Here is a 70185-nt window from a genome sequence, read left to right as displayed (position 1 = left end):
ATATCTATATTTCCTAGCATCGGTATATCTTCCCATCAACAGTTTCAGAGTTGGTGAGGAATCACTTTGGAATATGAATTGATATCCACACCATTCAGTTCCAGGGCATGATATGGACTCGTGGCCAAATCTCAATATATAAGATTCACCCTCGATAAAAGAAACTTGGAGTGTTTTTAAACGTCATGATTTTTTATTTTTTTATTCTTAACAACTCCCAACAACTCATTTGACTCAAATAGTTTACTAACAACGGTACGAACTAGCCACCTACCATCTTGAAATGCTCAAGAAACTATTGGAATCCAAGAAATAAAAAAGAGATTTAACTTTCCAGCATTTAGGAGGGCTGTTTTAATTAGCAAAGCCATTATAGCTAGTTAATTAGCACAGAGTTGAGATCAGAGAATGAGTTTTCCCAATGTTCATCGTGTCTCAACAATGAATGTCCGACCAGCCAGTTACATAGATAAAGATGAATCTGATGATAGTCATAAACGTATTGATTTGGATCCATGGGATCTCACACATCGAAGACAACTATACATGCAAAGGGGTCTTCTTTTCAAAAAATCGTCAATGAATCATCTCCAACTGCTGTCATGGAGTCAGAAAAAATACTAGATATCTGATCCATTGTAGATTTAATAGAGGGATCTTCACCAAGAATACTGTCATCATCATTGTCGGACTGGGAACTTGAAGAAGCAGAGGAAGGTGCTTTCCGCTTCTTAGAAGGATTCTTGGAAGAAGATTTGGAAGCAGTCTTTTTACTGCGAATTACACCTTTTCCTTTCACGCTTACAGTTCCACCAGAGCCACGAACCTCTTTAACAATCTCCTCCTATGCAAATAACGGAAGATAAGAAACAGAGACAACAATATTGTTAAAATTAAACAAAAGGTGTTTCTCACTTCATTATTGTGTGAAGGTGTCACTCGAGACAATATTCTGGCCTTTTTTGCTTGAGCAGCCATCTGAAATGAAGAAAATAGGTAAGAGTGGTAGAAGATAAAAAGAAAAAGAGGGAAGTAAAGATAATTAAAGATACCATACCACTTTCTCTTCTTCGGGCCATCTAAATACCCAAGGATTATAAGCAGGAAGTCCCTCAGGAAGGGGAAGAGTTAAGCCATGTTCATCCTTACCAGTAATGTATGGGCCCACCAAGATGATTGGATAATCTAACCATCGCGTGTCGTTCGACCAACGAGCGGTATTATTTGAAGGATCATGCCAATCGACATCTCGCATGATTCTTTTCTCTTCAGCAATACCATCTTTTCTTGACAAGCGAACACCCCATTTAGAGGCGCTACTTTTCATGATGGTAACTTCGTAATTCTTGAAAAAAAAATCAAGGGTATAATCAGCAGGATTAATTTCCTCATCTCGATGATCAGGATTTCGCTTCTCCACTGGGTACTGAGATTCTAAACCTGCTGCGCGACGAGCATATTCAAGAGCTATTCTAATACAATCACCGCTACGTTGAAATATGCCACGCGAAAAACTCGCATGTGAAAGGATCTCATAAAACAAGGGAATTCTGGGATCATAAAGGGGAATTGGAAGACCAGCAAGAAGTTGTCCCACCGATATAATGATCTTTTGGTCACTCCATTCCTCAAGAGAAAACCATTCAGGTCCAAGTTTGGATGCAGGTTTTGATCCAGCAGAGGCAGATAACGACAAACCCCGTGCACCAAACTCGTTCTTCAATCTATCAAATGCATGTTTATTCTTCCAACCATCTTCAGGCATTTTTAAGTATGGGAATGAGGAATAATGAAAAGATGATCAAAGATGATCAAGAAGATCAAGATCAAAATGGGAGAGAATAATTCAGAGGAGTAGCAGCAGAAGAAAATAGTTGCAGAGAATAAAGAAAGACCTAGAGTAAAAAGAAGTGTGAAGATCGAAGAAGAGTAAATAAGATTTACTCTCGATTCCCGAGATATTCACCCATTAATGCGATGATTAAGAATAAACGGATAAGAAAAAACGGTTATAAAAGACGTGTCAGTTCAAGAGTAGCTGAAAAGACACGCGTAAGTTCTCACGCTTAAATTAGGGGAATATGTCAGCTGGAAAGAATACGAAAAGATGAATGCGTGCGGTATTTTAAATTGGAGTTTCTCATATCGCTCCCTTTCCAAAGAAACGACATGAGAAGAGGCAAAATGTAGATACTAAATACCGCACGTCTATTATGTATGTGAAGTAATAGTTCGATAAACGAGCGAAGGGTATCGCGTACAGTATATTTAAGATGACGCATCAGATGACGTCAGATGAATCATGAGTAAAGTGTGATGGTCGTGCGAAGTTATAGAGTACGTGCGAGAAGAGTCAAGTTAAGCGTGCGAGAATGACACACGCCAGATCGGAAAATAAGGGCTTTATTAGCTGTCATCCACTAAGTAAAATCCATATATAAGGGACCGAGCGACCATGTAAAGGGAGAGATATTTTTTTGAGAGCTTAGACTTGGAATTTAGGAGAGAGAAAGATTGTTTGTTCGCCAAGTTAGAGTTCATCTCAAATCTTGTAACCATATTGAAGATTCTATGAATGAATGTATAAATTTTAAGATGATTACTTGCATTGTTATTAAGATTTCATTAAGAGTGTGGTTGTAGGATTTCCTTCAACTACAAAAAGACTTTTGTTTTTTCCAGTATTGAATACGGTGAACGATTTACAACTCGACTTCTAGTAAAATGTGGCTGAGAGTCGTGGGTGAAGTGGGATGATAAGCCTTGACCTTCCGTCATGTCTATTACAAGTCCACCTGTGTCAAAATCAAATGCATGAAGCAGGCGAGCCAATGCCATGTGAAGCAACTGGGTAGCAGAGTTGAATGCTGGACACATCCTTCGTCCTGATCCAAAAGGTAATTACTCAAAATGCTGGCCTCTAAAATCCATGTGGGCTGCTTCACTACCAACACCACCATCCAGTTGTGGAAGAAACCTCTCTGGCTTGAACAATAACGGGTCAGACCAAACTCGAGGGTCACGATGCATTTTCCACAGGTTTATGAAAAAATCGTGTTCCTGCTTTCACTTCATATCCATTCACAATGCAGTCTTCTATAGCTTCATGGGGTATGGAAAGTGGTCCAGGAGGGTGCAACCTAAGTGTTTCTTTGACAATTGCGTGGAGGTACACAAGGTCTTTGATGTCGCGGTCCTCTATGTTTCCATCTTTTCCAACCTTGGTGTCGATCTCCTCTTTTGCTTTTCTTAAGACATTTGGATTGTTGAGTAGCTCTGAGAGAGCCCATGTCATGGCTACTGATGTGGTCTGCGTGGAGCCTAAGATAAGGGACTGCAAAATCCATGAATATTAATATAAACATGGGAACATTCATAGTAATCCGAAATGTACTTATTTTCTAATTTATTGGATTCAGAAGGGGAATGTGCTTAATTACATACCAAACAGGTGGATTTGATGACAGTATCCCGACTGTGAACAGCAAAGAGATCCTCATTTTCCTCATCAAGAACCGATATCAACACGTCCATGAAGTCATTCGCTTTATCACCACCATTATTGCTTGCTGCCATTTGTAGTCCTTTTTTCTGTTTATGCTCTTCAAGCCATTTTTTAGCAAAAGAGTTCATCTCCTTGGCTACCCTCTTCATGCGTTTCTTTTGTCCGTCCACATCCAGCCACCCAAGGAATGGAAAAACGTCAGATGCAACAGGGACCCCTAACAGCGTGAAAAACTCTTTGATTGTCATGTAGAGCCTTACTTTCTTCTTCTTCTTCTTTGTTATGACCATTCTTGGTGTCAGATTCATTATCCTCGCCGTGCTGGTTAAATAGAGACTTGCGTACAACCAGCTTCAGCGCCACGTTCAATGTTAGCTCTTTAAACGCTTCACTCATGTTGACTTCAACGGATCCAGCAGCAACACCGCTGTCTCTTATCTGGCAACGCTGGTGTAGTCCTTTTATATGGTTGCTGATCTCTGAGTAAGGGATATGCTGGAGCGATTCGAGCCGCTTAAGAGAGAAAAATTGCATATTAGCGATCTTACGGATCTCACGCCAGTAAAGACCATATGAGGAAAATGCAAAATCGCCAACATTGAGATACATGGAAGCAGCAGTATGTGGACGATTAGCAAGGAACCTGTCATTAGCAGAGAAGCATTCTTTAGTCATCTCCCAACTGCTCACCACAAGAGTCGGGTGTATACGGAACCGAACCGAACCATGAAAGCAGGTCCATTCTTGTCAGACATGTTCGCAAGGATTTTGAACAAAGGTGTAGTAGATCTTACTAGCCGAGGAAGATGACCAATTATGGGCCATGCGCCGGGAACTTCAGGGAGGGACAGAAACGATGGTTTCCTATTCCTTGGCTTCATAATAGTGACCCATATGTAACAAAAGAAAGTTAGCAAAACCAACAAGCCTGCAATGCCCGAAATACTGGCAGGCGAGTATCAAGTCCACCATTTTTTTGCAGATGATTGATGTTAAAACTGATTTGATCGGTACCTGGCCGAGGGATCTCGCGTGTAGGTACATACTGGTTACCTTCAAATGCATCTGGTTTTATTGAGGTACACGGAATATTACGAAATCAATATGGTATGTAAACATTATCTTCGCACTAAATTACATGAGATCTCCAAAATTATTGATTGCTGAAAATGCAAATCTGGCCGGCTATCAGCCATCAATCGATCCTGATAGATAATCAAATGGTTAACGGGTCTGATAAAACAGATTCTAAATCAACCAATTCCTGTTTGATTCTGGACAATCACGTACGCGTTAATACCCCTAATCTAAACTAGTTCGGACCATTGGATGATACAACATTTGGTGAAAATCATTTTCCTTGATTTTTCTAACAACAAATGCATAAACACAAGCAAGAAGAGATGTCCATATGAATGAAAATGTAGAACAGATGATTCTTACATTTTTACAATAATGGACTGAAAACACCGTCAATCCCATGTTTGTAACCTTAATGTGTTGCGCCTCATAACTCGGTGTATCTTCTCCTCGCTCTCCTTCTCTAAACCTTCATTACATTTGCTAACACTCCAATAGGGAGGGAATTAAAATACCAATTTGATTCTTAACCCCATACTCATTTAGGGCTAATGAAACTACTACGACTAATTGACAGACAGAAAATATTTGTCTGTTTTTTCTGTTTACTCCTAATTTCTTCTGTAAGCAATAACACAATCTCCATAAGACATCCAATCATTTTTAACCTTTTAATGTGAATGTTGCTAAGAAGAGAAAGCCAGAGTGCGCAAGAGAATGAGAGAACATTGGGTAACAAAAATTCTCAAGTTGCTATCTCTTCCACTTCTGAGTTGAACACAAAACTTGGAAATGTCGTGGTAATATCCCTGTAAAGTTCCAAACATAAGAGAAAATTATCACGTAAATGCATTTATATGAGCTGCAAAACATTGTTTAATCGACAATAATTCAGAAACTCATTAAGGGTTTCCGCGGACTTACCTTAAATAAGTGAGGGTCATAATCTTCATCAGTGATGGATTTCGTGAGACAAAGTTAAGCCATTCGGCTTTATCAATCTTCCCGTCCTGATTTACATCGGCGTCTAAAAATGTCTGTTCATATAATCAACAAAAGTTTAATTTTTAGTTTATCTGAAAATTGGAAGTTCTGAATGATGTAAGCTGCTGGCTGAACTTGGGTATAAATGAATGTTCTTTTTTGTTTTTATTTTTACTAATCGGGGCTTATTGATACAGCATTCAGCAAAACTATTTCAGGCAATAACAGCTTACCTTATCAAGTATGATCTCTATGGTTTCATCAGCTAGCCTCATTTCTGATTCACATAGAAGTGCAATTAACATCTGTTTGACCTGAAGAAACATCAAATGCACTTTTTAGAAAGAAGTACATTGGGAAATTTGTAGCGTTAGAATCAGCTAAGACTCCAGTAATAAGAAAAACATAATATTGTAGAGTTAATCACAGAGATTTGCAGTGCCATGAACAAAAGAATAAACTGATGAACAACGGGTTTTTGGATTTGCATGATTTATTACCTCTTGACGTTCAATGAATCCCGTACTATCCATATCATACAGCCTGAATGAAACTGCAATCAAGAGTACAGTTCAGAAAATATATCTACCGACTTGCAAATCCTAGAAACAAATCAACTTGCTTCCACTTACACTCAATTTTGTCTTCAAATGGTGCGTTTGGATGAAATACATTAAGTGATCGAACAAAGTCACCAAAATCAATCACCCCCTTCCGCTTCACATCAAACAGGTCAAAAATCTGCATGCATATTGGTACCATTTGAATACATGAACACAACATTCAGGGTGGGAACAAAGAAAAACAATATCCAAAGAACTAGATTCAGGACGACAATTAGAGATTCGATAACACAAGAATAGACACAGAACGGTGGTGCTATACGAACGACAAACATCAATCTGCAATTGTTGGGATGTATTACACAAGTAAGATAGAGGACCATACCCGATTGGCGAAGAGGTTTTCCTTCTTTCTGTTCTTAAATAAAGCTAATTGAAACTCTTCCTGCATACAACAAACAAACAACCATTGCTGTTATTATTCCTTGCGATCTAAGAAAAACAAAATGTTCCATTAAAGAGGTATTTTGCCCGCTAAAGAAGGATGGCTGGATAACTGACTAATGGTTCCACTCTTAAGCTTGGCTTTACCACACTAGACTATTAGTTGGAGAGCAAATAAGCTTTTGCTGAGTCCTATATAAACAGGGACCTTGGTAAATCACCTTACACTTAGTAATTGGAAGCTCTAGTACATCTGTATATATGTAGGTAAAGGTAAGCAATAGATAGGTCAAATTGGATTTAGTCAGTTGATACGGTAATTCTGCATCTTCCAAAGTAGGCCTTACTTTAAGAAGCTAAACCATTAGGCAATGGTTACATAACTAATAATCCAGCTGTGAATCTAGTAGCTCTATGAACTCCCAACCAACAAGTACCCTCTTTTAAAATGTACAGCACACTAAAGACTTATGGCTTCAAATGGTTACAACTTGGACACAACATACATAACCTAGATGGGAAGGAAAACAAAGGAGTTTAGCTGTATAGGGATGTGGCATGACCGAGAAAAAACTCCTATTTTAGAAATAGCAAGGGCAACAAAAATGACATACGCAGTCCAAAATGACAAGGAGAACCATGATGAGTTAGAGATTGAAATATACCTTACTTATCAACCCATCATCAATCACCGAACTGCTAATACTCTTGAACAACTCAAATAACGCTTCAACTTCACTTACACTGACTGAAATTTCAAAAACAAATAACACGTTATTACGAAACATAAGTTATCAACATACAACCTCAAAAAGAATTTTAACCATTCTGAACCAAAAATACAATGCTAACAAAATCCAATAGAAATTGCTTACACGCAGTTTGCGAAGCGAGAATAACAGGGTTCTCGTGTCCAGGGAACTGTTTTCTAACCTTTGAATTAAAACAGCCCATTGACTAACCAAAGCCCCTAAGCTTCAGTACAATATCTCCTCAATACTTGCATATTCAAAACCCTAAAGCAAATCAACCCCTGCACCAAAAACACCACAAAATCAGTTCCAATCCTTAATCCCAACAAAGGGTTCTCAAATAACACATTAAATCACAAAACCCATATTTTAATTTCTCATAAGAAGCTAACATAAATCTCTAATTTAATCATAATCACAAAAAGGAGAAAAAAATTAGGGAAAAATTAAAAATCATATCTTTAATAACTAATTACTTAACAAAAACACAATAGATCTCTCTATAAATCAAAACCCAATTACAATAAATCATAAGGAATGAATTGAACTTACTGATTAAGAATTTTACCAAGAGATTTCTAACTTTTCTGAGCTGAAATTAGTTTTTTTTGGTTTAAAAAACACGTTTTTGTTCTTGAGAAAGCAGCAAAATTTGGGGGTTTTGTTCTTGTTTCTGGAACGAATCTATTGAAGTGGGTATAAATAATGGGAAACCCTAAGTTTGAAGATTTTTGCAGTCAATCAAGAAACTAAGAATGCGGTTTTTTCTTTACAGAGAGAAAGTGTTGGAGTTTGTTGCTGTCAAGGCAATAATGAACTGTATCTTGTTTCTCTCGACTAACGGTTGAGATTCTCTTTGATTTTCTATTTTATATTTGTTTGTTATTTGTGCTGATTTGGCGAATAAATATTTATTTATACCAATATTTTGCTGATTTGGCTTCCGAATTTAAAACACCAAGGGCGGATCCAACTTCCTACCCGAACCCAACTACTCGGGCTAGCCCCACTGTAAAGTTTATCCCCCTAAACCAACTATACAATTGCACTAGGTAAAAATATTTATTATGGAGATGGGACTCGTGACTTTCTCCTATGGATACAACTATACTAGATTACTGCTGCAGCAGTGAAGGCCGACGATGAAAGGGAACTGCTTTTTAATAAAATGATACTGAAATTGATCGATTTCAATCAATTTGATGGCTATCTTAAAGAATTTTAAGCTGTGAATCTGTTTGTTTAATGGTGTTTGACTGAAATTTGTAATCAATTTGATTGATGATCCCAAGTTTGAGCTTAATTTCATGAAATTGTGATTTCCAGAAAACCAATTTCAGTTTCTCTGCACAAACATTGTGTCGGACAAACTCACCATTTTTTCATCACTAAGGGACTCCTCCCTTTGGTCGTCGTCCAATTACGATACAGACATAAAGGTCCATTTCCTATATCTATTTTTTTTTCTCATAGTTATAAACCTGTGTTTTCTGACATTTGTAAATAATAAAAGCCTGGTAAAATTGTTTTTTACAAAAAAAGAAAAAAGAAATGTCTAATAGAATGTTATCTTGCTTGTCAAAAAAACGTTTTGGGCCTTTAAATAATTGAGTTATCTTTTTGACTCGATTCATTCTTTGTCCCATCAATCTAATCCGCCGAGTTGGATTGACTGACCACATTTTCTTGGTAGTGAGGGTGAATGATTCGAAGATTCTGAAAGCGGTATAATGATCTTGAACAGGAATCGATGAACCTATAAAGTTTTGTACATAGTCGATTCTTCCTTTTTGGAGAATCTTGTGATGAACCTGAAAATAGTGTAATCCGGAATCGAACTCGAAGAACCTGAAAAGTATTGCAGATAGACGAGTTGAGAACTAGTAAAAAAATGATGAATAAGAGGAAACTGCCACACTATTTATCTTGTGTCTGACGGAAACATGGACTAAACTCGTTAGATATTAATCGACTTGCCTACCGGATGGAAACACCATTATATATTTGCTAATTTCCAAAAAAAAAAAAAACTCGCTTATATTTGTAAATCAGGTTGAAAAATAGACCTATTCCCATACAAGTCGAATTCATATTATGTTGAACCAATGTCTAAACTAGATTTTGACTACGTGTTAATTTTTTTATGTTTCATTGTTTTTGTCGTAGGGTTTCGTAATTAAAATAAATAGTCTTTTATCCAGAAAACATAAACGAAACAAATAAAAATGGGTTTACACAGAACGAAAATTCAAATTGTACTCTGAAAACACTGACCTAAAAGCTTATTAATAACGCATATGGATAGAAGTAAGAAGTCAAAAAGCAAAAAGTCATTTGGTTGTAAAATTTTAGAATAATTTCTAGAAGTAAAAAAAATCTACTCTTTGTGAAGCAAAATATCTTTGCTTCTGACTTCTATTTCTGAAGAAGCATAAACACTTCTGTTTCTGGTTTCCACACAACCTATAAAACTTTTGGTTGGATTATACACAAATTTGTGTTAGTTTTTATGGTGTGTTTATTCTGAGTTGGTCAAATAATTATTAAGAAAAATAAATTTTCCATAACATAAAATTGAAAGAATAATATTATAGGAATATTCTAAAGAGAAAGATACAACTATGAAAGTCAAAAAGAGACATATTGGGAGAAAGATGTTTGGTTGGCAATTATGGCTATGAGGAACAAACCTAAATTGATATCTTCCCTAAGCCATATCTTATCTATCTACCACCTTTTCTTGATTGTTGGTCTCACTTTGGATTTAGAAAAAGGTAGAATGAAGTCCAATTCTAGACAAACTTATAACATTTAACGGTTCATATTTGATGAATTATGATAAGATTATAGTTGCATCCACATTCTAGGTACGAAATTCCTTGTCCAGGTGATAACCTTCAACTATACCAAACTAACCGACGTTCAAAAAGAATGATCTTGTACATTCTAGGTTTCTCCCTCTAAATTAGCTTCAACATTCGTTTTCGTGTGAATGATATATACTATAGGTAGTAACGAGAAAATGTGAAGTAAAAAAGCTGACACTGTGGGATAGATGTTGGTTGCCATTATGGCACTGATGAACAAAACCTGATTAAGTTGATATCTTGTCTAGACCTTACCTATCTAAAAACTTCATTTAATTGTTCATATCACTTTTGCTCTTAATAAAGAAAACTTAATAACATATACTATCTCTGTTTCAAAAAAATAGGATGATTTTATATACAAATTACATATGAAATCAGTCTATTATTTTGAAACGGAGAGAGTAGTTGTAAATTTAAAAAGTAAAACTCAACAAAATATACAAAATAGGCAACGAAAGTTTACGAAACTACTACAAAAGTTACCAAATTCTATGAGGAATACAGATATCGAACAAAAACTATATCGAAAGATATTTCACTCCCTTTTTTTCGTGTTACACTCTCATAGTGTTGTTTCCTAGTGATTAATTAGTGCATCTTTGCGTGAGCAAACATTATTATGTATTACTTTTGAAGGAAGTTAACATTGTTCGACAGGCTTCAATTTTGGTGAGAGCATATTGTTTTCACGGTGTAAATGTTAATGCCGACACCAAAAAATTAAATTAAATTAAACAAAATTCTTATGCTAATATTCTTTATTAATATTATGTTAATTAGATTGAGTGGTTGTTAGACTGGCCCATCCTTGATTCTTCACACCACTAGACAAATCTTGACCATTTTTTGCAAATCGGATCACCTTTCGTTTTTCGTCCATTGAAATATCTTTTTTTTCAGTAAATGTATCTTTTCGTCTAAGAATTATTCAATGCGAGTCACATTATAGTTTGCCAAAATGGAACAATTCCGAAACCACGTTTTATACGTGAAAACAATTATCTAGCTAGGCTAGCTTGAAATTTGAAACCACGTCCTTGATTGACAATTCTTGGCAGTTAGATCATGCATGACGTTTTCGGTTTTCTTCTCGCATAGAGTACTGAATTACCCACACCAGTAACCACACATAATTGACTCATGTATCAAAAAAACTTTATCGATGCTCGGTTAAACGTCACCTCTGAGCATTCAAGATACTCCGGAACGCAGTATCGGGCATAATGGTATCACCTAATTCTGCTCACATTCTGTGTGATCCTGTTCACATATATCATTCTAAGGCACACTTGGGAACTTGAAGCATGCAGTCGTTAAATCTCAGGCCACCCTGTAAATTTTGGATAAGAATCTAACACGTCAAAGTTTGGACCCGGATACGTAATTTGGTCCCCAACCACTATTTTGGAGCATGCATCAAGTTTTCAATTAGATATCCTAGACCACAAGGCCATTTTGGCCCACAAGGACCAATTTGGATAACCCTTTAGATTTTGAATTGCAATGTAGATATTTTGTTCATTTTCTTTAGGGTATTATCAAGAGTGGTCACACTTTTATAATCCAGTTCACAAAATAGTCACAATGTTAACATGTTTTTGCAAACCAGCCATTCGTCCGTTAACCTCAGAATTATGTCATTAAATTCATATTTCACTGCAATTACTTAATTCTTTCCTAAAAATTGGATCCAAAGTTGTTACATAGCTTCACCCTCTTGGGTTCACTGTTTCCCTACTAATGTTTAGTAGAACTACATCCCAATTAAGGTTTGTAACATGACGTTCACGTAAAGGATTCACCGCTTCTCTTTCGGGGTTCAACGAAACTTCTTATGTTTACACCACCAACGATCATCACTTCATCACCACCACCACCACCTCAACCACTTTAGTCAACTGACGAGGGGTCTTTAGCGAACCAATTTTTTCAAAATAGTTAAGTCGAATGGAAAAAGACTATTTTATAAACATTAATTAAAAATACGATGGTTTTGTAAATCCAACTAAGACAATACGAACGTTTTGTAAAGCTTTATCGAAAATGATATGTTTTTCAAAAGAAAATCTCTCGTAAGAGAGAGAATGGGGACCACTTTTTACACTATTTTCTTTTGAAACAAGAGAACATAAAACTATGAAAATCAAGAGTTTACATGGTTTATAACCTACAGTAATTGAAAATTGATATTACTAGGAGGAGATTGAATCCAGACACACCACTCATTCTCACAACTCTATCTAACTACGACAAAATGTCAATTACCTTATTCTTCTCCTTCGGCACATGCATACATTGGCAGGAGTTAAAATTCCTAAAGAAAGATTTGATTTCAATAATTAAATTCCGAAGTCTCCACTCGTTATTGAATACATCTTTATTAACCGCATCAATCACAATTTTTTGAGTCTAGATGGAAGTAGACCTTTTTCTAGTTGTAATTCTTTGGCCCATTTGACTGCTTCCAGTAGTCCTCTGCATTCTGATTATTGTGCACTCCATGATTCAGCTAGGTATATGCATGTTCTCCCTTGAATGCCCCTTCAAAATTGCGAAGAATTAGACCAACGCCACCAATTTTAGTTAAGTTATTAGGCTTAGTCTTATGGTCTTCCAATCTTGCATCTAGATTGGAAGTCCACGTTAGCATGTATATCCATCTAAGTCTTATGGTCGCGAAAGGTAGAATTTGGTCGCGCTAAATGGAACAGCGCAACCATCTCAGCCATCGGATCAAAAAATAAAACAATCTCGTTGAACCATTCCGCAAAAAGTGAAATTTTGGTTGCGCTGAATGAAACATCGAAACTATCTCGCTACTAATTGATATTCGTGATACATCTGAAAAGAGAAATAGTGTTGAAGAATAAAACAACGCCATGAGAAAAATGTGCTACGCTTATTGTCTAATTTAAAAGCCAAATCCAGCCCATAGCCTTACAAGTATCATCAAAGTTAATAATAAGGATGCCTCCAGGGGGGAGTGCACATTATGCCTATTCACCTTACACATTCTGAATTTCGATGTTAGGCTCGCTGTGTAATTGTTCTTGATTTTCTACTCGGGGTATTTCACCTAATTTAACATGGTATGTGTGGAATCACCCTTCTTTTAGTGTAGACTTTGGTCAAGAGACTAATCTTGGATTATGTGACATATTTTATTCGGATCATGGGATATATTTTGAGTCACCGTGCAAATTTGAAATTACACGATAATGATGCACATTTTGAACCACAAGAGGTATACTATAGTCAAGGGATTTTATTTTATTTTATTTTCGATTGTAATGTGGATTTTGGATCACAAGGTAAAACATTGCACAATGGGGAAGATTTTGCTCTACAAGACTTAGTTCGGTCATGGCAAATATTCAATCACGGTGGCAAACTTTGGGTTATATGTGGATTTTGGATCCAAGGGTGGAGGCACAATTGTCGGTAGTCAATTCCCGCCCTTGCCCCTTGGTGGTAGAGACTCAAGCTTCACAAGCCCAATTTAGGAAGTGAAAACTACAGGGAGACCCATTCTACAGATTTTCTACACCATGAAACCCACGTGCGGAACAGTTCACGCACGCACCCATTTTTCGTGAGAAAATTTCTCCCAAACCCACAATTTATAAAATTTGGTTTCTTCGTATCTTATCTTCTTCTTCTTCATGGGAATTTCTTCTTCAATTATTTTTCTTTTCTTCCTCCCAACTGTGACTTATGATTAATAATATTGATAGACAATATAATCACATGAAGATTGGAAACAATAGATGAATGAAATCGAAAATTAGGGTTTGAGCTGATGTTATGAGATGAATCGACATCTTGTTGTTTCCGAAAGATGTATGAATGGATTTTTTTTTATGATTAAGAAGATGGATCTGAGATGTGTTCTGAGATGGAGATATGGTTTTGTAATTGTTTCAATCAAGTAGAACATGAAGAAAAGTTAATTAGAGATTTAGAAAATACAGGGAATAATAATAAAGCTTATTTGAGCTTGGATGATGAACAACGATGAAGAAGAAGAAGAAGATGATGATGCCGTTATGAGTGCATAACATGTCATGCAGTCCAAAAATGGATGCATAACACATTATCCGGCATCTTTGTTATTTTGTGTGAAATTGAAAATTGACGCATAATGCATCATGAAGTCGAGAAAATGGATGCATAATGCATTATGCATCGAGAAAATTGTTGCATAATCTTTTATGCATCGAGAAAATGGATGCATAACCGTATATGTATCCTTAAATATGGCTGCATAACCAATTATGCATCAATTATTTTATGTACGAACTAAAATCAACCAAAACAATAGCTACATAACTCGTTATAGATGCATAACTTTGTTATGCAGTCGAGAAAATGATTGCATAATTCGTTATGCGTCTGTTTTGTGTTATGCATCTGTTTTGGAGGCTGCATAATGAATGTGTAGTCAGTTTTCGAAACTTTTCCCTAAAACAATGATCACTTCCGACTTTTTCGTGAAAAACAAAATTCTGATATTGTTGTTTGTACTCGTTGTGTAGCTCTCTTAAAAAGATTTCCAACGATATAAAATTTGTAAAATTCCAAGGCGCGTATTTTTAGATATGTTATATCCAAGTTGTGTTGCCAATTATACCCCTGAAAAATTAGGCTGCATAACGAGTTATACCTGAAAAACGAGTTATGTATTGATTCTTAATAATTTCGGATAATTTTGGGTGTCACGGTATCTAAAATTAATTGTGGGCCTGACAATAAGAATATTTTTTTTGGCCTGCGCTTAATTTTCCCATTTAGAAATAACGATTTTTTGGGGACCATGATTTTTTTTGGGGGACCATGGTTTTATTTTGGGTAAAGACATTAGAAGTAAATCTAGGTCACCCCTTATCTAGATATTTATACTAATACATAAATTACCCTCCTGATTAATTTTAGGTAATGATTAGTCAGTGTTAATAATAGTTAGTGTAATGATTAGTGAGATGATTAAGTTAAAGATAATTAGTGAGATTAAAAAATCAGATGTTTTTTTTAAAGAAGTAGAATTATTGAGAGAGTAAAGTTAGAGAAGATGAAGAAGGAAAACATGAAAAACGATGGATTTTACCAAGCACAACCGGACGAAGGGTATTTGGGTACCCAGGTAGGCTTCAAACTTAGATAATGTTGGTTGAATTGCTCCAAACTTTCAAAAAAAATTAAAATTTTTATGTAGATTTGGGCCAGTTCGGTTACCATATGTCAAGAACATGTAACCGAACACACCTGAAAGTGTAGTGCGGTTACGTTTTCCAAACACGCAGGTTACCGAACTCGCTCGTTAACGGAGGTTTTGGTCGTACAGTGTAGTGTTCGGTTACCTAGGATGAAATGGTAGGTAACTGAACTTTGAACTTAACAATTTATTTGGGTACATCTTGTGTGTTCGGTTAGTTCGCAAACTTCAACGCAACCAAGTTTCCAATCGAACTGCAGGTTAAAAGTAACCTAGTGTTAGAAGTTCGGTTGGTTCGCAAACTTCAACATATTTTTCAAATCAACCGAACTTGGCTTATATATGCATATATGCAATGAGGCAAACGTTCGGTTACTACGAAATTTATTTCTTGGCGAATTAGGTAGAGTTCGGTTACGAAGTTTCAAAGGTAGAGTTCAGTTACAAAGAAAACTTAACATTTTTGCGAACGAACCGAACTTGTGGACTTCTCATTATTTTCGTAAATTAAAGTTCGGTGATATCCTTATTTTGCGAAGGAACCGAACTTATGAACTTGTGTTGTTCTAATACAAGGAGTTCGGTTAAAAGTACTTTTTTGTGAATCAACCGAACACTGAGTTCGGTTAAGAAAAAATTAATTCTTGATGACCGAACTTTTCTCTGAAAAAAAACCCTCCATTAAACCTCTCTGCAACTTCCATTTTCAACTCATTTTAATGATTACTTCTCATTTATTCAACCAAAAACGAATCACAAGTAATAGGTTTGTGAGAATATCTTTGTTAATGTTTTAAATTAAGCTATATATATATATTGGTGGTGGTTGGTGGTAATCGGAGGTGGTGGTGGTAATCGGTGGTTGGTGGTGGTGATAATCGGAGGTGGTGGTGGTGGTAATCGGCGGTGGTGGTGGTGGTAATCGGTGGTTGTTGTTGTTGGTGGTGGTAATCGGCGATGGTGGGAGGTGGTGGCTATATATATATATATGTGTGTGTGGTTATTTGGTTGGTTTTAAATTAATTTAGGTTTAAGGATAAATTAGTCATTTCAATGCTTTAGGACACCCCTTATAACTATAGGGTAGATGGCCTAATAGGACCATGGTCCCCAAAAAAACAATGGTCCCAAAAAATCGTTCTTTAAAAACTAATTGGTGCTTTCTCCCATCTCTCTTAGAAAGCCTAAGCCATTTGTTTTTGCTGCCCCTGCTCTTGAAATTGTGGCTTAGCCCATCCTTGGATTAGGATGCAAATTTTGAATCATATGAAAATTTTGGATCTCGAATAAAAATACATGTTTCCTATCACAGATTAAATATTGAATTACGAGATAGATTTAGGTGATATTTTGACCCCTCCCACTGCGAAAGTAGGGGTTCGAAACTCGTAATTGTTAGAATCGGCTCCAATTTAATTTTTGGATCGTGTTATACCAAATATTTCACATGAATGGAAAGATTTCAAGTGATATGCACACATGACAAACATTTTACGGTCCAACTGAAGCATCCCTTCAAAATTGCTTGAATGCAGAAGCAACAAGGTTACTTTTGTCTTTGTACTGAAAAGGTCAAGATCTAAAAGTAGGTAAGTCAACCCCAGTCAAAAGACTAGAACGTTGAGATGTAAGAAAACTAGCCGTTACTCTCTCTCTCTGTTTCTTTTAAATCTCAATCTAAAACACTTTCCATATCTCGGTTTCTACAAGCCTCAGATTAATGTCAGTTTGTTTCGATACTCCATCTTCTTTTACTTCCCAATTCAATATCTCAATGGAATCTAAATCTTCACCATTATTATACTCAAGCAGTTCTCCTTCATCAGAGAAAGAAGACTATTGGAGCATACTTCGGAATCGAGTGGATACCCTTCTTGAGAATCGCCAATCAATTAATCAAAATTCAGAAATCCCTCTTAAAGTAGTTTCATCGACAAGAGATGAAGATACTTTGCTTCTTCTGCGGGGATTTGATTCGATTTCTTCCTCTTTGTTTCAACTTAAAGGCAATTTACATAAAGCCATTGAGGTAATTAATCAGTCTTCAATTTCTCTACCATGTTTTACAATCTTCAAACGATTCAATTCTGGGTTTGTTTATTAACTGATTGAAAATTCTGGGTTATATATAGACTATAGTCTTAACTTCTTCTGATTTGTATGATGATAGGGAGCAAGAGATCTATCAAAACCTTCACTAACTGAAGTGTCGCAAAATAATGATGCTGAAAGTGTAGAAGAAGAAGAGGGCAAGAAAGGGTTAAAAAAGAGAAGGCATGATGATTCTGATGAAGAATCATTCGAAAATCAGAGAGCAGATGTCGAATTGAAAGATAATTTGAAGTTCAAGAAAGCTAAAAATGTTGGTTTTCTTTTCTTTGATTTGAAGAATGTTCATCATATCGTGTTCTGTCAAATGTGTTTCGTTCTAATTTGTGTTTTTCCTGCTTGTGTATTGTAGCTTGCGATCTCAATGGCAGCAAGTGCAGCTACACTTGCTAGAGAATTGAAATCGATACGATCCGATTTATCATTTATGCAAGAGAGATGCGATATGCTCGAGGAAGAAAACATGAGACTTCGCAATGGATCTAACAAGGGTGGTGAAGAAGATGATCTGGTGAGACTTCAATTGGAAGCTTTGCTTGCAGAGAAGTCACGATTAGCGACTGAGAATGCGAATCTAGTTAGAGAAAATCAGTGTCTTCACCAGCTTGTTGAATACCATCAACTCACCTGCTCCTCTGAAGATATTGATCAGACATATGAACAAGTTGTTCGCGGAATGTGCTTGGATTTTGATTCTCCTTCTCCTTCAGATGATGATGGCTCGAACTGTAGTGAATTTGAAGCTCAGTTGACACCTCCAAGTCACATTGTTGGGCCTTGATCAGTGCTACGAAGAAGACGAAGAACACGAGTAGTACTAGCTAGTCCCGGATGAATCAATCAAGTGTTGGAATTCAATTCAACTCATTTCAAGGTTTCTGGTTAACTTGCGTAAATGTAATTGGTTGTGATATGTTTTGTCTCTAATGCATAAGATTGATATAATCAAACAAATTTGTTGTTTTGGCTCTAAAGTTAAAAACTAAAGTGGAATGCCTTAACAAAAATTCTCAACGAACCACAAAAAAAACGCTAAACATAAAGCCAAACCCAAAGCGGGACCCATGCTGTCCTCCGCAGGCCCACCGGGACCCACCAATAAAAATCTGTGAGACAAAAAGCGGATTCGGTTTTGCCGTGGTGTCACTTCTGGGTCTGTCCAGAAGCATTAAACCCTAATTTCATCAGAACTCACTGCTAATACTTGGGCTTGGTCTACGCTCAATGGAAAACATGAACAAAAAGAGACGGTAAAGGGTGACAAAATCCTCCTCCGAGTCTGCCTCTAAATGAGCTTCAACTTCACTTTCATGGGAATGATATTGGTTTGACAAAATGTAAAGTGCCAAGGAGAATGTCAAAAAGAGACAGTAAAGGGAACAAACCTACTAATCAAGTTGATGTCTTGTTTTCTTTAGGCACTACTTTTTGTTCATTTCCCTTTGGCTTTTAAGAAAGAAAAATCACCGCAACATACTTGAGTACACTTTGGCTAATGGACGATTAAAAATTACTGCTGCAGCACTGAGGAACAATGTGCACCATGGTGCTTGATCTAACAGATAACACTCCTAAAATATTCGATCTTACTTTAAAACTAGAAGGGATGAATCGTTGGTTGGCCTACAGAGCGGCACAGCAGTCATTTAGCAAAGATGATTTATGCACTATGTTTCTCCTTTTATACTATAAATTCCTATTAAGACTTGTAATTGTTTTTGAAATAAAAGAAAATTGTGTAGTTGGCATGTAGATTTCTTGAGAACATACTTTACCAACTCGAAAAGTGATGCATGCATGTGCGTTTTTTGGTCGGTCCTCACTGCTGCAGCAGTAATCTACTGTTTACATGGTTCTAATATTTTTAAAACATGATTCTAATGGACGACTAAAAATTAGTACGGTGAAATGGACACCAAAAAAATAGCAAGAATGGAACTGGATTCATCTTGTCTTAAACTTAAAAAAGAACGAGGAAGAAACTAGATGTATCCTGATGTAAATTAAAAGTATGAAAAAGTATTTGAAAATGGGTAGGATGAAACTGTTTACATCCGGGCTATTTTACATTCTCGTCCATTTGAACAGTATCAAATTTTACAAATCTTTTTTACTTAGGTATTGTTGATTTGGGTCTTTTTAACCAATTTTGTGAAAGAAAATATGATTTATTTTATATATTCTGAATCCCAATAGTAGATTCATGGTGTGACTGCTCTTGATATCCTTCTTGAGATAAATCACGAGATTTGACGTGTTATGGATAGAATAGTTTTTATTACGATGTAGATTTTCCCGAAGATAGAATAGTTTTTATTACCATGTAAATTTTCTTTTGAACGATTTTTTGGGGACCATGGTTTTTTTTGGGGACCATGGTTTTATTTTGGGTAAAGACATTAGAAGTAAATCTAGGTCATCCCTTATCTAGATATTTATATTAATACCTAAATTATCCTCCTGGTTAATTTTGGGGGATGATTAGTTAGTGTTAATAATAGTTAGTGTAATGATTAGTGAGATGATTAAGTTAAAGATAATTAGTGAGAGATTAAAAAATCAGATGGTTTTTTTTTTAAAGAAGTAGAATTATTGAGAGAGTAAAGTTAGAGAAGATGAAGAAGGAAAACATGAAAAACGATGGATTTTACCAACCACAACCGGAGGAAGGGTATTTGGGTACCCAGGTATGCTTCAAACTTAGATAATGTTGGTTGAATTGCTCCAAACTTTCAAAAAAAATGAAATTTTTTATGTAGATTTGGGCCAGTTCGGTTACCATATGTCAAGAACATGTAACCGAACACACCTGAAAGTGTAGTTCGGTTACGCTTTCCAAACACGCAGGTTACCGAACTCGCTCGTTAATGGAGGTTTTGGTCGTACAGTGTAATGTTCGGTTACCGAGGATAAAATGGTAGGTAACCGAACTTTGAACTTAACAATTTATTTGGGTACATCTTGTGTGTTCGGTTAGTTCGCAAACTTCAATGCAACCAAGTACCCAACCGAACTGCAGGTTAAAAGTAACCTAGTGTTAGAAGTTCCACTGGTTCGCAAACTTCAACATATTTTGCGAATCAACCGAACTGGGCTTATATATGCATATATGCAATTAGGCAAACGTTCGGTTACTACGAAATTTATTTCTTGGCGAATTAGGTAGAGTTCGGTTACGAAGTTTCAAAGGTAGAGTTCGGTTACAAAGAAAACTTAACATTTTTGCGAACGAACCGAACTTGTGGACTTCTCATTATTTTCGTAAACTAAAGTTCGGTGATATCCTTATTTTGCGAAGGAACCGAACTTATGGACTTGTGTTGTTCTAATACAAGGAGTTCAGTTAAAAGTATTTTTTTGCGAATCAACCGAACACTGAGTTCGTTAAGAAAAAATTAATTCTTGATAACCGAACTTTTCTCTGAAAAAAAATCCTCCATTAAACCTCTCTGCAACTTCCATTTTCAACTCATTTTAATGATTACTTCTCATTTATTCAACCAAAAACGAATGACAAGTAATGGGTTTGTGAGAATATCTTTGTTAATGTTTTAAATTAAGCTATATATATATATATATATATAGTGGTGGTGGTGGTAATCGGAGATGGTGGTGGTAATCGGTGGTTGGTGGTGGTGATAATCGGAGGTGGTGGTGGTGGTAATCGGCGGTGGTGGTGGTGGTAATCGGTGGTTGGTGGTGGTGATAATCGGAGGTGGTGGTGGTGGTAATCGGCGATGGTGGGAGGTGGTGGTGGGAGGAGGTGGTGGTTATATATATATATAGGTGGTTATTGGGTTGGTTTTAAATTAAATTAGGTTAATGATAAGTTAGTCATTTCAATGTTTTAGGACACCCCTTATAACTATACGGAAGGTGGCCTAATAAAATCATGGTCCCTCAAAAAAACCATGGTCCCTAAAAAAGCGTTCTTTCTAATACTCTCTTCTCTCGAAATCCTGGCTAAGCCCTGTTTTGATTAAGATTGCAAATTTTAAGTCATGGGGAAAAAAATTGCATAAAACTATACGTCTTCAGTCACAGAGTAAATATTAAATTACGAGGTAAGTTTTATGTTACAAGCACGCTATTAAAAGAGTGTGCACCAAATGGGACTTCCACAACATATGTATAAATCGCAATGATAAGTTGTGGATCATGACATAGATTAAAACGATGCGACGTATTAATAATGGGGAAGGATCCGATGACATGGTTAGAATGACATTATCATTACATGGTGGCACTATTCTTTATAAAATATCCAAATGACAACGAATTTGAAGCTAAGATTTTTGTCACATATTCCTCATATAAAACTCTACATTTCTACAAAAAATATGAGAGCATTCCGAGATATGAAACTTCACCATCCATTAATTTTAATTTCAACCATTAATCTTCAACGGTTGATATTCAAAATGGTAGATGGTGGTCTTATACATCTTGGAATGCTTTCATTTTTGGTTGGAGTGTAGAGACTTATTAGAAGAATATGTCACCAAAAAAAATAACTTCAAATTCACTACCGGTTGGGTTTAGTAAAAAATGATGCTAAAATTTCAAGATTGTGTCATTCTAATCATGTCAACGGATCCTACCCCATCAATAATAACAGGTCTACATGTACTGAAAAATAAACACCAAAATAAAAGAACAAAGAGAATATTGATTTGGAATTTTCTTGACTCGGTTTATTTTGGATATTTTATTAATAACCCAATACAAGAGACGGAGCCGTCCCTGAGGCCGTGTAAGTTGTGCGAACGTACATGCCCAGCTCTGTCGAGGGCCTTTTCCCCTATAGTGTATGCTTACTTTCCCTTTCAATCCCAGTCTAGTCCAACATTTTAAAACGAAATAAATTTATTTTTTTCTTTTTGCTTTTACAAGAACTCGAACGCGTGACCTTGGATGAGATACTTAGGTACAACGATCCACTAGACCATCAATTTGTGATTTTTTTTGGTTAGATTTATCATCCCCTGAATTATAGTTAGATCTTGCATCTTTATCATATTATTACCATCTCCATTTTTTATTTATTTACCAGCCCCTGAACTATACTTAAATTTGCATTTTTATCATATATTACCACCTTCGTATATATAAATCTTGGTGTAACCCATGGCTATATGTTTTGAGTTTCTTTCGGGTATTCTTGTTCTTGTAGACGGACATTAACAAACAGAAAAGAGCTACTACTCCCGTTTCACTTCAGATTTTATCTATTGCACCATCGTCTATAATTTTACAAATTAAATACATATTATTGACACTTTCTACATATTGTTGTTGTAAAAGTATAAAAAAAATAAATTGACCTTATAAAAGCTTGGCATTTTTAGGGGCGACCCCAGAAAAATTAGGGGCGACACAAAAAGACAAAAAATGTCACCTAACGTAAATCTAAGCTACCCCTTATCTCCGATTTTTTGAAATGGCAACTATGTCCTTCCATAATCGGTAGCCAACACCTTAATCGGTAGGTAAACAAAGAATCGGTAGGGTAAATTGAATCACTAGCTACCGATTAATGTGTGGATATTTAGGCTAACATTCCCTTTTATAATCGGTAGCCAAAACAACAATCGGTAGGTTTACAAAAATCGGAAGGTAAATACACAATCGGTAGTGTAGAATGTGTCTATATATTAGTGTTTGGAAGTTTTTGAGTCATTGCGAGATATGTCCCTAACTTCCGATTGAGTGAGAGAAGAAGAAGAAAAAAAAGAAGAAGAAGTGGGTATATGTTGCCAACTTCTGATTGTTGCCAACTTCCATAAACATGGATGGGTATGAAGAAGAACGTGAACAAGTGAACGTTGAAGATTCACTACCGTTTAGAGAAGAAGATTTGGGGTTTATGTTGAATGATCCAAATTTTTGTGGAGATGAAACCGTAGACGACGCTTTGATGGAGGAAAACAGAGAATCACCCGAGATTGAAGCTAACGATGCATCAAACATACATGTATTGTGTTAAAAAACTCTAATACCCATGTTATGTGCATTCGTGTATGTTTTTCAACGAGAAAACTCAATTTCTGCATGCATTGAATGCCATGAACGACACATAATCGGTAGCTAATGGCGTACCTTAGCTACCGATTACATGTTATACTGGTTCCAAAATATCTATAATCGGAAATTTGTGGATGCATAAAACTACCGATTATGAAAAATCCGCAAATCGAAAGTTTAAATTTTGCATAATCGGTAGTTTTACAAATTTACCTATCTACCGATTTTCGAAATCGCCCCAAATACGAATTTCTCCAAAAATGAAAAAAATTCTAATTCTTCATATTTCATAATCGGTGGTTTATGAATGCATTTATCTTCCGATTATGGTAGTCTCCCCAAAAACAAATTTCTCCTCAAATGAAACTTTCGTAATTCTTCATATTTCATATTCGGTAGTTTATAAATTTAGTTATCCTCCGATTATATTTGTCACCCCTGAAAGAAAATAACTTTTGAATTTCGAATTTTACAACATATAATCGGTTCTACTGTATTCACATTTATCTCTGGTTGATTTGTAATCGGACGTTTGGGAACTAAAAATACCTCCGATTATTGAAGTTTTTTACACAGAACAATTGTACATTTTTCCATTTCGTTAATCGGTAGTTTAGGGTCGTATATTACTACCGATTGACTGATAATTGGTATCCTTGTGTCGTCTTTGATATCCGATTGTGTTATAATCGGTTATCAAGCTTCTAACTACTTCTTTCGATTGTTAATGCATAACTTGTTGTTGCCGTACGTAGGCTATTGTAGCGGTTGATGACGATTATTATTTGAGGCCTGATACTTTCCTACACTACGCAAATACTTACAAATTGTTGGATCGACAAGCTTAAGAGGTTAAGGTTAAAGATCCTCTTTTGTATCGTTATGTAATCGTTCACTCCTTTTTGGAAACCGATCATGAACTTGTTGAGGGGATCTTTACTTTGGACTTCCATACTCTCGCACAAGTTGGCTATACACCCTCCTCCAAAAGACTTCGGGTTTGATCCTTCCGGCCATGACATCTTCACGTCTTGTTTCGTGGTACCATGTTTTCACAATCGCTAAATCTTCAGCTGCGCCAAACGTTGCCATTATTGTAAGTTGAGATATATAATGAATTCACAAGAGTAGACGATGGAAAATCTATTTTTAGAATATACAATGCTATATATGTGTTGTTTGTTGCATAAATAAGAAGAGGTTACCCTCCTTATATAGATCAGAGTCACAACGTCTCCCTTTTTTAAAAATATGGCCGTTGATGCGTATTTTTACAAGACTGTACTGAAATTACGTGCAATGATTATATAGAATCGGTAGACAGGTATTGACCATTTACTCCCGATTATTCATAATCGGAAACTCTGAATCGTTATGTATTATCGATTATATGATGTTTTGTCAATAGAGTTCTCAGTTTCATTAGAGTACTATAATCGGAGGATTATCAATATATATTATTAACCGATTGTGTGTGTTTTTCGAGGCACAGCTAGTTTATTTTGAACAAATTAGTCGTTGGGGTATAATTGGTAGTTAGATAAAGAACTAAAACCTCCGATTGTCATAAATAATTTGAAATTCATAACGATATCACCTACAAATCATAATAATTTCACAATCATAACTATTCATTGAACTTCCACAATTCTATTACAAGGTATTGTGATTAGCGCCGTGGACGTGTTGGACGAGTCCTAAACGGATTAAATATTTTCATCTCCCTAAGGATTCTGAAATAAGCTTCATAACGGAACCTTGATCTTTTCCATCTCCGCCACCCGAGAGATCGTTCTATAAACTCATCATTGGTTTCACCCCTCAATCGATAATGATTCACAAGATAAGTTAAATGGACGAATTCTTCGACGTGTCGGTTTATTGAACCAATTCGGCAGAAAAGATCAGCGAAGTGACGGTTATTTGGGTTACCGGTGTCGGCGCAGAATTTTTCGTGAATTATCCCCAAATAACTCATACTCATTATGCCTCCTTTCCTACGTTCTTCTCCTCGTCTCGGATAAAATTGAACATAAAAGCCTACATAAAGATAAATCTTCTTCTATCGTGAACTCCGTAGGATTAATGAATGGTTGGGCCATTATGTTGAAGATGATGTTGGAGAGAGTTTAAACGTATTTGTGTTCCATATATGGTAAAAGGATACTATCCTTATATAGCGTTTAGAGTGCCAACGACTCTACTTTTTAGAAAAACCGACTACATAATCGGTAGGTTAATAAGTTACACTAACTTACAATTATAAAGTTTCCCCAAATTTTGTTTTTGCCGAAGTCTCAATTTTTTCGAATTTGGGAAACTGGAATAATCGGTAGGTTAATAAGTTAACCTTACGTCCGATTATAAAGTTGTCCCAAATTTTGTTTTTGCCGAGATCACCAACTTTTCGAATTTGGAAACAACAATAATCGAAAGTTAAATAAGGAACCTTAACCTCCGAATATTAAGGAGCCCCAAATTTTGTTTTTGCCAAAATCTCAATTTTTTCGAATTTGGAAACTAGAATAATCGGTATTTTATGAAGTTATTTATGAACTTCACCTATCTACCGATTGCTAACGGCCACAAAATTGATAGTACTGGTAATCGGTATATAATACCACTTACAAAGCTACCGATTATGTAAGGGTACATAGGTAATCTCTGCAATTTTGGACATCCTTTAACCTTGTATAGGGTTGGGAATAAAAAAGTCGCCCCTAATATTTTTGGGGTCGCCCCTAAAAATGCCACGTATAAAAGGCCCTGCAATTTTTTTTCTCACAGGACCCTTATAGACACGGGATCGGTTCTCACAAGAGAAGCAGGATCACTTTTGTCTTTGTAGCGAAAAGGTCCAGAGCTAAGTAGGAGAAGTCCAGTCAAGAGAAAAGAACGTGGATTTAAGTAGGAAAACTAGCCGTTACTCACTCTGTTTATTTTAAATCACAATCTAAACACTTTCCATATCTCGGTTTCTACAAGTCTCAGATGAATGTCAGTTTGTTTAGATACTCCATCTTCTTCTTTTACTTCCCAATTCAATATCTCAATGGAATCTAAATCTTCACCATTATTATTACCATGTAGTCCCCCTTCATCAGAGAAACAAGACTATTGGAGCACACTTCGAGTCAATACTCTTCTTTAAAACCGACAATCAATTGATCAAAATTCCGAGCTCCCTCTGAAAGTAGTTTCATCAACAAGAGATGAAGATTGTTCGCTTCTTCTGCGAGGATTTAATTCGATTTCTTCCACTTTATTTCAACTAAAAGGAAATTTACATAAATCCATTGAGGTAATTAATGAATCTTCAATTTCTCTACCATCATTCACAATCTTTAAATGATTCAATTCTGGGTCTATTTATTAATCTATTGACAATCTTAGGTTATTCTTACCTTCTTTGATTTGTATGATGATAGGGAGCAAGAGATCTATCAAAACCTTCACTAACTGAAATATTGCAAAAACATGAGGCTGAAAGTGAAGAAGAAGGCAAGAAAATGTTGAAAAAGAGAAGGCATGATGAGTCTGAAGAACAATCATTTGAAAATCAGGGAGGAGAGCCCTGAATGCGAATTTGAGAAATGGGAAGCTCAAGAAAGCTAAATATGTTAGTTTTCTTTTCTTTGGTTTGAAAGGAATGTTTCATCACAAAATTGGTCAAAAAGACCAACACAAACATCTCTTGGGTGAAACGGACTGCTAGGTTTAGATACTGTTTATATGGACATTAAACAGAAAAATACTGTTCATTTAGCCAAAATGGATATTTGACCCAGGAAAAAAAAAAGTATCAATCACCTAAAATACCCCTTTTTAGTCTAACAACAACCAAAACTCCACCAGTTGTACGTGCTTCTTAACTGCAACACCTAAAATACCACTTTTTAGGCTACGACCAAGCAAAACAGACACCTCAAAATTAGCCTGGAACAGGAAGTTCTAATAATCTGGAAAATAAAAAATCAGAGCAGTCTAAACAAGTGCCGACAACACCTACCTGAGTGAAACGGAAAATGTTATCAAAAAAGAAAATCACATCCCGACCCTCAGCATCTCTAAAGTGCGCATAAACATACAAACCAATAAGTCCAACACCTACGCATACTGTCGAACAATATGCGTAGGTGTTGGAGGATTAGATTTTACCGGGTTCACACATTGACAAAGCAGTTGGAGGATTAGATTTTTCCGGACTCACCCTACAAAAACAGAGGTTATGATGTTGCATCAATATTGCTGAAGCACACGTGTATTTTCCGGACTCACTCTACAAAAACAGAGGCTATGATGTTGCATCAATATGAGTCTGTTTTGTCGTAAAAAAACTTCATAACTCAGACGAGACAAACTCCAATCAAGGAATTCGACGCCAAGATAAGATGCAGGTCAGCAATATGTAAAAGATAAAACCATGTTTGACACCGTCCTGAAAGTCGAGAATAACAACTACTCCTTCGTATAAGTTCAGATGACACCCCCTGGCCAAATACAAGAGCAACATGAGCACTCCAGATTGCATTTCTTGCATAACGAATGACACATATGTCAGTTGGACGACAAAATTAGTCACATGATCAATCGATCTCAGCATGTACACCAACCATATGATCAGTTACTTTCTATGACTTTGTTTGCTAACAACAAAAGGGAATAAAATTAATGAAGATGGAAGCAAGACAGAACACCTAACAAAATCTATAGTATGATAAATCATGATGCAGATACTGCCATATCTCAAACAACAATCTACCACATACAAGCAGGTCAATACTCATTCAAAACTATGCAGCAAACAAAAAGTTAAATTTTACCGGAGAAGCTCCATAATCTCGACAAACAACTTGAGGCTAACGAAACCAATATAATAAGCAAAGATAATCCAGAATATACAAAATGCCATGTATCACATATAGATAGAGAACCAAAAGTGCTCCACAATGTATAATGAGAAAAGTAAGTTAAAACTCTCAGTGACCGATGCAATTCTCCGTCTTTAAACACCAAGCTGGCTACTACCATCGGTGAAAACTAGAGGCTTAGAGCTAACCACGCTATGGAAAAACAAATCATTCAATTATCAAAACCACTAGAACATTAAGGGAACAAAGACAAGATAAGGCAAACAAAACCACGAAAACCATCAATAAAAACTACAAATCATTTACCTCCCAAGCAACCACGACATTATTCACATAAGCTAATCCTGGGGTTAGTCATAACACGAATCCTGAAGACAGATTATCCTTTTTACTTTAAAGTAAGTTTTGCATCAATATTGTCTGCCTTGCATCATATTGCACAAGTCAATATCTCATCATATCGATCTAGTGGAGTAGTCAGGTTGGACTAAAACAAAAACAAACGTATTAGAAACTAAACCAGAAACACACTTCATGATTAAATAATAACGATTATGAAACCGTCTTTTACAACCTTAGTAATATCTTCTCATCTTCTATTGAAAGTAATACCTTAAAAAAGTTATATTACATTCTACTACTAGATGAAATTGGTTTCATCCTGAGTATTTTCACGAAATAAAGTTATATCAATGAGTGATCTATATGAAACTGATTTCATCGTGAGTATTTTGACGAAAACACAACTATATCACAGACTATAACTAGATGAAACCAGTTTCATCCTAGTATAACATGGATGGAACCAATTTCAGGTCAATCCAAAAAAGGATGATACTGGTTTCATCCTCGTATAACATGGATAAAAACAATTTCAGGTCAATCCAGAACTACAACTAGATGAAAGTGGTTTCATCCTGAGTATTTTCACGAAATAAAGTTATATCAATGAGTGATCTATATGAAACTGATTTCATCGTGAGTATGTTGACGAAAGCACAATTATATCACAGATTATAACTAGATGAAACCAGTTTCATCCTAGTATAACATGGATGAAACCAATTTCAGGTCAATCCAAAACAGGACGATACTGGTTTCATCCTAGTATAACATGGATAAAAACAATTTCAGGTCAATCCAGAACAGATGAAACCAATTTTCATGTTACTATCAAACATTGATGAAATCAATTTCAAAACAAACTAATTCGCTAATTTCATCATCACTGTCATTGTGGAAGGAAAATCGAGAGAATTAAGGTAGTTAACGCCTAAACACCAGTTTCATCCGTGTTTACACAAGAAGAAAAAAACAGAATGAAATTTCACTCATAAAAATGATTCATTTCAGAAAATTAAGGTAGTTAACATCAATTCCTGTGAAATTGATGAGTTCGGTTAATAAAATCATGAAAAAAAATTAGGATCGAGAAACTTACCAGTGAATGAATTTGAGAACTCTAATTTTGGTTGGAAGAGAAAACCCTAATTTTGCTTTGAATGAATTTGAGAACTCTCCATTTAATTAGGGTTGCCGTTGTTTTTGTGGTGGTGGTGATATCAATGTCGACGATGATGTTGATGTTTGCGGTGGTGGAGGAAGGTGGTGGTGTTGGTTGTAGTTGCTGTAGATGTTGATGGTGGTGGCTGTAGTATTGTCGATGGTGGTGCTGATAGATCTGGTTATAGACATGGATAAACACGATGTTGTCGACGGCGTTGTTGTTTTCTGGTAGTAGAGATGGTGGTGGTGGTGTCGATGTTGGTGGTGGAGAAATTTGATGTCTGTCGATGGTGATATTTGGTGTTTCTGGTAGTGGAGATGGGATTAACGGAGGTGGAAGAAGATGAAGGTGTTGGTGGTTTTGTTGAAGAGAGAAGAAGAACGAGTTAAGGTTTTGGTGGACGTGGCAGGGTAGCTGTGTCCATTTCAATCAAAAGATTCTTTTGGTCATTTGACCCAGATGAAATCTCTACCCGTCCATTTGGCCCAGAAAACATCCATTTTTGGCTATATAGCCCATTTTCTGATGTTTCATCCGGTGCTCCGTCGAATATGCTTGGTTCTTCAATTTCCTTGATCAGTGCTACCAAGAAGACCAAGAACACGAGTAGTATTAGTACTGGATGAATTAATCAGTCTTGTAACTCATCCAGTTTTACAGTTTTTGTTTTACAGTTTTTGATTTCCACTTATGTAAATTTAATTCGTTGAGATATGTTTTCTCCAATTCAAAAGATTGATACAATCAAATAAATTCGTTGTTTTGGCTCTAAAATTCCAAACCAACGTGAATGCTTTAAATCCTAATTTCATTAGAACTCACTACAAATTCTTGGCATTCAGTTGCGTAACTGTTGGGCATGGTTCACTGGTCACTCGAAACACATGAACAAAATGCTATGCTACCAGAATTAGGCTGGTGGTTTCTGTCTTAGGTTGATTATGTTTGGGTGTAATTGATGAAGAAGGCCAAGTATTTGCGACATGGGTCTCCAAGACTCCCTAAAAACCTCTGGGAATTAGCAGGGGAACCCAATTGAATGTAAGTTGGATGGCTAGCCCCTCGATATATGTCTCTAAATTCGCCGCAGCTTCACTTTATGATATTGGCTCGACAGAATATAAAGTGGGAAGGAGAATGTCAAAAAGAGACGGTAAGAGAAAGATTTGGCTTTGATGAACAAACCTACTAATCAAGTTGATATCTTATCTTCTCTAAGGACTACTTTTGTTCATTTCACTTTGGCTTTTAAGAAAGAAAATTCACCAAAACATACTTGATTAACACTTTGGCTTTTAGTAGATGAAAATTTCAACGAAACATAGATCTCCCTTAACTAATGCAAAATCCCCGTACCTTTGGCGGAGCCAGAAATCCTACTACGGGGAAGCAACATCTCGATAAGCGTGCAAATTGCAATTGAGCAAAAAGGGCTTGGAAGCCCAACTTAGGCTTCGGAGCCAGTTGGGCTATACTATATATACACTAGTTCCTCCCAAACCTCTGGAGCTCGCACTACAGACGGAAAGGGGTGAGTATAATTATTACTGGGGTATTTATTACACAGAGAAACACTTTTATCTTGTTGGTATAATGTTGATTAGATTGGGTGGATGTAAAACTGACCCAGTTCTTCATTCTTCTTCCCACAATTTGGCAAATCTTTGACATTCATCTCCTTTAGTTTTGTTTTGAGTCCATAAATTTGTTTAATTTTTGAAATATTAGCTTTCTTCAGTGGATGTGTGTTCAATGATTAATTTTATGTAGTAGTAGGGTCCTAACAATGAGAAATCTAAGAATTATTCTATGTGATGAGTTACATAGTTGACTAAGAAATACTATGTAGGTAGCTCACGGATGCGTGCTATTCCAACACCCATCTTTTTGAATAATAATGTGAGTCAACTCAGTTACATGACTGGCCAGTAGATTAAAAACAGACACAATTAACACTTTTTACAATGATATATAAACCGTTTTCAAGAACATCATAAATAACAAAACTAGTTTAAATGGTTTGATCTAGATTAAAATTATCAAATCCAAATCTACATCCAGTAAAGATGCTAAAATCCAACCATTTCTCAAATTTTCTTCAAAGCTATAGTAACACAGTTGACAATCAAAGGAGTAGCAGGATCCATAAATCCTACCAACAATGGGAATCTACCATAAGGCATCCAAAGACCATCTTAGATCGAAATGGTCCAGTGGGCAACGAGACATATTTTGTCCCATAAGGCCCATTTTGGATCAACAACACGTAGAGGTGTAAATTGGGCTGTGCCAGCACGAGCATAGCCCAGCCCGTGATTTAGCCCAGCACGTTAGTTTTGTGGGCTGTGATGGGTTAGCCTAATTGTCACAGTAGCACCGCACAACACGCATCACGGATAAACACGTGGCCCAGTCCAGCACAACACGTTAAGAAAGCACGTCATATCATGCACAAGTAAACCATATAACAAGGCAAAATACATCACATTTTGTGTATATTTCACAAAAGAATCACTATTCTAACTAGTTTTTGACATTTTATGCTGGCTTATTTTTATAACAACACATATAATACCTAAATATTTAGAAAATATATTTCAATATCGTTGTGATAATGTCGTTGCCCTATATTTGATTAGAACATTAATTTACATGACAATGATCCAATTTTATATTCGTTGGACTATTTCTTTTAATGAATAAATTTATTAATTTTATTTGAAATAATTTCAAATGATATGTTGTGTATTTAAATTTTCGTGATAATGTATGACTTAGTGTATACATTAAATGATTTAAAATTGTTTATAACACGTGTGCCAACACGGCACAACACGGTACATCACGTTTATTCGTGTGATGTGCCCGTGGGCTGTGTTGTGCCTAGCTTTTGACTAGTAAAGCACAGCACGGCACAACACGTTTAAATGGTTGGCACAACACAGCACGACACATGGCACGTGAAGCACGCGACTTCGTGTGCCGGGCTGTACCAGGCCGGCAAATTTTACACCTCTACCAACATGTACGTGCTAAATTACATGGCGAAATAGTTACATTTTGGTTTACACGATCACATGATAGATTTTGGGGCCAGACAACATATTTCGAGTCAAAACGCAAATTACTTCGAGGCATATTTTAGAAGGAAATTTCTATTTTCGTAGAAGGAAAGCATAATTAAATTGTTTACTTCATACTCCTTCCGTTTCTGGAAAATGTTACTTTCACATTTTTTAGTTCGGGCTATTTTAAAGTTAAAATGAAAAAATGAAAGTAATTCTTTTTTTAGAAATGGAGGTATTACTATTTTGTGTTTTCCAAGCATAATTTATCAACACAATATTGTTTATGAAATTGTCCTACCGACATTGTAACCTTGGTGTACTATTTAAAGAATAATAATCTTCCGCTAATAAATGGCATAAATGTTCCTAAACGAAGATAAAGTTCTTAATCAGTTGTTAATTAACTTTTGATTACATATTCTGTTACATCATTATGCTAATTAGATTGAGTGGTTGTAAAGGTATCTCATTTGCTCACTTTTCCTCTTGGCATCAAATTTTAGTTTAATACAAATTGTCTTTTCCTTTCTATAAATAATTTAGTTTATCTTTACGAAGGGTCACAATTAATGTAGACACCTCTAAGATTATAAGATGGATTATATGGGTGTAAGTCAAGAACTTGGTTGTCAAAAATGGCCCAATGTGAGGACACGTTTAAGGGTTTGTACCTCACAAGTACAAACACTGATGTGTATTGAGAGAGTGAAACTTACCGTCTGATGGTTACTTGCTGCCGTCCTTTGATGTTGCATACTTTCCTAATAGCACCGTAAAAAGTCCATTTTTGTTTGATCCATCACAGATTTGGTGCCGGTAAGTTTTGAATTCAAGTAACTGGTTTCATCACCTAACAATTTTATAATTATATATTACGGTGATACCGGCTGTTATGTTAGATATCGGCTACGGTATGACATTAGATAGTTTCTTTATATGATGCCTTACAAACTACCGCACAACAACAACCGTAAAGGCGAAAAAAAATAAAGAAAAAGATAAAGGGGTTGCGATGATGAAATTGGCCCCTTGAAGAGAAACACAAGGTCATGGATCAGACCTTTTACCCACACCTACTCAGTTCTATCTTGTTTTCAGCACACCTACTTTGATCTCTTTCACATACATCCTATCCCTAAAATATCTGGTTTCAAAAATCTGAAAAATAATAGAGAACTAGCTACTTACTTGTTACTTACATTTCTTGCAAGGCGTAAACAAGGATTCTAACATGGACGAATCCAGAAAACCTATCTAGCATGGAAGAAAACCGCTAACCTCTGTCATGGACTCTTAGATCGCGCCATTCACTTAGATAGTTGAGACGGTGCACCTATGAGAGTTCAATTGAAAAGTTAAGTTAGGATTGAAGCAGGTGCCATCATCTATCTATCACATCAAATTAAGACATGGGGGACACTTTTAAGCGACGGTTTCTTCTTCACACTAACGTTTTTTTTAATTCTTCTTTGTACTAATAGTGATAAAGGGTGACAACGAAAAATGTTAAAAAGAATATCTAGCCAAGAATTCAAGAATGAACAGTTCTAGACAACGACTAGTAAACAATGACTAGCTTGGGATTTGCTAATCTAGACTCCAAATATCGATATTTATGTATCCTTCCAAGACATATAATTTGGGTTGTTGAGATTATCAACAGTTTAGGTTCGTTAATCTCCCTGTTTTTAAGTTAAAAGTTAGCAACAATACTCTTTCTTTATATAATAAACAATTAAACTGCACACGAGCCTGACTCTCGTATATGAAGATCTACATTTTCTGCATTGCAAGACACCACAATTTATCACAAGGTTGCTATATAACGGGTTATTCCCAAGCTTTCACTTGTGATTACCGGTGCCAAGCAAAAACAACCCTCCAAAAACTAAAAAGCCGGAATTTGATACTCTGTAAAATTTGATAACCTCCGATAGCAGCCTTGCATGGTAGGATCTATAGTTCTAGACTAGACGGTCCTTTTCTTATTAATACTAGCAATAGTCAAGTCAAGGAGTCGAACATTATTTTCCTTCTTAAATTCTATGTAAGAGTACTCTTAGTTGAAATTTCTATGTACTACTACTACTGTCTTCTCTTAATAGCTCTCAATTTCTCTCTCTCTCTCTCTCTCTCTCTCTCCCCCAAGCCTCTAGCTCTCAAGCTCAAAATTAAAAGTTTTCTCACAGTTTATTCTCTTTAATTTCTCTCCTTGGGTCTGGCTTCTTTTCTGCTCTGTCTGTGTGTAACCATGGAAGAACGTTATGAGGCAGTGAAAGAACTTGGTTCAGGGAATTTTGGAGTAGCAAGGTTGGTGAGAGATAAGAAAACTAAAGAACTTGTTGCTGTCAAATACATCCCCAGAGGAAAAAAGGTAATTTCATTTTCTTACTTCCCTATAACTTGTTACTCAGAATCAAGAAGTAATAGTTTTTACCTTTTTCTGTTCTTGAATCTTATTCATCATTTTTCTGGATTCAGATTGACGAAAATGTTCAGCGGGAAATTATCAATCACCGGTCATTGAAGCATCCAAATATTGTTCAATTCAAGCAGGTACGGTGTTGATTCTCTTAATTCATTTACATTTGAAATTTCCCCAAGTTTTTGGAAATTAATAAGAATGCGAAGAATGTTGTCAAAGATTGTCAGGAATCTGAAACTGTTATTATGTGCAGGTTCTGCTAACACAAACACATTTAGCTATTGTCATGGAGTATGCAGCTGGTGGTGAACTTTTCGAGAGAATCTGCAGTGCAGGCCGATTCAGTGAAGACGAGGTAGAATCAAACAAACTCTAGTTGATTTCTTAGTCTTTTCAAGAATCATTTGCTCGTTTCTCATCAACTATAACGTGTCCAATTTCAACAGGCAAGATTTTTCTTCCAACAGCTAATATCGGGAGTCAGTTACTGCCATTCCATGGTATCTTCTTTTTCATTATTTCAGATCATAATCTGTTTCACATTCTTTCAGCCAACATGACGGATCCGGCTCTAATCTTTTGTGCTACAGGAAATTTGTCACAGGGACCTGAAGCTAGAAAATACACTCCTTGATGGAAATCCCACACCACGCCTTAAAATATGTGATTTCGGTTACTCCAAGGTTAGTGTATATCTTGCTTCTGGGCTTTTATGCTTTAGGATACATCAGGACACTCTATTGCATATATTTGATGTGTGGTTGCTTTCATTTCAATGCAGTCGGCTATATTGCATTCACAACCCAAATCAACAGTGGGAACACCAGCTTACATTGCTCCAGAGGTGTTGTCACGAAAGGAATATGATGGAAAGGTATGCATCTTCCATGTTATGTTTATTCACTGACATGGTTCATACCATAATTACGCGAATCAATGTATGTATCCGGGGTCTTAACATTTCCATGGTAAAATACAGATAGCAGATGTTTGGTCTGCTGGTGTTACACTGTACGTTATGTTGGTAGGAGCATATCCATTTGAGGATCCCGAAGATCCCAGAAATTTCAAGAAGACCATCGGAGTAAGTTTTTCGCTGGCAACCACTTAAACCAATCACTAATTTTTTGATACATAGCTGAAGATCCACCTGCTAATTACTATGATTACATATACCTTGCAGAGAATCATGAGCGTAACATACACAATACCGGACTATGTCCGCGTATCTGTAGAATGCAGGCATTTGCTCTCACAAATTTTCTTCGCGAACCCATCAAAGGTAAGTCTTTGCACATCAAGAGATTGTCTTTTTTTTCTTCTTCGTTCCTGCTTTAGTTTTCATGCTGGCCTCACATTCCGTAATCCTCAGAGGATCACCATTCCGGAGATAAAAAGACATCCCTGGTTCCTTAAAAACTTACCAAGAGAGCTGGTGGAAGCTGAGAAATCAAATTACCATTACCAGCCAGTTGAAAATCACCAACCAACCCAAAGCGTGGAAGAAATAATGCAGATTATCCAAGAAGCACGCACACCAGGAGAAGAATTGAACACGCAGAACCAGACCACAGTCGGAATGATGGATCCTGAGGATGACGAGAGCAATGCTGAATCTGAAGCCGAGGGCAGTGGAGATTTATGGTAAAAACTACAGTGACATTGTTCTAGTTAAAACCATTTTGTACGGTCAAACCAAACTATGGAAGAAACAACACAGAGGCTACTCCAAATCGAGTGAATTGGAAACCCGAAACTGTATTTCATTTTGTGAGTTTATGAATTGTTCTCGAACTGTTAGACATTTAAGTTTCAAGTTTTTCCAACTTGTATTTTTTCAGAAATTTCTCGTCTCATACAGTGTTTGATCTAGAATCACTTCTACATGCCTCTACTAGTTTAGTGCCTCTGCTTATCGTCAAGGAACAGTTACCAGTCCATGAAAATTATACAACCTGTTCCAGAAGAAGCAGAAGAAGAAGGAATTCGGGTGCTCAAAATTTCTTCACCAGATAAGAGGATTAGAAAGTGTTAAGCAATTAGTAATCGATCCTGGTTTGTATACGCTTCATTTTTACCAAAACTTTTACCAAGACAGACTGTGAGTGGTTTACTGTGTTTTACAACTAACAGGCATGATGCATTTTTCATTTATAACCCTGTAACCGGAGAAAGATCGCCTTGGATCGAAACTAACAAAACGGGTGGGAAATTTAGGTGCATTGCGTTTGGATTTAATCCGCAGAGTCTTGAACATAAAGTTATCCGGATTTCAGGTACTTTGGGTTGTAAGTACAGTTGGGGTGAAAGAACATCTTCGAAAAGACCTAAGGTGATCAAGTTGTTCAAGTGTTTACTGTTGGGGAAAATGATAATGCATGGAGAAGAATCGATGCGGTTCCACCCGTTGCCATCGGTCGTGAAGTTCCATTTTATGTAGATGGTTGTGTATGTTGGCGGTTCTGGGATACTGAACCAGGCGCTGATCAAGTAGAAGAACTAATAATGAGATTTGACATTGCAACTGAAAAGTTCAGAGTTTTTTCAGTTCCTGATTTCGTGGTTAATCCAGAGAGACGACTACTTAAGTGGAACCGGTCAAATTGTGTTGAGCTAACAGAGATTGATGGACGCATAGCGATATTAAGCTGGATAAATGCTCTAGAAATTTCTCTATGGACATTTCATGAAGATGCAGATGGTGGTAACATCAAGTGGACTGAAGAGGTTATCGATATGCCTCCCCATTGGGGTGGACACACGGATCTTTCAATTGAAGCTCTTGCGGGAACAAATCTAATCTTCCTACAATCACAATGGTGAGACAGCATTTTCTATAACAATCGGAACACCAAGGAGTCCATAAGGCTTCCAATCCCGCCCGATGAAAGTGTCCGTCCAAGTGGAAAAGGGTAATACAAGTGTAGTCCAGAGGTATGAACAATCTTAGGGACTGGAGGCTAGAATTTTTTTTCTTTTCATTCCGGTGGAGCAACAACACCAAGGCTACTCCAAAAATTGAGTGAATTGGAAATCCGAAACTGTGTTTCAAGTTTCTAAATTCTATTTTACTGAAATTTCATGGCTCATACAATGTTTGATCTAGAATTCAATGTGACAATGTACATCAAAAATATACTTTTACATGCCTCTACTAGTCTAATGATGACTCTGGTAATCTCAAGGAGGAGTTTACAAAGGAAAACAGGCAGATATTACCAGTGAACGAGCGCTAGCAGTGATCTTCTCTCTTTTGCAGACCAGCCATAGTCGACTACGCCCACACTCTTTTTCTAGGCACAAGATCCGACGTCTTAATGTCATCAATTTTTGCAGCTAAGATGAAGTCATTTATACTTAGTCCACCTGCAATAACCAAAATTCCGGAAAACAAAGAAGCAAACTCATCAGAGTGTCTAAGGCTGGAATGACAAATTGCCAAGTGGTGCACAACCTAACATTAAGCCAGAATCCCCATCACACTGCAAGCAAGTGGTGCACAACCATACGAAATCATGAAACGCTCTATACTTCAAATACATATAGCATGTTACTTACCGATTGAAGGAGTGTAGATTTGAGCTCTAACTTGATTAGGTTGTTCCAAATGAAGATCCGGATAAAACCCAGTGGTTGCAGCAACATTGTAAATCCTGTTTATTAGCTCAATCCCACTTTTGTAATCTTTCAATTTCCATAGACATTGTAGTCTTAGTATACCTGTTCCATCATCTTCCGCCAATCTCCACCCAATAACCTAAAAAAACATTCAAAATCACATCAAAATGTTAAACAGTTTCGCCAATGTTGCACTTGCATTTAGCGCAGACAATGCACGGGAGGCAACCTTTAGATTGCGCATATGGCACCAAATGCTGGTGCATTTCAATTTTCAAGATATCAAACAAATTTTCACACTCATAATCGGCAACCAGAGACAATCCGGCAACTGAATTTAAATTTCCGGAAAGAGACTTTTCGGAATTGTTTTTTTTTTTACCTTTCTCAGGAGCTGTTGGGCAACTTGCTTAGTAAGAGGAGGCTGTGAAGGGTCAAGAGGAGTACATTCCTGTGAAGAAAGTGAAAGAGCAGAGATATTGGGTATTAGAATTTTATGTTCTGTATTACCACTACCCAATACTTTATCACCAAACTGACTCTCAATTTCAGCTGGAAATGGATCTCTAGCACCAAAATCACCCAACATATCATCACCACCCAAACCACAACTCACAACCTTTCTATCATTTCTATGAGCAAGTGGAGTAGAATTGAAATTGAAGCCGAATTCTTGGTGTTTTGGGGCTGAAATTGGAGTTCTGAATTGAAAACAGAGTGAAGATGAGAGATTGAGTGCCATTGGAGAAGCAAAGGTCAGAGCTTTGTGAATAACAAGAAATGGCGGTGTTGGTTAGAGATAAGAAAAAGATAGAATATTTGAGGAAAATTGGAATTAAAAATTGGGATACAATTAGCCCCTTGTTTTGGTTCCAATTCTGTTCCAGAAATTTCTTAGAACCAAAAAAAACTTACCTTTTAGGTTTAAATTGACTTAAACCCTCTTTTCTTTCTCCCTCTCAAAAACCCATTTCTCTTCTTCTTCTTCTTCTGAAACTGAAACTGAAAACTGAATATCTGCTAATCTGGGCAGGTAATGCAGAAGCTCAGATCAATAACTTGATGATATGACTAGTGCAGGTATTGCTAAAGTGTACAGCAGCATCAACTATGGTGGTGCATCTGCATCTGCATTTGCAGCAAGCTTCTCTAATCAACAAGGTATGTTGTCATTGTGTTCCTTCAAAAACCCTAATTTGGATAAGAAAAATGGTCAATATGGGTCAACCCAGAAACTATTCATCATATTCAAGATCAAAGGATTGTTTCCTGCATCAGTTTACCCCTTTTAAGAAAAATGTCTGTGGTGGTTCATTAAGTGTTTGTATTAATTCCAATGAGAAAAGAAAGATTTTTATTGGTTTATCGAAAATTATTAAACATGGAAAAGGTTCTGTTCTGAAGGATCTTTGTTTAGGTAATAATCAATTTTGGCCTTTTAATCTTGTAGAGATTATGAAATTGTTTGGTGATTCAATTTTGTCGCGGGCATTCTTTAAATTTGTTTGTGTGAATGATTCTGATTTTGATAGTGATAGTTCGATTAGGTTGTATTGTGAATTAGCTCATGTTTTAGCTTCACAAGATATGAGGTATTTGTCACAAGATGTGATTTGCATTGTGGTAAAGAGAATTGGAATAAATCGTAGCCGTGACTTGATTGATTTAATGTGGAATAGTCGCGAACGTTATTTATATGAGTCTGATTTTTCGGTTCTTGATTCGTTAATGAGGGGGTTCATGAAGGCTGGTTTGGTGAAGAATGCATTGGTGGTTTTGGATAAAATGAGGGAGGAGGGATTGGTGCCGAGTTTGTCTGCTATGGGCATTCTTTTCAGAATATTGCTTGCGGTTGGTGATTTTAGTACTGTTTGGAGATTGTTTAGAGATATGGTTGTGAAAGGGCCAAGGATTTCGACTAATGAGTTTAATGTTATGTTAGATGGGTTTTGTGGGAAAGGGTGTTTTCAAGTGGTGGTGAGTTTGTTTTATTTGATGAGTAAATTTGGTTGTGAGCCGGATGTGTTTACATATAACATTTTGATCAAGACTTATTGTATTGACGGACGATCTTCTGAAGCTTTGGCATTGGTGAGGGAAATGATTGACAAGGGCTGTGGACCAAATGTGGTTACGTTTAATACAATTATTGATTCTTTCTGTAAGCAGGGTAACATGGTAGAAGCAAGAAGGTTGTTCGATCAGATTCAGGAGAGGAATATTAAACCAAATACTGTCACGTATAATACGCTCATTAATGGGTATGTGAAGGCCAGGGAGATTCGTCTAGCTAATTTACTTTATCAAGATATGAAGGTGAAAGGTCTACCTGCTGATGGTGTTACTATAAACACTATGATCTATGGGCATTGCAAGTTCGGTCGGGAAGAAGATGGTGAGAAATTGTTGGGGAATGTTTCTGTTGCAGGTCTAATTCCTTCAACAGATATTTCAGTTGCTGGGTTATGTTGGGCAGGTCATCTAGATGATGCAATGGGGTTGCTACAAGATATGCTCGCAAAGGGAATGCCTCCAAGCGTTGTTGCTTTTAACTCGATCATTGCTGGTTATAGTAAAGCAGGGAGAGAAGATAAAGCCTTTGAAGTGTATAGGTCAATGGTGGAATTTGGTTTAACCCCATCATCCTGTACTTGCAGTTCTCTTCTTCTGGGTTTGTCAAATAGGGGAATGCTTCAAGAGGCCGGGGAACTTTTCGATAAATTGGTAGATAAGGGATTTCCGATTAACAGAGTTGCTTTTACTGTTCTTCTAGATGGGTATTTCAATAGTGGAGATCTTGTAAGAGCGCATAGATTGTGGGGTGAGATGAAGAGTAGACGGATATGTCCTGATGTGGTCGCCTTTTCAGCATTTATAGATGGACTTTCTAAAGCAGGTCGTATGGAGGAGGCTTACGAGGCCTTTGAAGATATGTTGAGAAGAGGTATCACCCCGAACAACTTCACTTACAACTCTTTAATTGGCGGCTTCTGTAATTGTGGCAACTTGGACTTAGCGTTGAAGTTGGAGAAAGAAATGAGACAAAATGGGCTTGTTCCAGATATTTTTACTACTAATATGATTATTAATGGGTTTTGCAAACAGGGTAGTATGAAGGCGGCAAATAATGCTTTCATGGATATGCACAGATTCGGGCTGACCCCAGATATAGTCACATACAATACTTTGATTAGTGGATATATTAAGGCCTTCGACCTGGTAAATGCTGAGGACTTCCTAGTTAAGATGTGGGATAATGGATGGCAGCCTGATATTATCACGTACAATACATGGATCCATGTGTTTTGTAGTAGCCGTAAAATTGTTCAAGCTGTGAGGATGCTGGATGAGCTAATTGCATCGGGTTTTGTTCCTAATACAGTTACATACAATACCATGGTGAATGGTGTTTGCTGTGACATACTAGAGCGTGCTATGATACTTACTGCAAAATTACTTAAGATGGCATTTGTTCCAAATGTGGTGACGGTAAATACATTGCTGTCTCACTTTCGTAGGCATGGGTTGCCGCAGATGGCCTTGATGTGGGGACATAAGCTATATTTAGTGTCTTTCCCATTTGATCATGTTACTTATACGATACTGCAGAGCGCTAAGTGGGACTCATTGCAAGATGCAGAGATTGTGAAAGAGTCACCAGGGGAAGCCATAGTGGTAGACTTTCTCATGCACATTACGTTTGATTACATAGCAAAAGATATGTCTTACCGAGATAAGAACCAGCGTTACTTATCAGAAATATGTCATCACAATCTTTTGGCTCTTGGGAAATGAAATTAGTAGTACAGTTATTTGTCAGCCAGCTATCCATGGGTTAAAGGCCTGCAGCTTGGTCATGACACCCAATTATTGGAGAAGATTGAGTATTCTTTTGGTCAAGAAGTTGAGGCGTAACATTGACGCTTGCTTTTCTAGTCTGAACTGCAGCCTCCCACTTATGCTCCGTTAATCTTATTCGTATGGGAGAATATATATAACAAAATCTGGACTGTTGGGACTCATCCGAAGCTGCATTGCTGCATATTTCTGTTTTCCTGACAGAACGAGGGGATGCAGAAACTGCAGAACTTTCGCCTGCTATGTAAAATAAAGTATGTGACACAGTTACTCTTCTTTGTAGTGCATATTTCAGATTTTATCCACATCCAAAATGGGAGAAGTTATTGGGAAGATTCATTTTTATAACTGTTGTTTTCCTTCTTTGAGATTGTTTTCAGAAATGTGGGAAGGGACAATTGGTTGTTATGTTGTTAACATTAATTAGAACTTTGACTGATTATGTTTTTATGCCTCTAAATTTGCAGATGCTACAAGGAATTCGCTTTGCAGTTGAGGTTCTTTTACGACACTTGCTTTGCCCCTCATGTGTCTGGTAAAGTAGTTCTTCAACTATCAATCCTAAACTTTCGTTATGATTTTTTCTTAGTTTTCTTTAGTGAGAAATATGTACATGTTGATGCTTGTTCGCGACTAACTTAGTCATTGTGCCACAAGAACAAATAGTTGTAATGTAAATTCTCTGTGCTGTAATGAGGAAACAGCGTTTCTCTAGAATCAAATCTACTAGTGCAAATGAATATTTCGTTCCAGTGTTGTCTAAACTTGAGTTGCACCTGATAATCATGTTCTTTGAACAGGGAAATTTTTGATCCAGAACTGCATTACTATTGCAGTACTTGTAATGCTGTAATCTGTTCACAAAAGTGTATGGGGGATGCTTATGAGTAAGAGTCTGTTCCAGAATTCGGACTGGGATTATATAGTTGTTGTGATAACAGTTACAGGACAAGAGTCGGTGTTCGCTGAATGTTAGCAAAGTATTAATTCTGGAAAAGATAGGGGATCTTTGTATTGATTTAGCTGCTGGATATTGCCCAGCTCTGACTGGTGATAAAGTTCTGCCTTGTGGCAAGTATCACCCTTTGGTGGCTTACACGGACGACCTAAATCACTAAGACCATTTCATAAGCTTGGTGTACTTTAGGCAAATCCGTTCAGGTACGTTAGGCAAGTTCAAAGTATTCTTGCTCTCGACAAGTTAGTGTAAATACGAGAGTAAAAGGAAAATTTTGGCTAACGATGTTATCCTCTTTACTACTTGCAGGCGTGTAGCACCACTATCACTTACTCAGTTTGTTTCTCTCTTCTCAGTTCTCCTTCAAATCAACAGAATCAATTTCCAGAGATTCTGCGCGCGCAAAGAATAGAATGCTAAACACAAACAGTGAGTAAACTGTATATCTATCTGAAATGTGTTGCAGGTGGTGTATGTTTTCCTTCTGACTAATCTGCGTCGAATACTGCTGAATCTTACTCATCCGATCTGTCTCAGCCCTACCCAGTCAGATTTCTGAGTAATTTCTGAGTCAGGTAATGTGTATCCAACTCAGATCCAGAAACCGAGTCAGCTGAAATAGAAAACACCCCTTAGTAAAATCATGTTGTTGTTTATCATTACCCCCTTTAGATCCAACTAAATCATTTCTTTATTTAATGTGAGAAAAACTTAAAGCTGTGTAAACTTCGAGTTATCTCAGTGGATTTTGATTATATCTCAACCGTACAAATTCCTAAAGTTTGACTTATTATTAGCGATCCAACGTTTACATATTTACCACGTCAGATCATACCAGATCTTGCATCAAGATTTGCCGTCCCACGTTCACACCTTTACCTTTTCTTGTCGGCAAAACGAGATATTCTTAATGGGATTTTCTTTATTTGAAATTACGAAACTGCCACTACCCGCCAATCAACTGCTTTTATTGTATATCCATCCATCATCCACTTAGTACTTTCCAGTCTCTCTCATTATCTGAATCTGCTCCTGACTTTCAGAATTCTACGAGTGAAGAAGATGGAGGGTTTGATCAAGGGTATTCTGGATGTAGCATTAGGTGATCGAGACGACCACAACAAAGAAGAATCTTCAAATGGTCAAGACAGAGATGAAAGATCTAGATCAACATGGGCACAAGTTGTCACTGGAGATGATGATCAGGAAGATACAACAACCAAAACACCAACAACTCGTCATCAAGGTTGGAGTAGGAAGGTGAGGATGAGATCTTTATGTTTTGACTTTTGTTTCTGACTAACAATTTTATTTTCTAATTTTGGAAGGTGAGTGTTTTTTTCAAGAGATTAACAAATCTGGATGATATTGGGTATTTGGCACCTAGGTCTAAACTCGCATCAACAATGCAGGATGAAAATATTTGTGATAGTTAGTAGGATGTTACTAGGGGAGAGTGACTGGAATTTTCCAGGAGATTACCATATTTGGATGTTTGCTGGTATGTGAATGTGGGTCGGTTTAATTTTGTGTAGTTTTGATATTATACTGAGAAATGTTTGTTAAATTTGTGTAGGAAGAGGTAGAGAGGAAAGAAGAAAGAACTGAGGAATGGGAGAGTGCCGGAGGGCGACATTCTAATCAAAGACGACCTCAACAGGTTTCCTGTTTTTAGTTTCTTACCTCATTGTTTTAATTTTCTTGGTTTCTTTTAGCACTTTCTTGGTATGCTTATAATGATGTTGGTAAATTAGTAACTGGTAAATTATGATGTTGGTAAATTTATAAAGGAAAAATATTACCCCGACTTGAGTCAGTTAGTTGATTTGAGTAGGCAGTTCGATAAATTTGAACCCCTTGTTATGATCACAGCAGTTGATAATGATGAACATAGGAAGTAATGCAATTAAGATGAAGAACGATGGAGAAGAAGTAAAGATAAATTGGTCTAAAGAGGAACCAACCTCAAGATACACGGTAATAGAGGAGCCTAACCTCAAAATAACACAAGTGCTATTCCTTTTAAATAAATTTAATCGATGCCTTTTTTTTTTTTTTTTTTAATTTCAGAATCTCCTTGAATAAAGACTACAAATATATCCTTATCTGTACTTAAATCAAAGATCCTACAAACTAGGCAACGGTGCCATTAATTCTAAACATAACTAAAGACTCCCAAAGACCAGGGAATCCACTCACACCCGTAAGACAACTTAAAGTGAGAAAAATAATTTGAATTGGTTTAGTCATTCAATAGCGAGTGTTAGTGGACTCCCTGGTCATTTGGATATTTGAGTTATGTTTGGAATTAGTGGGATTGTTTCCTAGCATGGAGGATTTAAGGTTTAAGTAGGGATACAGATATATTTTGTAATCTCTATATAAGGAGATATTGAAATCAACGAAAAGACATCGGCCAAGTGTAATTTTGAGGTTAGGATCCTCTATTAGCCTGGATCTTAAGGTTGGGTTCCTCCGTAAACCTATTTACCATTACTTCTTCTGCATCATTTTACATCTTATTACCATTATTTCCTATGTTCATCTTTATTAACTACTGTGATCTTAACACCCTTTAGTGCAGATTTCCTATATTCATATTGTACATGAGTAGAGACTGATTAGGGAAGCACGTATTGATAACAGTGATAGTTTGAGTCTACTGATTATGTTCGAAATCTTTTAGTACATTCTGAATATAGGAATATAGAGAAGTTCTGTTCTTTTTCCATGCACCGTATTAGGCTTTAAAATGCCGATCATGTGTCAGCTAATCAAGTGGTTCAACTACAGGCTGCATATGGGGGAAATGACCAATATGAAGGTGCTCAAACTGATTGTAACCCGAACAAATGGAATAGAAAGGTGGAATATGATTGTTTAGTCATGTCAATTTGTTGGTTTGGGTTTTGATTCTTGAAAATGCCGAGTAATCCTATTTTGTTTGCAATAGGAGGAACAAGAGGAAAATAGTGAAGGATGGGAGACTGTTGGTAAAAAGCCTGCAAGGAGGCCTCAGGTTCACATTACTACTTATCTGAAAATAAACTTTTAACTGGTGATCTCTATTGTTCGTATTTGGGTTCTGATGTTCTGTTACTTATGCTTTGGCAGATATGGAAAGATCATAATCATGGATATAATCGGCCACCAAGTGAGCAAGAATACGCGGATGATGTTGGCCATGGTTCTAATATCGAACCGTCAAGAGAAGAGCTTGCGGATCTCTCACAAGCTTGTAATAAGCTTTGGGAACTTGATTCGAACCGTTTAGTGCCAGGAAAGGATTATGAGATTGTCTGTGGTGAGGGGAAGAAAGTGTACCAAAATGATGATATGGCGCAAGGAAGTTTATTTGATTGGCTTAGTGAAGACGTATTCAGGAAGCCTACTTATTCTCGTTTCTGTTCTCTTTTGGATAATTACAATCCCGTTGTAGGGTCTAAAGAACAAGTCTCAGCTCAAGAGAAGCAAGAGGAAGCTGCATTTATAGAGGAGATCAGTAGAACTGGACCAATCCAATATCTTCACAAGTATCTCACTTGCAAGGGCATTGTTTCTGACGATAACCAAGAATTCAAGAGAATGTTGAGTGATTTATGGTTTGGTCTTTATGGAAGAGGAGGTTCTTCCAGTAGTTCATCTGCTTTTGAACATGTTTTTGTTGGAGAAATCAAGAGTCAAGGGGAAGACCAAGTGACAGGATTCCACAACTGGCTTCAGGTTTGTAAATATTATCTTATCGATGTTTTCCTGATTATTGGTACGACGTTCAAGCTAGTGCAATTATAGTTCAACTGAAACATGACTATTGCACGGACTATGGGTTTAAAGTAATGAAATGTTTGCCTAGGTTGGAGATGGAATGACACTTTTCTTATGCTGCTAAATCGCTGTTCTTTGTTGCTAGTGTCATTCTCATCTTGCATCTTAACATTAGCATATATGGTCTTTCTTAGCAATTTTGTATTTTTTGGCCTTTTGCAGTTCTACCTAGAGGAATCAAAAGGAAGAGTTGATTATCAAGGTTATATTTTCCCACGAAGACGCGGGGAAACAGTAAGTGACTTAAACTGCAGTATTCCTTTTGTTGTCAGTGTCATTAGAAGAACATCATTGACATGTTATTCTTGTGTTAAACTATAACTGTACTCTCCAACTGTAACCATGTAATTAGGAAGACAGCTGCTAATATTTATTTTTGATACTGCCATCCTGTGAAGTGTGAACCAATTAAGCAACAGCTGCTCTCCCTCTTTTTTGCGAAAGTTACCAATGTTGTTAGGTTTGAAATGTACCGAATGCTGTACGAACTTATGATTATCATGTAGTGACTAGGTTCTGACTTGGTTCTTTTCCACCTACATATATATGATATATATCATTTTTTATTATTATCCGAAAACTGCTAATCTTGTTTCGCTGTTAATCCTACATTTACTGTAACAGTGTGTTTCCCGATGTATATTCTTCTCTAGGAGAACATGGTGTTTCTGCACGCGCAGAAACATAACTGTTATGCAAGTTGAATTCTCATTTTAGTTTTTCTCATTTCTTTGTTCTTGTGTATGCAGCCGGACTCTGAAACCCAGTTGCTTACAATTCAGTTTGCATGGAACGGTGTTCTGAAGGCTGTTTCAAGCACGTTAGTAGGAGTTAGTCCAGAGTTTGAAATTGCGTTGTATACACTGTGTTTCTTCAATGGCGGAGAGGAAAACCATATTCAAATCGGACCCTACCCTGTCAACATCAAGTGCTATCGATTAGGGAATGACAAGATTGGTTCTGCATTTCCAATAGCGGAATGTTGAAGTCCATGTGATAAGCTTCATATATTTCATTGTTATTGCTATATACAGAAGTGTAAGAAACTGTGTTAACGTGTGTATTAAACGCCAACCTCTTTTAAAAGTTGCAGTCTGACAGACATCTGAAACCTTTTAAAATTTATTGATGTATTCTATGATTTCAAATGCAATACTTTCTTTTGAACTGTACTGCATTTACTCCGCAGCTGCAAAGCTGCCTTTGTTTTCAGTATAGAGATTATTTCCGTGCCCACGTGGTATACGCCAGAGATAGAAATTCTGCATGCCTGGCAACTTCAGCAGGTTTTCAATCTTCACTACTCGGACAGTAGCCAAGTGTGTTTCTCCGAATGCTAGCTGCATTACAAACTTATTCAACCAGTTCCAGAAGTAAAACTCTAATGTCGAAACTATCTCAATTCTGCAGGATCTCGAATAAAATGGTCTGAGGCACCAGTTGATACTGAGCTGCATCACTTCCTACAGCTTAGGGCTGCATCGGTGGATACGGGCCGATCCACTGGATATGAACTGCATCAGTGGATACCGACCAATCCATTAGATACGAGCCCGTAGACGGCACTTTAAAAGTGGAAACTGGCTCAACGTGAGGTACAATCTTCTTTAATTAGGGTTTTCTTTGTTTCTCTTTGTTTTTTCTCTTCTAGTTCTGAATCTACTATAGAGAACAGTATGATCATGTTGATAACCACTGCTCTTCTTAATCTTACGAGGAACTCATAAAGCTGAAACATGCAAGTCTTGGCAGGGATCTTTACAAGAAAGGTATGTGTGTATCTTGGTTGGATCATGCGATTGTTTGGTTTGTTTCCAAATCCGTAATCATGGGTTTAAAGGTTGAAAACAAGTTTGAAATTGAAGTGTGCTTTCGTTAACAAGCTTCATTGGCTTCTTTTTATCCCTACAATAATCAATTTTACTGATCCACCGGATATTTTAGTTTTATCGGAAAACCTTATGTTATCCCGAACTGAACAAGTACGCAAAAATTTCAGCAGACAAACTTTTAGTTATCAAGTGACAAAAATAACATTCTGCCATGTTTTACATACTTGTTTGCATAACAACACAGTTTCAACTCAGATGCTTATCTCTATAGGGAGATTGACACTCCTTGCAGGCTAGTGTCAAGTAAGGGTTTTGAAATCTTCCGTGATGAATCTTTTTGGAAATAGGCGCTGGAACGGTCTTGTATGCTAACAAGTATCTAACACATGCCAGAATATTGTTTTGTCAGTTGATAACGAAAAGTTTTCCGAGATACACTAGGTACTTGTACTGACCTAAAGGGTAGAAGGTTTCCAGTAAAATTAACATATCAATAAAATGGAGTATTAGAGGGGATAAGAAGCCATGAAGCTTGTTGGTGCAAGATAATAACAATAGTGGTACTGCCAGTTATGACATGAAAGGGCATGATCAGAAAAGCGACTACTAAAATAACAATTCGTGGAATTGGATTAAGGGGTTTGACATAAAGAATGATGACTCTCTGGGAGACGTTCGCGATTACAAATAGCTATGAAGTTTCTATGGCGCAGCAGATGTAGCATATTCTATTGTTACGATCCTAAAACTGCAACTCTAAAGAACACACACACCTAAACAGCTTTAACTATTTCATTGAAAGATCTCGTAGGAAATGCTGCTGGGAATTACAAGTGCTACAAGTCCTACAATCTCTATAACAAGGACACAGAACGAGTGAGTACCTTCCTTATGTTTGAGCTAGTAAAAATAAACCCGACATGAATGAGCTTGATCAGCAATTTGTGGAATTTAAAAGCACGTGCATGTAAAATTTGGAAAGTTTACGAAATTTACAAGTGCGTGCATGTAAAATAATACTGCGTATTAGTTCTAACTTATACTACCTCTTTCTGGAAAAGTGGTACTTTCACTTTTTCATTTTAGCCTAAAAATAGGCCAAATTGAAAAAGTGAAAGTAACACTTTTCCAAAAACGGAGGGAGTATTATGTTCTTACATCTGTTTGCAGTTGCATTTACGCGGGTTATTAAGTCATGTATACTTATATGCTAATTAAGATTTCAAGTTTACGAAATGAATCAACTGACATATTGAGAACTTTTGTATGATTAGAAATACGACTACTATTACAGCAATTCGTGTAATTGGATGAAGGATGAATTCAGTATAAATTTGAAATGATCCTTAGTATGAACAAATCATATTAGTTTTCTTCTCACATCTGTTTTGCAGTTGCATTTTCGCAGTTTATTTAATTTTGTAGACTGATCTAAATGCTAAGATTTCTAGTTTATTAAATGAATCAACATGTTGAAAACTATTATATCTCATAACTTGATTAATGCATTGCTAGTTATATGAAATGATTCATCGAAATAATGAGTCACCTGTTCCATTGATATGGATACATCTGAGATCACCAAATGCTCAGGAGTTTCTCTATTCAATTCTTTTGCTTCTTCTTGTTGCTGGATATCTCGTTTGTACACATTGTTTTCCAGGCCTCCAGTGAGTTACAGACAGTTCGAAAAGATCAAATTTTTGATGATTCCCATCATACATGATTGAGTTACGGAAACTTCTGGATACGTATCCTACATCTGAACTGAACTCTTTCTGGTTAAAGAATCTCTTTCTTGTTGCTCTGGAACAATTTGGAGATTCTATAGAAGAAATATGGGTTCTGTTTCTGGTGGCAACATGCTATTGGGTGGTGGTCCCACTTATGGGGTCAAATCAATACATTCTAAGAAGAAATATTTGAATATCAATCTCATCGATATCATACCAAATCCCTTCAATGGAATTGTTTTTTCTAAAAATACGAGATATCCAAGTCGTACAAGTAAAGAATCTATCATTGATGATAAGAAGAAGAAAAAACGTGAACGTTGATTTTTAACTTAAATTGAGTATTAGAGGGGGATTAGAAGAAGCCTATAGAGCTTGTTAATTAATTAAGCATGGTTCACTTTAAAACTTGGAATATGAATTTTGGCTCTAATTGGTACTTTTGTTTCTGACCATGGGAAATATGTATAATCCAGAATGGGCCACCAGTTATTGTTAAGGGGAGTTGTTTCGGGCCAAAATTTCTTTAGGTTATGCAATTGGTTTGGTTGGTTGCTGAGAGCAAATTTGTGTTTGGTTTAAACTAACCATAATGAATGTCGTACAAACATATGGACATATAAGAGAAATAATAGCCACAGTGGTACTGCTGCTAGTTATGACATGAAAGAGCATGATACGACTACTGTTATAGCAATTCGTGGAATTCGATTAATTCAGTAATTTTTTTTGGAAAAATCCATATCATGCACCATTTGCAATTTACAAGTGCGTCCAATGTATAATTCTTTTCACATTTGTTCGCAGTTTTATCTGTTGCCTAATTTTGTAGACATGATTATATGCAAAGATTTTTTTTTTTCCCTTATGGACTTGAAAGGTTAAAACCATATATTAAAAAAAAAGAAAAACTATATACAGAAAGAAAAAACTCATTTTTTTTTTTTGAAAATAAGATATATTAGAAAACCAGCAGCTTCTAATCATTTGATTCAATTTCGTTTTAGGTTATCCCAAACATAGATGCCCAACAATAGCTGAGCATTAAAGATTACATGATTTAAACTGGAAAAAGAGTTTGCTTCCGAAGCTTCATAAGCTTTAACATAATCAAAAGTAATTCTAGGAATTAAACAAGGGGGAACAGAGTCTTCCATGATAACGGTTGATTGTGAAGTTCTTCCTTTTTTTGCCAAAATATCAGCGCTCCATTTGCTTCCCTGTCGATGATTTGAAAACCCAAAAAAGAGTTTAAGAGAGTTGTCAATCTCTTAACTTCATCCAAGATTGCCATACATTGCCATTGCACTGTTATATTTCTTCCTTGTACATACTTAATTGTTGCTGTGTTGTCTCCTTCAATGAGCAGGTTCTTGATGTTCTTTGATACAGCCCATTGAGTAGCCATCAACAAAGCTACTGCTTATGCTTCTTCTGCGGAGGAAGCTCTGAAATTTCCCCAACCTGCTGCTCTGAATGTGCCTGTGTGATTACGTAATAAGAAACCAAAGCCAGAGTTAGAGATGAGAGAAATCCAAGAAGCATCGCGATTGATTTTGACAGTGTCTTTTTCTGGCAGTTTCCAAAGAGTTTTTTTTTTTTCCACTGTATTTTGAGATTTCAGTTGAGATTGAAAGGGGTGCCAGTATGCGTAATGTCTAGTGATTGATAATGCTAGTTTAGATGGAGAGGCAAATTTATTTTCAAAAATTCTATCACATCGTTCTTTTCAAATAAACCAATATTTTGTAGCAGTTAGGGCTGCACAAGAACCGGTTAGAAGGACCTGTACCGGCCTGGAATCGAAATTACAGGACCGGAACCGACCGGTACCGGAGTAACCGGTACTGGAACCGGTACTGAAGATTAAAAACCGGAGTTGACCGGTACAGGGACCGGTTCTGGGGGGAGAACTGGCCTATACCAGCTTGAAAGTCCCGGTTAATATGAGACGTTGATAATATTTCTATAAATCAATCTCAACCATCCATTCTAGGTATGGTATAAGAGATAAGGGTGAAGTCTCGATCTGTTTCTCTTTCACTCTCACTTTTCTTCTTCGTTTTTTCTTCTCTGCAGAGCAGCGGCTGCTCTTAATTTATCATTTTCTTCGTTTTGATGATAAAATCAACCCATGAAGATTGAATCTCTATCTTCGTCAAAGAAGAATAAGAAACCCAATCCTAGAAACCCATTAGCAGACGTTAATTTATCATCTTCTTGATCTTCTACTTCGGCTAGTGCTGTTTCAATTGAAGCTTCATCAGAATGATTATGAAAGTAACGATATAGGTATGATTCAATCAAGGTAAATCAGTAAATCACTCATCTTTTGTTTGATGAACTATGGATTCTCCATAATTAATTGCATGTTTAGTTTAACTCTTTTAATTGCATGATTAAATTTGTGCTAGGATTTTATTTGAGATGGATTTGGGTTTATAAGCAGATTAATTTTTCATCAGATTAATTTGTATAGCTATAAATTGACTTAGGATTTTTTATTAATTTCAGGTTTGATATTAGGGTTTGATAAATTGTCGATGGACTCGTTGCTGATAAATGAAATTGGTGGTGATTAAATGGGTTGAGGACGAGATTCATTGTTGAAAAATTACATGGAGGTTTCTGCTGAGTTGAGCAAGGAGATGGTAGAGAATTTGAGGGTTCTGTGAGGAACAAGATGGTGGTGTTTGGAAGAAGGGATGGATGATTGATGCACAAAGATGAAGAAGAAATCAGGGTAAGAAGAAATTAGGGTTAAGTTTAGAATGAGATGTATTTGAGTGAAGGAACAAGAACCTGACTCGTTGTTGATAAATTAGTGATGTATTTTAGTTTTGAACTTCTGCAAATTTTTTTTTTTTGAGAGCAATTGTGCTACTTCTACTTCTGTATCAAAATTCCAGGTAAAAAAACCAGGTACCGGCTTGTAACGGACCGGTACCGGAGGTACATGTATAACACTAGGTACAAGTACAGGTACCGGGCCTCAAAAGAAGGTACCGGTCAACACCAAGTACAGGGACCGGTTCCATAAGAGAACTGGGCCGTACCGGACTATGTGTTGCCCTAGTAGCAACTAAGGCCATAGAAATAGATTTACCATTTCCTTTACTCCATTGGTTATAAGCATCTAAGAAAGATATATTGGAGTTTAAGTGAGAATATACTCCCTGAGTTGCAGAAGGTGGCAGGTCCCAAACTGCTTTAGCATACGTGCAATCGAAGAACAAATGTTATGTGGTTTCGACAGCTTGTTTGCATAATATGCACTCAGTTTCAACATCAAGAACACTACCTAACTTGTATCTTGTTGGTAATGTATTCTGAATACATTTCCAAATGAAGAGTTTTATCCTTTGTGAGGTGTCCATGGACCATATGTTTTCCATAACTTCTTTGAAGCTGCAGTTTCAGAACTAGTAGGATCCTGTAGTTTAGCATATAAATAATTGACCGAGAATATCCCATTTATAGTTAAGTTCCATCTGAGTTTATCTTTTTTCAGAAGACCATAATCATATGTGTAGAGCCTAATATTGGTAATTTCAGAGACTATAGTGATGTCGAAAAGACAGTTTAAAGTATCAAGATTCCACTTCTTTGTTTCAGAATTGATTAGTTATGAAACAAGTGTTAAACTTTTTTAGATGTTTGGGAGAGTTTCTGATAAGGTGATATCCCTACCTGGGATCCACTTATCCTCCCATATATTGATGGTGGTGCCATCACCTACCTCCCATGTGCTGAATTTTTTTATATGTTGGATGCCCTGTAAGATGCACTTCCAAATCCAGGAGGAATTGTTCATCTTTTTAGAATGAAGAACACCGTTTTTTTTTAATATTTTCCTTTTAAATTTTTTTTCCCACAAGTCATTTGGATTACTTACTAACCCCCAAGCTATCCTACTGATCATAGCTTGATTGATTTTATTTGCATACTTAAAGCCTAAGCCACTTTGATGTACAGGTTTGCAAAGAAATTCAAAGGATTTAATGTAGATTCCTTTTGAGTTTGGTTTTTTCCCCCACCAGAAGTCGCGTTGTATGGTATTAATTCTAGCTGTAATTTTCTTAGGAAGCACAAAGCACCCCTGTTAGAGAATTGCTCGGTCGAACTCGCATGCGTTGCTATCTCAAGCATGTTGGTTAATGTTAGTGATAAAAACTATAAGTCTTGATTTCTAGCCTATATAGCTAAAGGTCTCGGACTAGGATATAAGGTGTAGTTGAGCTCAAGACTCCATGGCAATCATCATACAAGACGAAGGACTACTCAAGGAACTGGTGGATCTTCATCGACTAAAAGGTATGTGGAGACTTGAACTTATCTATCACTCAAAAGTCTATTTATTCTATCTCCTACTCTTGAGACAAAAGTCGTTTTGGTATAGACTTTCATTATATACATTTGCTATTTCGAGCCGAGTTTATCACGTATATCTATTTCTCGAAATGTGTGTTGGTAAGCTTTCGCTTTAGCCAAATTCATCCTTTCCTAGTGACGAAAGTCATGTAATGTTTCAATCACTTTGGAAATTGTTCTGACGAAAAATGGTCTATGAATAACGGCTATATAACGTTCTTTGAGAATGTTTCAAATGATTGAAATATGAGTTTAGATTACATAACCATTGGTAGGATATAAGCATTGTTGTGGAAACACATATATGTATAAATCCTTATTCCTTGAACCAAAGTTTGCGAACTTTGTTGATCAAGAGAAATGTAAGTGGCATGAGCCAAGTCCGCGAACTCAGTTCGCGAACTGGAGAAGTTCTCAAACCCGAGAATTTCTGCTGGAGTTTGTGTACTCCTTCCATGATCTTAAATCCGCGAACCCAGTCTGCGAACTTGAGTGGTTATATCTTAAACCTGTTTTTCTTGAACTCATGTTTAAATAAACTAAGGAATGATTTTGCAAACCGTGGCTATAAAGTTCATGAACCGATTCGAGTGAATCAAACCAATTTTGCTTTCATTGTGTCTTGTGTAGTTACATAAGATTTCCTTGCAATTGAACAACTCTCGAACTAGTTCATTTGAGTCATTTGGACTAGTTATGGTGAAGACGAATATGGTTTATATGAAAGTGATCATATGGCTAACCTTTGATTAACTATTGTTGAACCAACAAATGTTAATGTTTGGGTACGGTTCATAAAACCAAAATTGGACATTTCATTTGTGTGTAACAAGCTAAGTTTTCGATCCAAAGACTGAGAAATATTAGCTTGAATCTAATCAGGTTTTCATCTAACGGTGAATATTGAATGCTTATTTACCAAGCTAACATTGATTGCAAACCCTGATTTGAAAGACTATATAAGGGAGAACACTAGTTGTGCTAGAGTCGATTCTCCTTTAACCTTTGGTTTCTTCTTCTAAACCAGGTTAACGACTTAAAGACTTTATTGGGATTGTGAAGCCAGACCGAAACTACTTTTATCGTAGTTGTGTGATCTGATCTTGTTGTTTCTATCGTTACGAGTACAATTGAAATAATTGGCTCGAGATTTATATCTCCGATAGGAAAGATAGAAAAGAAGTCCCAAACATCTTCGTGTCGTCGTTTGTGATTCCGCAATATCTTTTTTTCATTGCATCGATTAAGATTATTGTGAGGTGATCAATAATACTAGGCTGTTCTTCGGGAATATAAGTCCAGGTTATTGATTCGTTCCTGTTCACCTTGATTTATCAAAAGACGGAACAAAAACTCGTAGGTATATTCGTGGGAGACGGATTTATCTATTACCGTAGACTTTTCTGTGTGATACAGATTTGTTTATTAAAGTCTTCGACTTTGGGTCGTAGCAACTCTTAGTCGTGGGTGAGATCAGCTAAGGGAATCAAGTACGTAGCATCATGCTGGGATCAGAGGCGTAGGATCATAACTGTACCTTGGATCAGTGTCAGATTGATTGGGGTTCAACTACAGGCCAGACCGAAGTTAGTTTGGAGTAGGATATTGTTTGTATCGGCTTAATACAGTGTGTGTTCAATCTGGACTAGGTCCCGGGGTTTTTCTGCATTTGCGGTTACCTCGTTAACAAAATTCTGGTGTATGTGTTATTTCTATTGCACATTATATTTGTTTATATAATTGAAATATCACAGGTTGTGCGTTGTTCAATCAATTAGAATATACGACCTTTTGGTTGCTGATTTAAATTGATTGACACTTGGATATTGGTCTTTGGTACCATCCAAGTTATCTCTCTTTAATAAAGACTCGCATATTTCTATTTGCTTGAGTAAATATCAAATCGAGAAATTGAGATATAAACTCTTTGATATACTTTTCTCTAGATTGAGTCTGAATGTCTAGTTGATTCTCTAAAAAGTATATTGGAGTTTGTCCATACAGATTGCTAATTGAATTGTTGGGTGTGGTTGTTGTACCCCCGCTTTTTCAATTGGTATCAGAACAGGCAAACACGTTTAAGACATTACAAGTCTGTGTTTGTAGCGATCTGACTCTATGGACAGAAAAGTCTCTAGACACTCCTTACCAGGATTAAAAACCAATCGTAGAAGAAGTTTATTCTCCAGAAAAAGTTGGATGAACAAATCCGGATCAACTCTGGTCTCATAGCATAAATTGCAATGCTAAAGGATTTGAAATCTGTCAAAATCCCTTTTATGGGTTTGAATAACTCCAGTTATTCTTTTATGAAGAACAGTCATAAGTCAGGTAATGTACAACGTTCGCATGTTGTCAAAACTGATACGACTCAGAAATTTTCTGACGAACTTAAAGATGTTTGCCCATGTTTTTTTTGTGATTCTCGTAATCACTTTCAACATACTTGTATATCCTTCCAAAAGAACCTGAAAGTTGCAAGTAATATTCACACGAAAACTAAACAACTTAGTGATTCTCTAAAAGGACGTACAAAACTATCAGGAAACCCTCAACAGGAAAGTACTAATAGTATGAGAGTTTTTGCTTTGAAATCAACATCACCCTTTCAATGGTTTCTTGACAGTGAATGTAGCAGACATATGACAGGTGATCTTACATGGTTTGTTTCTTCTGATGACTATGAAGGATGGCCAGTGACTTTCGGATATGGGAGTTGTTGCTACATTAGCAAGAAATGGACGATCGAATTGCCAGGCGTACCTGAAATCCATGATGTAGTATACGTAAAAGGTATGACTGCAAATCTTCTTTTATTAGTCAAATTTGTAACAAAGGCCATCGAGTTGTCTTCAATGCAAATGGATGTGACATTGTAGATAAAGCTGGAAAAGTAAATTTTCAAGGAACTCGCGGTAAAAACAACTGTTATCTTCTTAATACTCAGTTTAGCAATTGTTGCAATTTGACTAAGGTGGAATATACACATCTTTGGCATGAGTGTTTTGGTCACATCAATTATCGTCTTCTAACTAAGATCATTAACAAAGAATTTATTAGAAGTGTTCCCAAAATCAATGCAAAGATTGAAGGTGTATGTGGTGCCTGTCAAAAGGGTAAACAAACGAAAGTTCACCATAAATCATCTCGAGATATTCTCACTAAAGCTCCACTTGATTTAATTCATATGGATCTCTTCGAACCAATTCAACAACCCACGGTTGCTGGTAAGAAGTATGCTTTAATTATGGTAGATGATTACACCAGATTCATTTGGGTTGCATTTTTGTCTCATAAGAATGAAGCCTTTGCTGAATTCAAGATTATTGTTAAAAGAATCCATAACGAACAAGGTTGCAAACTAAAGAAAATTAGGAGCGACCGTGGAACTGAATTCAAGGATACTAAGGTGTTTGAATTTTGTGACGAACTAGGGATCATTCAACAATACTCACCACCTATTACTCCTCAAGCTAATGGAGTGGCAGAAAGAAAGAATTGGAACATTCAGGAAATGGCTAGGGTAATGATACATAACAAAAACTTACCTCTAAGGTTTTGGGGAGAAGCTGTTTTTACAACATGTTATTCATTCAACCGTGTTTAGTTCCGGTCTAAAACCCTAAACACTCCTTATGAGTTGTGGTATGGAAGAAAACCCAACTTGCACTATCTAAAAGTGTTCGGAAGTAAATGCTACATTCTAAAATATCGAGAACAGAGACGGAAATTCGATACTAAAAGTGATGAAGGTATCTTTTTTGGCTATGCTTCTGATAGTCGTGGTTTTCAAGTACTTAATCTCAGAACCCAGGTCATGATGGAATCTGCTAATGTTATCATCGATGATATTAGTGATTTTCATCACGATAATCCTCCTGCTGAATTGCCACCAACCGAGACAATTGAGAAAGTCAAAGAAATACCAGAATCAGTTGAAGTTATCTCAACTTTTGCTGATCCTGATATTTCTACTGACGAAGTGAAGAGCACTGATCAAGCTACTCCTAACGAACAAGAACGTGTCCCTCCACGACACCTCTGGGTTCAAAGGAATCATGATCCCAACAGTATTATTGGAGGGAGAGATTCTACAACTAATACTAGAGGGCAACTTTAAAACATGTGCAATTTTGGTTTTTATCTGTCACAAGTAGAACCGAGAAATATTGATGAAGCTCTGAACGATCCCTTTTGGGTAAATGCAATGAAGGACGAGTTAAATAAATTTCTAAGACAATATTGTATGGGAACTCGTACCTTGTCCCTCCAATGTTAATATTGTTGGAACAAAATGGATATTCAAGAACAAGTCTGATGAATTTGGCACAATTATCAAAAATAAAGCCAGACTTGTCGCTCAAGGATATTCACAGATTGAGGGTATCGACTTTGACGAAACCGTTGCTCCCGTGGAACGCCTTGAGTCCATTAGACTTTTATTAGCTCATGCTTGTTTTCTCAAAGTTAAGCTTTTCCAAATGGATATAAAATCTGCGTTCCTAAACGGAATTCTAAAGGAAGAAGTCTATGTTGCTCAACATAAAGGATTTGAAAACATTGATTTCCCAAATCATGTTCTTAAGCTCAAAAAGGCATTATATGGGATAAAACAAGCACCTAGAGCCTGGTTTGAAAAACTTACCACTTCTCTTATTGGAAAAGGTTTTTCAAGAGGTGAAGCTGATAAAACTTTGTTTACCAGATGGAGTGGGAAAGATGTTGTCATTTCTCAAGTTTATGTAGATAATATCATCCATGGTTCAACTTCAGAGAAGCTTGCAAAGGATTTTCAAGTTTCACTTGCTAAAGAGTTTGAAATGAGCAATGTTGGTGAATTAAAGTTCCTTTTAGGACTACAGATCCAACAACATAAGGATGAAATCTACTTATCTCAAGGAAAATATGTGAATGATCTTGTTACAAGATTCGGTCTAGATAAGTCAAGTCCGAAACTGACGCCTATGCCCACTACTGGTAAACTACATAGAGATGAGAAAAGAGTAAAAGTAGATCAAAAATTGTATTGATCTATTATTGGTAGCCTTTTGTATCTTACAACCACTAAACCTGATATTTCTTTTAGTGTTTGATGTTGTGCTAGATTTCAGGCTAATCCAAAAGAATATCATCTTGCAGCTGCAAAAAGGATCATACGATATGTCAATCACACGGTCGGGTATGGTCTATCTTACACCTCTGATACTAACACTGATCTTTCTGCTTATTCAGATGTTGATTGGGCAGGATGTATGGAAGACAGAAAAAATACATCAGGGGGATTCTACTATGTAGGACTGAATCTTGTGGCTTGGCGTAGCAAGAAACAGAATTCACAATCCCTGTCTACGTGTGAAGCAGAATATATTGTTGCTGGCTCATGTTGCACTCAACTCCTATAGATGAAACAAATGCTAGCTGATTATGGAATTGATACTGTAATAATAAAAATATTTTGTGACAACTCTAGTGCGATTCGAATTACTGAGAATCCCGTTGAGCACTCAAGAACAAAGCACATTGATATAAGGTACCATTTTATTCGAGATCTCTATGAAAATGGTATCATAAGTATGGAATTTGTGCCTTTCAAACAACAATTGGCTGATATTCTCACCAAACCATTAGACACTGCTACTTTTCAACACTTACGACAGTCTATTGGTGTTGTTTTGGTTCATTAATTGTTTTTATAACTCTTGCCCTTTGCTTATCTCGATCTTTTCGGCAATTGAGTTTAAAACTCCAGTAAGTGTTACTTCAATTCTGTAGTTGTTTTCGTAGGGTTGATTTTTTTTTTCTGTCGACTTTCTTTCAGTGTTATGTCCTTCTTTTATTTCGAAATTAAGGTCGCTCTTGTTGTTCTTTTGGGAATGACATATTATGGGGGAGAGTTCTTTTTGAACTTGCGCTTAATTGCCATATCTTTGTGGGGAGTGCGGCTGTGGAATATTATAGGGGTTATCTTGTATATTTAAAATCCTTGATGAATGCATTTAGTTTCGGCTTTATGATTACATCTAAATAAGATGATGTGTGTTTCTTTATTTTGGTCATGAAATGTCTCTTTCGAAAATTTCATTAGGATCCCGTTCTTCTACCTTTGCCAATTTTATTGACAAAAAGGGGGAGAACTAATATGTAGTTCACACTACAAATACATATGGTTGTTCGGATCATTATGTAAAGGGGAGTGGTTTCCATATGAGATGGAGTATTGACTAAGGGGGAGTGATACATATCACCATAGTATTGTTGTTGAAGTTGTGATACAATTGAACTTTGACGATGTGTAATGATACTATGACACTGTATAACAATGATTGAGAACTATTGTTTTCTTGTTGTTATAGCTACGGATTTTCAATAATGATGATACTAAACTTACAACCTTTGGGATCATTGGAGTACTTGGAAGTGACGAAGATTTCGAGTAATGTTGAAGATTAGGCATGTGGAATAGGATCTACAAAAGTTAATTTATTTATTTTTTGTATTCCATATGTATTAATACTTTTGTCACTAAAATTGACAAAGGGGGAGATTGTTAGAGCATTGCTCGGTCGAACTCGCATACATTGCTATCTCAAGCATGTTTGTCAATGTTAGTGATCAAAACTATAAGTCTTGATTTCTAGCCTATATAGCTAAAGGTCTCGGACTAGGATATCAAGTGTAGTTGAGCTCAAGACTCCATGGAAATCATCATACAAGACGAAGGACTACTCAAGGAACTGGTGGATCTTCATCGACTAAAAGGTATGTGGATACTTGAACTTATCTATCACTCAAAAGTCTATTTATTCTATCTCCTACTCTTGAGACAAAAGTCGTTTTGGTATAGACTTTCATTATACACATTTTCTTTTTCGAGACGAGTTTATCTCGTATATCTATTTCTCGAAATGTGTGCTGGTAAGCTTTCGCTTTAACCAAATTCATCTTTTCCTAGTGACAAAAGTCATGTAATGTTTCAATCACTTTGGAAATTTCTATGACGAAAAATGGTATGTGAATAACGACTATATAACGTTCTCTAAGAATGTTTCAAATGAGAGTTTAGATTACATAACCATTGGTAGGATATAATAACTTTTGTGGAAGCACACATATGTATAAGTATTTATTCCTTGAACCAAAGTTTGCGAACTTTGTTGATCAAGAGAAATGGAAGTGGCGTGAGCTAAGTCCACGAACTCAGTCCGCGAACTGGCGAAGTTCTCAAACCCGAGAATTTCTGCTGGAGTTTGTGTATTCCTTCCATGAGCTTAAGTCCGCGAACCCAGTCTGCGAAGTTGAGTGGTTATATCTAAAACCGGTTGTTCTTGAACTCATGTTTAAATAAACTAAGGAATGCTTTTGCAAACCGTGGCTATAAAGTTCATGAACCGATTCGAGTGAATCAAACCGATTTTGCTTCGATTGTGTCTTGTGTAGTTACATAAGATTTCCTTGCAATTGTACAACTCGCTAACTAGTTCATTTGAGTCATTTGGACTAGTTATGGTGAATAAGAATATGGTTGATATGAAAGTGATCATATGGCTAACCTTTGGTTAACTATTGTTGAACCAACAAAAGTTAATGTTTGGGTACGGTTCATAAACCCAAAATTTGACATTTCATTTGTGTGTAACAAGCTAAGTTTTCGATCCAACGGTTGAGAAATATTAGCTCGAATCTAATCAGGTTTTCATCTAACGGTGATATTGAATGCTTTGTTACCAAGCTAACATTGATTTCAAACCCTGATTTGAAAGACTATATAAGGGAGAACTCTAGCAACTGGGAAACCTAATCCCGACACATTCTGTGTGATACTAGTTGTGCTAGAGTCGATTCTCCTTTAACCTTTGATTTGTTCTTCTAAACCAGGTTAACGACTTAAAGACTTCATTGGGATTGTGAAGCCATACCTATACTACTTTTATCGTAGTTGTGGGATCTGATCTTGCTGTTTCTATCGTTACGAGTACAATTGAAATAATTGGCTCGAGATAGGCAAGATAGAAAAGAAGTCACAAACATCTTCGTCTCATCGTTTGTGATTCTGCAATATCTTTTTTCGCTGTGTCGATTAAGATTATTGTGAGGTGATCAATAATACTAGGCTGTTCTTCGGGAATATAAGTCCGAGTTATTGATTGGTTCCTGTTCACCTTGATTAGACGGAACAAAAACTCGTAGGTATATTCGTGGGAGACGGATTTATCTATTACCGTAGACTTTTATGTGTGATAAAAATTTGTTTATTAAAGTCTTCGACTTTGGGTCGTAACAACTCTTAGTTGTGGGTGAGATCAGCTAAGGGAATCAAGTACGTAGCATCCTGCTGGGATTAGAGGCATAGGAGCATAACTGTAGTTTGGATCAGTGTGAGATTGATTGGGGTTCAACTACAGTCCAGACCGAAGTTAGTTTGGAGTAGGATAGTGTCTGTAGCGGCTTAATATAGTGTGTGTTCAATCTGGACTAGGTCTCAGGGTTTTTCAGCATTTGCGGTTTCCTCATTAACAAAATTCTGGTGTCTGTGTTATTTTTATTTTGCATTGTATTTGTTTATATAGTTTAAATATCACAGGTTGTGCGTTATTCAATCAATTAGAATATCCGACCTTTTGGTTGTTGATTTAAATTGATTGACACTTGGATATTGGTCTTTGGTACCATCCAAGTTATCTCTCTTTGATAAAGACTTGCAGATTTCTATTTGCTTGAGTAAAGATCAAATCGAGAGATTGAGATATAAACTCTTTGATATACTTTTCTTTAGATTGAGTCTGAGTGTCTAGTTGATTCTCTAGAAAGTATATTGGAGTTTGTCCATACATATTGATAATCGAATTGTTGGGTGTGGTTGTTGTACCCCCGATTTTTCAACCCCATGCTATATAAAGGCATTCCAGAAAGAACTGATTTATTAATCACCATCCTACTTGGTTGGGACAGAATGGTTCCCAACTATTGTTTTACTCTTTGTTCCCTTTTCTTAATGATACTGTCAAAAGTTTTAAGTGTTGACCTATCAATAAAAAGCGGAATCCCTAGATGTGTATCCTTAATATCAATCTGTTTTATTTTCATTAGTTTAGAGATGATTTTTTGTGTTTGTTATAGACCTTTTTACTGAAAAATAAATCAGACTTTGTGAAGTTTATAACCTGTCCCGATGTTATGCTAAATAAGTTTATTGCTTCTAAAAGGTTTGTACAACTATCTAGGTCATCCCTGGTGAAGAGCAGTAAGCCGTCTGCGAAGAATAAGTGTGAGATGTTTGGTGCTGTTTTTGTTTGTTTAATTCCTTGAACTAAACTATCCAGGTCATCCCTGGTGAAGAGCAGTAAGCCGTCTACGAAGAATAAGTGTGAGATGTTTGGTGCTGTTTTTGTTAGTTTAATTCCTTGAACTTTCTTTGTGGTTTCCAAATGTAAAAGAAGCCTGGAAAAACCTTCCATACACAGGATGAAGAGATATGGGGATAGAGGATCCCCTTGACGAATCCCTCTTGAAGGTTTAAATTCCTCGCAAGGGTATCCATTGAGAAGGACAGAGATTGACGTTGTTGAGATACACTGAAAAACTAAATTACACCAGGAATCATTGTATCCAAAATCTTTTAGGGTTTTTATGATGAAATTCCAGTTGACCCTGTCGAAAGCTTTCTACATGTCAACTTTGACTCCTATGTTGCCCACTTTCTTTCTACTTTTTTTCATAGAGTGGACAATCTCATGAGCAACAACAATGTTGTCTGAGATTTGTCTAGAAGATAAGAAAGCGGATTGAAGGGGTGATATTATATGTTCTAGAGATTTTTTAAATCTATTTGCAAGAATATTGGAAATAATTTTGTATGGGGTATTGGTGAGACCAATTGGTCTGTACTCAGAAGGGTTTTTTGGGTTTTTTCCTTTTGGGATTAAAAAGAGAAATGTTTTGTTTAGATCTGCATTTAAGATCCTGTTTTTGAAAAAAATTTGAATCATGCACACCAATTGTGAACTCACTGTTTCCCAATTTTTTTTTTTGAAGGAACTAACCGGGAATCCATCTGGCCCCGATGCTTTGTTTCGTTTTAGGTGTTTTACCACAGCCCAAATCTCATCATGAGAAGGAATCATAGTTAAATCCAGATTTTGTTGGTTAGAGATAGAAGCGGGTATATGCTTATAAATTTCATCATTGTTTACTGATGGTTGTTGTGTAAAAATATCTTTGAAATACCCTGTGAGAACTTCCTCTATTTCTATAGTATCTTGAACTGTGTTACCATTTTTGTCTTGGATACAGTCTATACGATTTCTTTTCCTTCTTTTGAGAGTAGTGACATGAAAGAATTTAGTATTTCTTTCTCCTAGGGATATTGTGTTATTTCTAGACAGTTGTTTTGCCATAGATTGCTGTGTGTTATACAAATCCTCCAGCTCTAGTAATTTTTTGTTTATTGAATTTGTATTACTCTGAGTTGAAGGTTTGGATGAGATTAATTCTATTTGTTTCAAAACTCTTTTTATCATTTTAACTTGTTTCCTAAAGATGTCTCTATTCTAAGTGTTTAAATTTTCCCCTAATTGATGCAAATTGTTTATTAAAGAGATATCAGGGAAAACAACATCTTTGTTCCAAGTTTTTTTGATCACCTCTAGGCAGGAGGGCTCCTTGAGCCAAGTATCATAAAACTTGAATAAAGGAAGTTTATGGAGGATAGGATTGTTTATTTTTAGACAAATTGGGCTATGGTCCGAGCCTATTGCTACTAAGTTTGTAAGTGTAGCCTCACTAAATTCAAGACACCATTCTGTGTTGGCAATTGTCCTATCAAGTCTTTGTTTTATATTTGTTGTTCCTTCTCTTTTATTATTCCAATTGAAAATATTTCCTAAAAAACCTAAATCTTGAAGGCCTGTTCCACGGATTAAATTTAATATGGGTTCTAGTTCTTTTTTATTGAAAGGTAAACCACCTTCTTTTTCTTCAATGTTAAATATTATATTGAGGTCCCCTAGTACTATCCAAGGTAAAGAATTTTTGTTTACCTGGTATGCGATATCCTCTAGTTGGCTCATAACTTGTAATTTGAGCTCTTTTTTAGGAGAGCCATAAAAGCAAGTGACTAGCCATTCTCTAGAGTTAAAATTTGATTTTACAATTGAGTAGCCATTCTCTAGAGTTAAAATTTGATTTTACAATGACATTGATCATATTTTGGTTCCACTGGACAATTTAAAAGTGGAAGCCATCAATCGAGGCTATTACTAATCCCTCAACAGTTCCATCTGGGTCAACAATATGATAGTTTGGAAAAGGTTTCATAAGTTTTCTTACCAGATTTCTCTGAGACTTAGTCTCAGACAAAACTAAAACATCAGGATGTTCAGTAGAAATAAGATGAGAGAGGTGTTGTTGTGTGTGTTTCTGGCCACACCCTTGGGTGTTCCAAGCCAAAATTTTTATGTAAAAAGAAAATAAAGATGGGGCAAACGGATAAGATCTAAGAAATCTGAGTCTAGCAGTACTCAGCTGAATCGAAATCTTTGGCAAGTCAGAACTTTGCACAAAATTTCCTTTATAAAAAGAATACGAATATAAGATCAGAGTATGAATGCAGTTAACCCATACAGCTACACTCATGTTTGCCAACTGTTCGAACCCAATTCCTTCTCATGGGACATAAACCTTCTTCACTCTCTTTTTGAGCCAAGTACTGTTGACCTTATTCTCAAAATTCCCATCCATAGAAATAACAAGGATAAACTGGTTTGGATGCTAGAAAAGAGTGGCAAGTTCTCGGTTAAATCCTCTTATAGGAAAATGTTTCAGGATACCATTTTAACTACGTCGGCGGGCAACATGATGAATCAAATCTTCAAGAGACTATGGAAATTGAACTGCCTCCCCAGAATTCGTCAATTTCTATGGAAATGTATTAAGGGATTTCTACCAACAAGAGATCAGCTTGCAACCTATATGCAGCACATAGATCGCAGTGTCCTTTTTGCAACCAAAGTCTGGAATCTCCTGCTCATGTTCTTATTAACCGCAGCATCTCCCGTGCAGTCTGGTTTGCAGTTACTGGCAGTAGGGCTAACAATATACCTAATCCGAGTGATTGGATATGCAGCTGGTTCGACAGTCTCCTGCAGAATCAGATTACAGAAACTGAATTAGTGTCGAGAGCAATCACTGTTTGGTGCATATGGCATGAAAGATGCCAAAGAGTTTTTCAGAATTCAAACAGTACGCCTGATAAGATAATTTTCAGTTGTAGACTGTACATACAGGAACACAGTGCTGCTTATGGTGTTCCTCAAAGGAGAAAAACAAGACAGAATCGGGAGAATCTCCACTGGATTCCCCCTCCTAGAGATTTTGTTACTTTTAGTGTTGATGGATCATATCATGATGTCTCAAAAACTGGTGGTCTAGGACTAATTATTCGAAACCATGCAGGTATGCAGCAAGGAGCAAAGTGCGTCTTTCTGAATCAAGCCTGGAGCGCAGAGCAAGCAGAATGCAGCGGCCTCTGGAAAGGAGTTTGCTGGGCCAAAGAACTCAACCTAGAGAAAGTGCGTTTTGAGCTTGACTCAAAGATAGTTGCATAATGGAGATTTCAACTTGGACTGGAGACTTCATAACTTAGTTATCGATATTAGACGAATTTTTAATGTTTTTAACTCCTGGTCTTGTCATTACATACCAAAGGAGATGAATAAGCTAGCAGACATTCTGTCTAAAAAAGCTAGAATTGAGAGACTAGATAATGTATGGAGTAGTAGTTCTCCTAGTTGTATCAGACTTCAACTAGAGGAGGACAGAAATCATGTACTCTCGTAATTTCAATATATTCTTCTTTTAGCTTCAAAAAAATAACAGATCAGATTATGAACTAGAAAGTAAATTAGAGTAAAATAGCAGCAGGTAATTAAGATGGCAAAACTATAGTAAGCTAAACATATGGCAGATTTTATGGACTTAGAAAATGTTAAGAACATTAGGTGAATTAAGAGATGAGAGATTTTGGGACTTACCCGGATGATTTCCTTTCCTTTTCCTTCAGTATGATCCTTGATTTTTTCGATGTTGCTTTCAATGGAGAGATGTTGGCGCAATGCGGAAGTGTGATGGATTTATGGAAATGAAATTAGGGAAAGAGAGGTTGGTTAATTGAAAAGTGAGGCTTATATTAATTTGGAAATGAAAATATTACAAATGGAATTTTTAGTGTAGCACTTTGGCTCACTATGTTTATGAACACTTTGGCTCTTACTACTCTAGCTCTCACTCTCAACTCATTTCAGTTTTTGATGGATCAAAATGAAACCATGGAGTGCCTATTTATAGGCCTAGTGAGTGACTACGAAGAAAACTCTAGAAATGAAAATTCTAGAGACTATGATCGACTATGCCTTAAGAGAATTCTAGAGAAAAAATTCTCTAGATTACACGTGATTAAAAGGAAGACTCTAGAGGCCCATAAACTCTAGAATGTACTGGGCTTTACCTAGTCCAGGGGACTTCAAGATTATTCTAGAATAATTATCACAAATTAACTTGTATTTTTAACACCCCCTCTTAATTTGTGATGTTGAGCTTTTCTCTGAAATGATTGAACTTATCCACTGTGACTGCTTTTGTGAAAATGTCCGCATTTTGTTCTTGAGTCGGACAAAATTGGAGCTCGATTTCTTTGTTTTCCACTAGTTCTCTTATGAAGTGGTGTCGTAGCTCTATGTGCTTCGTACGTCCGTGGAAGACTGGATTTTTTGTCATTGCAATTGTAGACATATTATCACAATAGATAGTCGTCGGCTGCTTTTTCCTTTGTTGTAGGTCGGTCATTATTCTTCTCAACCATACTGCTTCACATGCTGCACTTGTTGATGCTATGTAATCTGCTTCGGCTGATGATAGTGCCACCGTACTTTGCTTTTTAGAACTCCAAGAGATAACTTTTGTTCCCATACAGAAAATATAGCCTGATGTGCTCTTTCGATCTTCAATAGAACCTGCCCAATCGCTATCTGTGAAGCCAATCAAATCATTATCTTTTTCTCTTGTATACTTGATGCCAAAATCTTTTGTTCCCTTGATATATCGAAGAATTCTTTTTGCGGAGGCGTAGTGTAACTTGCTTGGATCGCTCATAAACCGAGAAACAATGCTAGTTCCATTGACGATGTCTGGCCTTGTATTTGTTAAGTAGATCAGTGAGCCGACTAGACTTCTGAATAAGGTTGGATCTACTTTTGGCGCTCCATTATTTTTTACCAACTTCTCATTAGTACCCATTGGAGTTGCAATTGGTTTGCAATCCATCATGTTGAACCTTTTCAGTAAGTCTTCTGCATATTTTTCTTGAGAAATGAATATTTCTTCTGGAGATCGTTTTACTTGAATCCCAAGAAAATATCGCATAAGTCTTAAGTCTGTCATCTCATATTCTTTCATCATTTCCTTCTTAAATTTTTCTTCCATCTGTTGTTTTGAGCTGATTTAAATTAAATCATCAACGTAGAGACAGACAATTAGGAAATTCGTACCTTGTTTTCTGATGTAGAGGGATGGCTCACTTGGAC

The 70185-nt window shown here is 36.5% G+C and overlaps 7 protein-coding genes across 11 annotated transcripts; 4 read left to right on the top strand and 3 right to left on the bottom strand.

Annotated features, from left to right (window-relative positions):
- Positions 1–2704: 2704 nt before the first annotated feature.
- On the bottom strand, positions 2705–4606 carry LOC113321801 (cytochrome P450 82A3-like). The gene is made up of 2 exons (XM_026569721.1): positions 3445–4606; positions 2705–3334 (listed from the first exon to the last, which is right to left on the bottom strand). Exons 1-2 carry the CDS (start codon positions 3811–3813, stop codon positions 3020–3022), a joined length of 684 nt encoding a protein of 227 aa, XP_026425506.1. The 5' UTR covers positions 3814–4606; the 3' UTR covers positions 2705–3019.
- Positions 4607–4869: 263 nt separating this feature from the next.
- Positions 4870–8189, bottom strand: LOC113321810 (calcineurin B-like protein 1). 2 transcript variants are annotated; one of them, XM_026569732.1, is made up of 9 exons: positions 7881–8189; positions 7452–7609; positions 7242–7324; positions 6518–6577; positions 6202–6310; positions 6070–6122; positions 5803–5883; positions 5510–5622; positions 4870–5394 (listed from the first exon to the last, which is right to left on the bottom strand). In XM_026569732.1, the coding sequence occupies exons 2-9, from the start codon at positions 7528–7530 to the stop codon at positions 5331–5333; spliced, it is 642 nt and encodes a 213-aa protein (XP_026425517.1). In that variant the 5' UTR covers positions 7531–7609; positions 7881–8189; the 3' UTR covers positions 4870–5330. The 2 variants fall into 2 exon arrangements, with proteins under 2 accessions (XP_026425517.1, XP_026425524.1); XM_026569739.1 differs by having other exon boundaries at positions 7897–8189.
- An 8933-nt stretch (positions 8190–17122) lies between these two features.
- On the top strand, positions 17123–18493 carry LOC113339519. The gene is made up of 3 exons (XM_026584773.1): positions 17123–17439; positions 17581–17772; positions 17872–18493. The coding sequence occupies exons 1-3, from the start codon at positions 17131–17133 to the stop codon at positions 18298–18300; spliced, it is 930 nt and encodes a 309-aa protein (XP_026440558.1). The 5' UTR covers positions 17123–17130; the 3' UTR covers positions 18301–18493.
- A 16554-nt stretch (positions 18494–35047) lies between these two features.
- Positions 35048–37298, top strand: LOC113321785 (serine/threonine-protein kinase SAPK3-like). The gene is made up of 9 exons (XM_026569700.1): positions 35048–35363; positions 35471–35545; positions 35668–35769; positions 35861–35914; positions 36005–36097; positions 36196–36288; positions 36394–36498; positions 36598–36696; positions 36787–37298. The coding sequence occupies exons 1-9, from the start codon at positions 35241–35243 to the stop codon at positions 37060–37062; spliced, it is 1020 nt and encodes a 339-aa protein (XP_026425485.1). The 5' UTR covers positions 35048–35240; the 3' UTR covers positions 37063–37298.
- A 1134-nt stretch (positions 37299–38432) lies between these two features.
- Positions 38433–39821, bottom strand: LOC113321794 (probable pterin-4-alpha-carbinolamine dehydratase, chloroplastic). The gene is made up of 3 exons (XM_026569714.1): positions 39415–39821; positions 38973–39171; positions 38433–38780 (listed from the first exon to the last, which is right to left on the bottom strand). Exons 1-3 carry the CDS (start codon positions 39772–39774, stop codon positions 38689–38691), a joined length of 651 nt encoding a protein of 216 aa, XP_026425499.1. The 5' UTR covers positions 39775–39821; the 3' UTR covers positions 38433–38688.
- A 187-nt stretch (positions 39822–40008) lies between these two features.
- Positions 40009–44753, top strand: LOC113321746 (putative pentatricopeptide repeat-containing protein At1g12700, mitochondrial). Of its 3 annotated transcripts, XM_026569675.1 has the most exons (5): positions 40009–43144; positions 43358–43425; positions 43691–44051; positions 44158–44184; positions 44315–44753. In XM_026569675.1, the coding sequence occupies exon 1, from the start codon at positions 40143–40145 to the stop codon at positions 42825–42827; it is 2685 nt and encodes an 894-aa protein (XP_026425460.1). In that variant the 5' UTR covers positions 40009–40142; the 3' UTR covers positions 42828–43144; positions 43358–43425; positions 43691–44051; positions 44158–44184; positions 44315–44753. The 3 variants fall into 3 exon arrangements, with proteins under 3 accessions (XP_026425460.1, XP_026425453.1, XP_026425444.1); XM_026569668.1 differs by lacking the exon at positions 44158–44184; XM_026569659.1 differs by having other exon boundaries at positions 44158–44753.
- An 83-nt stretch (positions 44754–44836) lies between these two features.
- LOC113321768 (poly(U)-specific endoribonuclease-B-like) lies at positions 44837–48845 on the top strand. 2 transcript variants are annotated; one of them, XM_026569684.1, is made up of 7 exons: positions 44838–45108; positions 45425–45508; positions 46642–46713; positions 46802–46867; positions 46963–47571; positions 47836–47907; positions 48423–48845. In XM_026569684.1, the coding sequence occupies exons 1-7, from the start codon at positions 44911–44913 to the stop codon at positions 48657–48659; spliced, it is 1338 nt and encodes a 445-aa protein (XP_026425469.1). In that variant the 5' UTR covers positions 44838–44910; the 3' UTR covers positions 48660–48845. The 2 variants fall into 2 exon arrangements, with proteins under 2 accessions (XP_026425477.1, XP_026425469.1); XM_026569692.1 differs by lacking the exon at positions 46642–46713 and having other exon boundaries at positions 44837–45108.
- The last annotated feature ends 21340 nt before the right edge of the window (positions 48846–70185 follow it).

The sequence above is a fragment of the Papaver somniferum genome, chromosome 1 (genome assembly GCF_003573695.1).
Source record: "Papaver somniferum cultivar HN1 chromosome 1, ASM357369v1, whole genome shotgun sequence".
NCBI lineage: Eukaryota > Viridiplantae > Streptophyta > Magnoliopsida > Ranunculales > Papaveraceae > Papaver > Papaver somniferum.
This window is presented reverse-complemented; position numbering and strand designations above follow the sequence as displayed.

What these genes read in the sequence shown, in the direction of transcription:
- LOC113321810 (XM_026569732.1), bottom strand. Translation starts at nt 7,530, where the DNA reads ATGGGCTGTTTTAATTCAAAGGTTAGAAAACAGTTCCCTGGACACGAG. An exon ending in ATGATGGGTTGATAAGTAAG is followed by an intron (nt 6,578 to 7,241) that starts GTATATTTCAAT and finishes TGTTGTATGCAG; the next exon opens with GAAGAGTTTCAATTAGCTTT. An exon ending in GATTCATTGAACGTCAAGAG is followed by an intron (nt 5,884 to 6,069) that starts GTAATAAATCAT and finishes ATGTTTCTTCAG; the next exon opens with GTCAAACAGATGTTAATTGC.
- LOC113321794 (XM_026569714.1), bottom strand. Translation starts at nt 39,774, where the DNA reads ATGGCACTCAATCTCTCATCTTCACTCTGTTTTCAATTCAGAACTCCA. An exon ending in CCCAACAGCTCCTGAGAAAG is followed by an intron (nt 39,172 to 39,414) that starts GTAAAAAAAAAA and finishes ATGTTTTTTTAG; the next exon opens with GTTATTGGGTGGAGATTGGC. An exon ending in AATCTACACTCCTTCAATCG is followed by an intron (nt 38,781 to 38,972) that starts GTAAGTAACATG and finishes TGGTTATTGCAG; the next exon opens with GTGGACTAAGTATAAATGAC.
- LOC113321801 (XM_026569721.1), bottom strand. Translation starts at nt 3,813, where the DNA reads ATGAATCTGACACCAAGAATGGTCATAACAAAGAAGAAGAAGAAGAAA. An exon ending in TCATCAAATCCACCTGTTTG is followed by an intron (nt 3,335 to 3,444) that starts GTATGTAATTAA and finishes TGGATTTTGCAG; the next exon opens with TCCCTTATCTTAGGCTCCAC.
- LOC113321746 (XM_026569668.1), top strand. Translation starts at nt 40,143, where the DNA reads ATGGTGGTGCATCTGCATCTGCATTTGCAGCAAGCTTCTCTAATCAAC.
- LOC113321768 (XM_026569684.1), top strand. Translation starts at nt 44,911, where the DNA reads ATGGAGGGTTTGATCAAGGGTATTCTGGATGTAGCATTAGGTGATCGA. An exon ending in ATCAAGGTTGGAGTAGGAAG is followed by an intron (nt 45,109 to 45,424) that starts GTGAGGATGAGA and finishes AAATTTGTGTAG; the next exon opens with GAAGAGGTAGAGAGGAAAGA. An exon ending in GATTCCACAACTGGCTTCAG is followed by an intron (nt 47,572 to 47,835) that starts GTTTGTAAATAT and finishes GGCCTTTTGCAG; the next exon opens with TTCTACCTAGAGGAATCAAA.
- LOC113321785 (XM_026569700.1), top strand. Translation starts at nt 35,241, where the DNA reads ATGGAAGAACGTTATGAGGCAGTGAAAGAACTTGGTTCAGGGAATTTT. An exon ending in ACATCCCCAGAGGAAAAAAG is followed by an intron (nt 35,364 to 35,470) that starts GTAATTTCATTT and finishes TTCTGGATTCAG; the next exon opens with ATTGACGAAAATGTTCAGCG. An exon ending in GTGATTTCGGTTACTCCAAG is followed by an intron (nt 36,098 to 36,195) that starts GTTAGTGTATAT and finishes ATTTCAATGCAG; the next exon opens with TCGGCTATATTGCATTCACA.
- LOC113339519 (XM_026584773.1), top strand. Translation starts at nt 17,131, where the DNA reads ATGTCAGTTTGTTTCGATACTCCATCTTCTTTTACTTCCCAATTCAAT. An exon ending in ATTTACATAAAGCCATTGAG is followed by an intron (nt 17,440 to 17,580) that starts GTAATTAATCAG and finishes GTATGATGATAG; the next exon opens with GGAGCAAGAGATCTATCAAA. An exon ending in AGTTCAAGAAAGCTAAAAAT is followed by an intron (nt 17,773 to 17,871) that starts GTTGGTTTTCTT and finishes TGTGTATTGTAG; the next exon opens with CTTGCGATCTCAATGGCAGC.